The sequence below is a fragment of the Balaenoptera borealis genome (genome assembly GCF_965194805.1).
Source record: "Balaenoptera borealis genome assembly, chromosome: 20".
NCBI lineage: Eukaryota > Metazoa > Chordata > Mammalia > Artiodactyla > Balaenopteridae > Balaenoptera > Balaenoptera borealis.
Window position 1 is genome coordinate 25,258,990 of NC_138879.1, and position 70,287 is coordinate 25,329,276.

Below are 70,287 nucleotides of genomic sequence, written 5' to 3' on the forward strand. Positions count from 1 at the left end.
AGAGGTTACATAATTTTCATATTCATTAACTTAGTAATTCTAGTTCTGGATAAATATCTTAAGAATATAATGCTAAAGAAATACAAGCTCTTCTGTACATGAAAGTGTGCATTTTAGAGCTATTTATATAATAGCAAGGTTGAAAGCAACTTACATTGCCAATAATAGGGCAATGGTTGGTTAAATTCAGACACATTCCTTCAATGGGATATTATTACACAACCATTAAAAATTAAAACTATGTAAACTTTGCCACAACCAAAAGGATGGTTATGTTATGATAGTAAGTGGGCAAAAAGCAGATACAAAATTGTTTATCTATTATGGTTACAATTATATAAGAATAATTATGCTTAGAAATTTAGAATAAAAAAGAATACACAAAAGGGCCAAAGTTGCTATGTTAGCTATGGGTGATTTCCCACACTGCCCTTTTTTGAACTTCCTTTAATGTTACAGTATTTCAATGATAATACATTAGAATAAATTATAATAAAGATATTATTAATATCTTTTTTAAAAGCCGAAGAGTTTGTGAGGAAAGAACAGGGTAAGTAGCAAGAGGAGAGAGGGACTGAAATAGTGAGGTGGTTGGCGGGCTTTGGGGAGGTGAGGAGAGGAGGGGAAAGCACCAGAAATTTGGCTTTATGGTCATAGAAGCCTCAGATGTGAAGAGGATATGAATCAGTTAATTGGGCCTGGGCAGTTCTGGGTACCCAAAGGCAGACTAAGCACATTCCTAAGGATTAGTGAAGCAGGGGCATTAAAAACCATGTCAAAAAATTTGATATTTGAAATTTCAAGCAAACATCACAGAAGTCATCATGGGGGCGGCAGGGGTGGGGGTGGAATGGGACCTTTGCCGGACTTCCTTGTAGGCATTTTACAATTTGGTCTTGCTTTTATTTTGAATTGGATGGTGAGGGAGACACTGTAGCCTCTTCTGTGGTTGAGGTCTCCGAAGGGCTGCATCTGGCCCCGGGCTTGAATCTTGTTCAACCAGCTACGAGTCAGTCCTGCACTCATGAGCGCCAGTTGTGTTCACTCTCAGGCCAGCGGATTGTGGGAGGGAGGTTTGGTGTGGAGCCCAAATAGTTAACAGACCTCCTCAGAGCACCTCATCTGCACCCACGGGGACTAACTCCCTCAGCTAGGGAGACTTAGGGCTTGGTTCTGAGGCTGTCTCCAGACACTCCCTCACTTTAATAATGAGATTGTTTATGGTGTGGTGCCATGCATAGCATCTCAGCTTACTTCTGAAAACCCCAGGAGGGAAAAACCAAGGCCAGTGTTGGCTGAATGAGTCCCCAAGGTCATAGTCATGGCAAAAGGTGGAATCAGCTCCCTGCTGGAGCACCAACTGTGGAGGTGGGGTGGCATTTTATAAACTGCCACCTGTTGTCTGGTCTCTGAGCGCTGGTCCACCGCCCACAAGAGCAAGGGAGGGGGTCCCCCTGCAGGTGGATCCGAGTAACTGCCACTCCATTTGCCCTCTCTCCAGGGGAGGACCAGTGTTTCCCCAGAGCTTCCTCCAGGCAGGGGAGATGCTCCAGTGCCTGCTTTTGGAAGGAGAGGAAGGGACAGACTCAGAAGAGAGAGAGGACAGTTCCATAGAAGATTCAAAAGAAATCGTCACCCTGGCTTTTGTGAGAGAGAACACTGGGACTCAAAATGGGCTTCAGAATGCCCAGCATCAAGGCAAGAAGAAGAGGAAGAAAAAGAGGTTAGGACTGAAAGATGAGGAATGGGGATCCATGTTGGTAAGAGCAGGAGGGACCTGGAGGGGGGCGGGCCTCGGCTGCTAAGGAGTGGGTAAAGGAGAAACTGTGCGGAGTAAAAATCACACCACTTTTGGTTCATATAAAAAGAACCCACTTTTGATAATCTGTTTTATAGAATCAAATAATGGTGTGTAATATAAAACCACTCCTGTCCTAATCTTCATTCTATTTGTGTTTAGAATCCCTTTAAAAAATTGTGTGGGGAGAGACGATTGATTTCCTTGTTTTAAGAAAGTACTTATTGTCCTGGGGATTTAGTACACTTTAAATGTAACAGAATCAAGCTGACTTCTTAGGATCTGACTGCAGCTTCCGCATTCTAGTTCTTATTTAATATTTTGCCATACCTTGCTCCATTCTGGAGGGGAATGAATTACTCCTCAGACTGATTAATGTCTGAAAGTTTGTCTGCTTTCTAACTCACAGCTTCCCTTAATGGGGGGGCAAGAGGAGGGAGACCATGAAGTATTTTGGCCAAAAAGATGTTCACTTCCTGTTCCCGATGGGCCACTGGAGTAAAAGGATTGAGGAAGCGATGATGTTAATATGAAGCTTCAAGCAAAATCAGCTATAATCACCATACAGGATTTCTAGCTCGTGGGCAGAGTAACAGTACTCTGAACCCATGTTTTCTGTCACTCTGCAACCCTCGGGATTTGTGTCCTCAGTAACAGGGATGGTCAAACCGGGCTTAGTGTGGCCACTTAGGTATCAGGCAGCTCCATGTGGGACACGATGTTTCTATGTGCAGTCACTTGTTCTGGCATGTGTGCCTGTCTCTGTCTTGGTGCTTTCCCCTTTCTCTTTTCCAGATGATTGGTGATCAATCTATCCAGCTGCCGATATGAGAGTGGTGAGCATCTGCATTCAAGGCACCCACCATGGGGACCCACTGGATTCCCCCAAAGAGTTGGGAAGGCTCACTCATATATTCTTTTTTTTTTTTTAGAAGTGTGATTTTTTAAAAAAAATTATTTATTTTATTTTTATTATTTAATTTTTGACTGCGTTGGGTCTTTGTTGCTGCCCAGGCTTTCTCTAGTTGCGGCGAGCGGGGGCTACTCTTTGTTGCAGTGCGCGGGCTTCTTACTGCGGTGGCTTCTCTTGTTGTAGAGCACGGCCTCTACGCTCATGGGTTCTAGAGCGCAGGCTCAGTAGTTGTGGTGCACGGGCTTAGTTGCTCCGCAGCATGTGGGATCTTCCCGGACCAGGGCTTGAACCCATGTCCCCTGCATTGGTAGGCTGATTCTTAACCACTGCACCACCAGGGAAGTCCACTATTTTCATTTCGAATTTGGGTGCTTTAGTTTGGTCCTGACTCTCCTGGTCACTGCAGGCACTTCTTCCTTTCCAGGCTCTTGAAGGCATTTGAGTTTGTGTTGGAGTCAGCTCCCAGTTATTAAAATTAATAGGGACCGGGGAAGAAGGACGTGATAGCATATATATGGTTTTGAAATACACTGCATAGTTTTTTCTGTCAATTTACCTTGCTAATTAAGCTTGGCTCTGGCCGACATTAAGGATCAGTTTATATCCCCTGAACATTCAGTGCTAGTGCTTGGAGGAAAGCCAGAGGCCTACTTCCTGGCAAGGGTGGGTGAAACATTCAACCCAGAAAACCTTCTGTGGAGATCACTGGGCACAAGCTGTGTTCTCCAGGAGCTTTCCACTCTCCGTGTTCCTTTCTCGGCAACGGTGTGTCCAGATGGGGCAAGATGGCTTCCAGTCCCAAGGAGCCCAGTTGTCTGGCTTCAGTGTACGGTCTGGGAGCACCTAGAAACATAACCTCCCCACCACGTGCTCCTCCCCCACTTCCTGGCTGACGGGCCTTTCTTTCTCCACCTGCCATGGCAGTGCGTAGGGCTGCCCAACAGTATGGCCTTCGAGAGGGAGGGGAAAACGACGACTGGACTCTCTACTGGACTGACTACTCGGTGTCACTGGAGCGGGTGATGGAAATCAAAAGTTACCAGGTATCTGGGTCAGAGCTGGTCCTCTGTGTAAGCGTGGCATCTACCCCGTGGTGCCCCAGTCTTATGACTGTCCCCAAGGGGAGCTCATGGGTACTCCCATGGGCCCCCTTGTTCACGACTTCCGGCTTCCTTTGCAGAAAATCAATCACTTCCCAGGGATGACTGAAATCTGCCGCAAGGACTTGCTGGCCAGGAATATGAGCCGCATGTTAAAGATATTCCCAAAAGATTTCCACTTTTTCCCTAGGACCTGGTGTCTTCCTGCTGAGTGAGTGCCCACCTGCGCCCCTTTCTCCACTCCCCACCCCCAGTTTACATTTTCCTCTTGCCTCCGATTCCCTGGTTGCTACTTTCCCTTCCCATAGGGTCTCCCATCTCTCTCTCCTCTTCAGGAAGAGAAGGAATAAAGGGTGTGTCCAAGGTTGAGAAAACACAAGGCTCTGCCTATAAAATTAGATGACATTTAGGGGCTGGGTGCCTTGGAGCCTGTGCCTGCAGTTGGGATGAGAATTTGTTCTGACCTTGAAAGCTGTTGATTTTGAACTTGTTCCAGCCTTTTCACTGTGCAGTTTCTGAATTTTTAAGGCCCTCGAGCATTTCTGGAGGGAGTGAGGTAATGGTTAGCACCCAGGTTAGGAGCAGGGAGGGACGCCTGACCTCTGACCCATGGCAGTGCCGTGGATGGCAGTCAGCTTTTTCCCATCTCTGGTCTCACTATATCCATCTGGAAAATGGACATCCATTCCTGGTACATAAAATACTCTGGACCACACCACGAGAAGCAGGAGGAATGTGAGATGACATGAGCATGACCTGGGTACAGTCTGGTGTTTGGGATGAGGTGGGGGAGTAGAGAAGCATTACCATCAGAATTATATTTACTCACAAAGGCCCCCCAGGAATCTCACTCTCCCATCTCCGCCCCCCCCTCCCCGGTGCTTTCCCAAACCAAGAGCCCCAGGGTTCCCAGCCTTTCCTAGCTTGTCTAGAACAATTTGCAGAGCTCAGCAGCAACTTCAAAGAAAATGTGTTTGCCATCGGGTTGACAGGCGCCTCCAGATTTCATGGCCACTAAGGGACATTGCAGTCATGTGACTTCTCCAGTGGTAACAATGCTCCTTTGAGTTAAAATGCAAAACAAGAAGTATAGCAAGACGGAGATTTATGATCCTTTAAGTTGGTTTCTTTCTTCTGAATATACTTTCTTCAAACTACGTTCAAGATAGTATTTGCCCTCTCACACTCTAGCTGGAGTGGAGGTGTTACAGAGGAAAAGTTGAAGCCCAGAGCAGGGGAAGAGACTGATGGATCCAAGGTCACATCATTTGTCAGGGCCTGAGTCAGATTCAGAGCTTCACACCTCTTATCTGCAAACTCAGAAAGCGAACCGCTTGGATCACGGTTACCTTTGTCGGGTGTGCGGCATGGACCAGCCCCTTGCCTGCATCATGTCATGTGTGAGATAGCTGTCATTGTCCTCATTGTGTAGATGACGGAATTGAGGCTTAGAGAGGTCAAGTCCTGGTAAAGGGCTACACCGCTGGTGAGTGCTGTTGCCGGGGTTTAAATCCAGGTCTGAATTCCCTCCAGAGCCCATCCTCCCTCTGCTGTGTGTGCTCGACTGTCTCTCCTGTAACCAGATCTCTGGGCATCTGTCTGTCAACTCCAGGGCTTTTGTCACTTTTTTCTTTTTTTCAAATAAAGAGCTAGCCTTCATTTTCACTGATCCCCCTGCTAAAGGTGTATCTCATTCTCTTCCTGCTCTGGTAGCTGGGGAGATTTGCAGAACTACAGCAGGTCAAGAAAAAATAAGACGTACATCTGTAAGCCGGATTCGGGCTGCCAGGGGAGAGGTATATTCATCACCCGGAGAGTGAAAGAAATCAAACCAGGGGAGGATATGATCTGTCAACTCTATATCTCAAAGGTACTTCCTCATCGTGATTATTTATGTATCATCCATGGCAACCTCAGGCTGTAGCTCCACTGAACCGGTTGTGAAAAGAGGGAAGGGAGGGTGGGGTGGGGGTGGAGCCAAGTCCTGCCTTGGACTTGGTGGGACCAAGCCTTTTGACCAGAGACGTGACATGTGCCTGGGCCAGAGCGCCCTTGCCCTTGCACTCTTGTCGATTGGTCTGGCGCTGCCAGGCTGGCCCCTTGCCTCTAACAGACGGCAGCTGGGAGAGCCCCTTGGGTCTGTGGAGGCCCCACCTCCTTTGGGAGAGGGGAGTAGCCCTGGAGAGATCATGGTAACCAGCTGTCCATGACTGGAGGTATAGCCCTTTACAGGGAGGGAGCTTTCTAGAAGGTACATAGGAGACCTAGCTGGCATTGCAGTCAATACTGCAACTGCAGGGAGAACTCTGGCAGAAGTGCGACAGTAGCAAGCCCTGAGTGGTGACAACATGTCCGTCATCACAGGACTTTTTCATGTTATTTTGTCTTGTTGCCAGGAAAGCTCTTGGAGGTGGTTACTCATGCCATTTGACAGATGAGGAAACTGAGGCCTGGTGTGGTTAGTGACTTCCACAAGGTCACATGGCCTAAATCCCCTTGTCCCCCTCCCCAGCCCTAGCCCAGCCTGGCCTCTGTAACGCAGGTTACACTGGAGCTGAAGCCACGAAAACAAGACAGGGTGCTAATGGGCTTCAAGTCTGGGTTCCTCCTCTGATGCCGTGTGGCTTCTGTTCTCTCCTCCCAGCCCTTTATCATCGACGGGTTCAAGTTTGACCTGCGGATTTACGTGCTCATGACATCCTGTGACCCTCTCAGGATTTTTGTGTACAACGAAGGACTGGCGCGCTTTGCCACCACCTCCTACTCCCACCCCTGCCCAGACAACCTGGTGAGTTCGGGGACACGCTGCCTCCCCCTCCTCTCTTAGCTGGTAAAAAATCCTAGTTACACCTACCTTCTCAAGGCATGGTGGACGTGGCTGTCACTTGCTGAACTGTGGTTTACTATGTGCCAGGCTGTATCTCTTTTTTCGTTTAACCCTCCCAAGAGCCCTCAGAGATAGGGATTATCATCTCCAGTTTACAGATAAGGAAATTAAAATCCAGTTATAAGGGACTTGTCCAAGGTCACAGAACTAGGAAGAGGTGAGGTGGGGACTCGTGGCCTGACTGCAAAGCCACAGTTCCGTGGTGCTCAAGGAAAGAAGGATGTGGGCAAGCCCCCAGCCCTCCCCCAACATCCCCAGGCCCTCAGGGCTCCTGAAGTCCCCCCTCAGCAGAGCGCCACCCAACCTCAGGAGGAGCGGGAGTTTATTATGCTCCAGGCTGTAGGATACCCCTTCTTACTTCCTCTGTTTTGCCAGTGTAAGTAAGCCCTAAGACGCCCCCTTTCTCTTCCATCTCTTTAAGCCCCAGGGGCCATGGAAGGGCACAGAGAAGAAGTGGAAGGCTGCCCTTCCTCCTGACCCCACAGACTTGTGTCTCTTTCCCCAGGACGATATCTGCATGCACCTGACTAATTATTCCATTAATAAGCACAGTTCCAATTTCCTTCGAGATGCTCACTCTGGCAGCAAGAGGTAAGGAAGCGGCTTCCCTTCTCTTTTCTTTCCCTACTGGGCTCCGAGCTGCTCTCTGAGATTCTATCCAAACCCTGTCAGTCGCCATCAGTGTTTCCATCTTGGGTCACATGGTGTCAGAAGAGACTCCTTAGTCTCTGCCCTCTGGCTGTTAATCATTAAAAGAAGGCCACACCATAAACCCTAGGAGGTTGGGAGGAGGAGAGAGAAACACGAACTGTTTCCTCAGCAGGATACACACACACACACCAAAACATACTCTTATTACAGTTGGCCCTTCTGACATTTCTAGACCAACAGATATTTCTCGACTGCTGGTCTGACACCGGAGAAGGACCTGCCAGGCCTGTGGTTCCTAGGGTGTTGCTCCAACAGAGGTTCTCAAGTGATGTGTCACGACGCCCCTGCTCTTTCTCTTGCATCAGACTTAAAGGACTGATAAACAGGCAGTCTGTTTGGCTTCAGAGCATCAGAGAAGCACAGGAAATTTCACGACTCCCTTGGTAGCAGAGTTCCAAAAAGCAAATGGAAAATCACTAGGTTAAGCCTGCTGGAAGGGGACGTGTTGGGCTGGCAGGAGGCGATCTCCCCCTTGTCGGAGGGCGCTGGCCACCCGACTTTGCCCACGGCTCCCCCACTTCCTCTTCGCCCACCTGGTCTGTGGGCACCCTCTGGCCTCCTGCACGGTTGCATGTTGAACATCGGGGCTCGGTGAGGCCCGGCTTCCAGCCCCGCTCTGACCCTCGCCAGCTGAGTCAGCTGGAGCAAGTCCCTTCACCTCTCTGAGCTTCCATTTCTTGGTCTGTAGGATAGGGCAATGAGACGCCCTGCCCTGCCCACCTCGTAGGGTCACTCTGAGACTCAAGTGACCTGTGACAGAGCACGGATATTGCTCGTAGTTACTGTGATTTCGCCTTCGTCTAAAGGCATGTCATCAAAGGGCCCTCAGCAGTCCAAGCTTCCCCCTGTCTCACTTCTAACCCGCAGGACTGGAGAGTTTGGTGTCATCTTAGATGTTTCCTTTTCCAGCACGTCATTGAATTCTGAAGTTTCCTCCTTCAAAGGTCCCTCCGTCCCTTCCTTCCCACCAGACTTAGCTTCAGCCTCATCCTCGACAGCTGCGTGGCCTCCTCACTCTTCTTAGCTCCAGCCACCTCTGCTTAACCTTTCTGTACCTCCGATTTCTCCTCTCTAAAATGACGCAATGAGGAATTCCCAGGCAGTCCAGTGGTTAGGACTCTGCACTTCCACTGCAGGGGGCCCGGGTTTGATCCCTGGTCGGGGGAACTAAGATCCCGCAAGCCGCACGGCGCAGCCCAAAAATAAATAAATAAATAAAATGACGCAATAAACGTGAATCCCGGCTGGCCAGCCTCACAAATACGCCGTAAGGACCTATTGAGATGATGTGTATGAATAGGCCTCAAAAACAATACCCCCTATGCAAGTGGGTGCTGTTATTATTACACATTCCGTATACTCATTACTTCTGCTCTCAGGTAACCAGTGTGGCTCCCAGGTGCCTAGAGCTATCCAATTCAAACTCCTCTGCTTGCTGTGTGCTTTGACCAGACCCCATTTCCCACTATTATTATTACTACATTAATAGTTGCCATTTTATTTGTTGAGCACTTCCTGTCTGCCAGGCACTGCTCTAAGACATTTACATTCCTCAACCCATTTAATCCTCACAACAACACTATAAAGTTGGCGTGATTATTATCACCCCGATTTTGCATATTGGGGAACAGGTGTAAAAAGGTTAAGAAACTTGCCCAAGTTCGCACAGCTGGGAAGTGACAGAGCTGGAATTAACTCTGGAGTCTGTGCCCTTAACCACTAGCAGTACTGCCAGTGCCATCCTCTCCACGGTGTTCTCCCAGGATACTCTTTTGCTCATTTTTGATACACAGGCCTTGCTCATTCCCACCTCTCTGCCTTTGCTCAGCTCCAACTGAAAACATGGGAGAACATCCTTGAAGGCCCTTTGGTCAAACTAAGCTTCCATGACCTGGTTCTAGGTGCTGGTTCAGCCATATAACCACTGCAGTGTGGGTGAAACCCATCTTCTCTGTGGGCCTCTGATTCCTCACCTGTCAGATGAGAGGACTGGCTTCCATCTCTAAGGATAAGCCTATGGAATCCGTGTCTAACCACCCCCAGTAACCTCTCTATCTCTGGACTCCCACCACCCTCACAGTCAGCATCAGCTGTAGCCCGTAACTTCTCTGTGCTTGGGGCACATGTTTTCCTTGTGTCCCCAATGGTACTTAAGTTCCTTGATGGTTAGAATGGTGCCCTGGCCTTCTAGGTGCCTCCCATGTTGCGGGGCAGAGTCCTTTCCTTTTCTCCCTCCTGTTTGCTTTCGCCTTTCCTCATCTTCCTCTTCCCCACCTTTTGAGACAATCTGCTTCTCCTACGAGTCCCTCCCTACCCCAAATTCCCCCCTCCCTAGCCTGAGACCAGCTGTACCGGCAGTAAATCCCTGCCAGGCTGCAAACTCAGTAGGAGCAATGAAGAAGAAGAAAAACTGGAAACCTGGCAGGTCTCTGGGGCAGATACCGGGTCTTCTTTGTCTTTCAGGGTGCCTGGCACATAGCTGGTGTGTTAAATTGAATGGACTAGCCACTGGACGTTATGAAATTGCACAATTATGTGTATTCATTGTGATGTGCCTGAGTCATCAAGAAGAGGGTTATGTTATGATTCATAACATCTGTTATAAGAAGGTAGAGGAGTGTATAATCTACTTTGGGAAAATTTATTTCCCAGTTAGGCAAATTAAACAGTTTTGTTTTTTTTTTTGCACTTGAAAGGGCTGGTTTCAAGCGATCTGGAAAATTCATGTACGTGCAACACTCCATCCTTCACAATGGCAGGTAGAAAATGTGTGCCTCTATATTGAGTGGCCTCTGTTTATCTGTCGTGATATAAATGCATCTTTGGTTGTCTCGTGTGTGCTGACTCCTCAAGTGGTCCTTAGGCTTCCCACAAGAGAGGTGCTGGTTTCTTGGGATCCCCTCATTGCATGAGTTTTGCACACCCAGCAGGCCCTTAGCAAACGTGCATTGGCTCCATTGACGGGAGTCCATCTAGCTCTTTGGATGGCCTGGGTGAGCCGTGTTTCCTGTCTTCTCATTCTTCTCTTTGTTCTTCATTCCCCAGCATCGCCCGTATTTCCTCCTCCAATATTTCCACTTCCCACTTTGGCTCTCTGTGCACACATGCATGCATGTGAGGGGGTGAGTGTCTGTCCCCACCATTGCCTTTTGGATCTGTCAGATTCACCCTGTCTCTGTACTGCCCAGCTCGGAGCTGACTGGAGCATTTCCTCAGATGTTTCCTCACAAACCTCTCCGCATGGGGTAGATATCCTCTGATTTCTGTGATAGGGTGACCAGCCATCTAGGTTTGCCTGTGACTGAGGGGTTTCCTGGGATGTGGGACTTTCAGCTCTAAAATCAGACTGTCTGGTTTGCCCTGGGACAGTTGGTAACCCTATCTGTGGAGATGCCCTGGGGTTTCCTTTTCCCTCTGGTCAGCCCTTTAGGGGGTTAACAATGAACAAAATTAACAAAATTTCTGTCTTTAGTGTCCCCAGAATATCCCCTCAGATAGCTGAGGAACCCAGGTATGGGTGGCCTTTAAAGGCTCCTTAAGTGCTTCTAATGAACACCACAGGCTGAGAAACCATTACCACCAAAGCAAAACCATGATGTAGGGTGTTTTTTTAAAAAATTTTTTATTCATCCATTCCCCCTTTCCACCTGGGATACTGAATCCCTGCCCCAGCCCACAGGTGCTTTCTATGTTACAGTGAAAGTGCCCAGGCCAGGGCTTACATGTCAGTATACCTTTGCCCACTCCAGGACTGTGGAGGCTTGAGGAGTATGGCCCTGTGGCTCCTGCAAGGTCCTCCTGAGCCGACACAGCCCTGGTATCACCCTGGCTCCTGGGTGTCCCTCCCCACTGGCTCTGGGGCCTTATCTTCTCCAGACGTTTCTGGTTTCCAGCGTGCCATGGCCTTAGATGACCAGAGGTGGGCTGCCCTGCCTCATGGCCCGTGGTTCCCTTCCAGGAAGCTCTCCACCTTCAACGTGTACATGGAGAGCCACGGCTACAACGTGGGGCAGATCTGGAGAGATATCGAGGACATCATCATCAAGACGCTCATCTCGGCTCACCCCATCATCAAGCATAACTACCACACCTGCTTCCCCAATCACACACTCAACAGCGCCTGCTTTGAAATCCTGGGCTTCGACATTTTGCTGGATCACAAACTCAAGCCCTGGCTGCTGGAGGTGCGGGCTTGGGGCGAGGGGTGAAACTGGCGCCTGTTACCAGGGTCAGCCAGCCGGACCCATCCTTCCGCCCTCCTGCTCAGCCAGGAGGTTGTAATCCACTTCCCAAGCCACTGTCCCCCGAGGCGCTTGCTGCCTGGGGCTTCTCCCTTTGCTGAAAAGTGGCCACCAGAGGGAGGTAGACGGCCGGGAATTAGAGAATTCCCTGTGCCTCCTTGAGGTCCACCCAGCCTTAGAAGCTCTGATCTCAGGCCCAGAGTGATTCTAAAGACAGCTCTACCTTTCATAACAGAGTCATCTCCCAGAAAGGGGTGGTTCTTCGCCAAAGCTGGGTGGAGGATGTTGAAGATCAGATGGGAGCCGCCAGGCTTGGTTCTCAGGGGCCTGGACCACTCAGTTCCAAGCACCAACGGAGAGCGGCCCGGTGTCTCTGTGGGCACGGGAATGGGTGGGGAGCCACTCAGTGAGTTTCTTGCCTCCCCCAGACCCATGGGGTGGTGGGAAGAGGAGGAAGAGAAGCTCCTGGGTGGCCTCCTCTCTTCCCGATTGGACCTGTGCAAGCAGCCCTCTCCCGTGGCCATTCAGGGCGCACGCCGGGAGTGGGGGTGGGAGTGGGGCTGCGGTACAAGTCAGAGGTGATGGTGACAGCCGCCAGTGACACAGATTCAGCCCTCAGAGCGCAAGACCCAGATTTACAGATCAGATTCCTGGGGCCTTGCCTTTCCTCCATTCCCAGCCCTTATTCCCAAGTGTGGATGGGAAGGAGAATATGGCTGTTTGGAGCTCTCACCCAAAGAGCAGAATAAGCCACCAGGAGCAGGCCTTCAGAAACTGCTGGAAACCTTCAAATGTCACACAGTGCCTCTGAACAACATAGACTCTTCTGTGGGCAGAAATGAGTCCTCTCCGTCCTCCCACCAGTCTCCCCGTCAACCCCGGTCAGGATCCCGAATGCATCACTCCTTTCCCCTCCCCACCTCCCAGCCTGGCCCTTTGGACTGTCCCCTTCCATCTGCTCTCTGGGATGCACAGTGCACGGGCACACGCACACCCGGTGGAGGGGAAACCAAAGGCAGGCCCCCCGCCACCTGCCATGCTTCTCAGGAAGACAGGACTAAAATGAAAGCTAGTTAAACTGGAGGGGGTTCTGCTTTCTCCTTTCTTCACTGTGACTCCAGTCTAGACCCTCTCTCCCTGTCCTTTCCACTCATCTTGGTAGCCAGGGCCCCGACCCAGGTGGGCTCGGGTGGTTCCCTGGAGGGGCCGTTTCGCCTCACGCCCTGCTTGCACCCTGCCCAGCCCCCCCAGCTGCTGTCTTGCCCTCACAGGTCAACCACTCTCCGAGCTTCTCCACTGACTCCTGGTTGGATAAAGAGGTAAAGGACAGTCTGCTGTATGACACTTTGGTCCTGATCAACCTGAGAAGCTGTGACAAAAAGAAAGTCTTGGAGGAGGAGAGACAACGGGCGCGGTTCCTGCAGCAGTGTCGTTCTCGGGAGACCAGGTACAGTAATGGGTCAATTCTAACAAATGATAATCCTATTTGGAAAATTAATATATATTGGCAGGATGTGGCAGTTTGAACAGTTTTACTGTCGCTATTCCTTTGTTCCTAAAAATGGGAGATTAAGTTATAGACATAAATACATGTGATGGATATGAGTTTATTAATATCATATGAACATCCAGGGATTACCAATTCAAAAGTAAAACCATTTATCTATACAAAAAGGAATATTTGTCCATCCTCCCCTTGCCACTGTGTTGGTGGGAGCCTGTGTCGCCCTGCTCCCTGCTGGGTAACATTTGCCTTTTAACAGAGGCCTTCCTCTGTAGAGCGAGAAGGAAGACCCGGAGCCTGGTCAAGGAGACGGCTTTGTTGCTTTTCAGATCCCACGGTGGCCCGCTGTCCTCCTCATGAGCGGAGCCAGCCTGATCCTTCGGGACTGAGCTTCTGGAACCGGGGCATGGCATCTCTGTTTGGATGGCACTGTGTTTCTCGAGCGTGTTCATGTGCACTGTCTTCCCTGGAAGGGGGATGGGTAGGTGGTAGCGTGGGGTGTTGTATGGTCCTGTTTTTGGAGCTAAGAAGACCAAGACTCTGGAAGGGGAACTGCCTTGTACAGGTCACCTCGCTGGTAAGTGGCAGGTCTGGACACAGAGCCTGGTGGGTGGGCTGACTGGCATTCCGGGCTGCCTTCCATTAAACTCCTGGAGAAGGAGGCCGCGTCGGCTAAGGGGCGGCCAGGGCCCTCCTCTGGATCAGTCTCCTCGTCATGACTTGGCCCTGGGTGGCTCAGGGGCTCCTGGTTTCCCTGCTGTAAAAGGGGCTTATCGTTCCTCACTCCCTGACCTCCACCTCCCCGGGGGGCTGTGAGGAAGAATGAGATCATCACAGCTCATAAAAGCTCATCAAGCTCATCCATGAAGCCCTCAAATTTAGCAAAACACAAGCTGCCAGTTCGCCAGAGTAGGGTAGCAGGGGCTGTGATTGGGAAGATGGCGACAGTCTGCCTCGTCAGAACAAAGCCAAGAGGGAAATAGGCTCTACTTGTAATGGGAGAGAATTTGGTGAGCTGTCAGGAAGACCATTCCAACCAGCTCTCAGTGCATTATGACACTTGCTGTCCCGGGAGGGCTAGAATCTCCTTTCAGGGAAACGTTCATGCGTTCATTTATTTAGGAAATGCTGACTGACCACTGTTGGCATGCGAGGCCTCCGTCTGGCCCTAGATGACATCCATGTCCTTGGAAAGGCCATGTCCTCTCCGAGCTTGGTCCCAGGAAACCCCAACTGCAGCCCTGTGTTCTGCTTCCCAACAGGAAGGAGGAAGTCAAGGGCTTTCAGGCCATGCTTCTAGAGAAAACTGAGAAGTATGAAAAGGAAAACTGTGGAGGCTTCCGCCTGATTTATCCCAGTGTGAATTCAGAGAAGTATGAGAAGTTTTTCCAGGACAACAACTCCCTCTTCCAGAATACAGTTGCCTCCAGGGCTCGGGAGGTGTATGCCCGGTAGGAAGGCTCCTGGGCCTAGGGGAGCAGGGTGTTGGGGGAAGAGGGGTTTGCTTGACCTGCGGGGTAACCTTGGAGCAGCCTTGAAGTTGCTTTGGTCTCGCAAGGACCAGGAATCGTAATATTCTTTGGTGTGGGATGTTGTTAAGTGGATATGAGGCTGTTTCTAGAAACTCACCCATGAGACAGGCACCCCCACCCCACTCCAGAATGCCCAGCCCCTCAGGGCTGCCTCCTGGATTCATGCAGGTGTCAAATCTAAGAACCGGAAGGGGCTCAGCCCATCCGGTCCATTCCCCGCCCTCCACCTCATTTCATGGAGCAGAAAAAGGATCGTACAGCAGATAACCACAGAAGAGGCTCTAGAACCCCTGTCTCCTGAGTCATGTGACTGAGTTATTTCCGTCACATCATTGGCCAGAGAGGCCCAGCATATGAAGGGGTCCAAAGTTAGGAGCCCCTAACTTTAGCCTCCTACCCACACCTTCTTCCCAGCACCTGCCAGTTGTGGGATCTGGCCTACTGGGAAGTGAGGAGAGAGGTGGGGTGTGGTGAGTGGGGTGCAGCCCGCCACTCCACCCTATGAGGTGGGCAGGGCAGGGTGTCCCATTGCCCTCAAGGAGAGTGTCCACATTCCCAGCCCATCCCTAACCTACATGACTGTTCCTCACTGGGCAGGCAGCTGATCCAGGAGCTGAGACTGAAACAGGAGAAAATATCCTTCCAAACGAAAGATAAGAGGGTAGAAATGCAGGGGGAATCAGCAGGCGAGCGAGCGAGAGGCAAGAGCATGCAGAGCTGGCGACAGAAACAAAGGCAGAAGTGCAAGACCGCCACCAACCCGGCCTCCAAACAAGTAAACCTGGACGGGAGGGGAGCGCGCATGCCCAGCACCCTTCCCTGGCTGGGGCCAGTCCGGGGGGGATGCTGAGGAGACCACTCCTGAGAGCTCAGGCACACTGAAGGAATGGGGCCGCGTGGAGGGCTGGGCCCCGGCAGGGGAGCCCGGAAGTCACAAGGAGCCCGGAGGCCTTCAGAGGATCCCTCCATCCAGGCAGAGAGGACTCTCGCTGGTCTGCCCTTCTTCCTTCAGTTGGAGTAAAAGCAGCTGGGAGGCTGACCACCATCCCCATGTAGGGAGTAGGCTCTAAGACTACCTGTGGCCATGGTCCCCAACTCTAGTCTGGGTTGGAATGCTCCCCTCCAGCAGGCCAGGGGCACAGCTGAGAGAGGAGGCCCCAGGGCAGAGCTTCTGGGAGGCAGGACCTCAGAACACTACACGGGGTGACTGAACACAGCTGGTGCTTCCAGCCTGCTCTCTGCTCAAAGCGTGGACCAGCCTCTAGGCTGCGGCCAGCTATCCAGTTGTCCTATCATCTGAATCTCTGGATCCCCCCCCTTCTCTGCCTAGCTCTCTCTTCTGGCTCACTGGAAAGATGCAGTTGACTTTTCAGTCTATCTCCTTCTCAAAGACTTACCTGAAGGGACAGGTTTAGAGCAGGTTTTTATTTTTATTTTTTATTTTTTAAAAAAATAACTTTGTTAGGGTCATAGACCCTTCGAGAATCTGATAAAAGCTATGGAATCTCTTGCCATAACATATACAAAGATACAATTTTAAAACTGCAGTTTTAAGTGGCTCAAAGGCCCTGTGAAACCATCCATGAGCCCTTTAAGGGGTCCTTGAACCCCAGGTTAAGAGCCCCCGATTAGAGAGACTTTGATTCTGATTGCTTTCCTCTCCTCCTCATCTCCTTTGCACCTACCCTTGGGTGCAGATGATCCGGAAGTGGACAGAGCTGGGTTCCCATGGACTGTATGTTTGGTTTCCTCCTTCCCAGTACCTCCAGCCATTGACATTAGTGTCCTGCACACCCGACTTGCTGTCGAGCATCAGAGACACAAAGAAAAATGAGACAGACAGCAGCCTCGAGCAGGAGGCCCCCAGGGAGGAGGCTGGCCCTGCTCCCCATAAGCCTACATCTGTGAGGCCTTACAGCTCTATTACTGACTTGAGGAATTCAAGCCTTCTCAGCTGCTCCAGGCCAGAGCTCAGTAAACCCATCTCCAGAATCAGGGAAGCCAAGTCCACCTCTGCAGTGAACACAGTCACCAGCAGTGTGGTAAGTAGAGCAGTCTGCCTTCCCTGAGGGCCGAACTGGTGGGGGGGTGGGTTGGGGGGGTGAGATAGGAGTCTGGCTTTCTGGTCCCTTCTCTGCACCTGACTTACTATGGCCCTTTGAGTAAGCCACTTACCCTCTCTGGGCCTCGATTTCCCCACTTGTGAAGCCCAAGTTGTGGAATGGCATACTGTTAGGAGTCTAGACCTATACCTTTAGGGCTTTTAGAAAGGCCGTCTTATGCATCCCCTCTTTTGGGCAGGTTACCACCTGTTGTGTTAGTTTCTGTAGGGCTGCTGTAACAAATTACCATAAACTTGGTGGCTTGAAACACGAATCTATCCTCTCACAGTTCTGGAGGCTAGAGATCTGAAAACAAGGTGTTGCCATGCTCCATGTGAGGGCTCTCTAGGGAGGATCCTTCCTTGCTTCTTGCTAGATTCTAGTGGTTGCTGGCAATCCTTGGCATTCCTTGGCTTGTGGCAGCATAACTCCAATCTCTGCCCCTGTCATCACATGGACTTCTTCCGGTGCTTCTCCTCTGTGTTTCTTCACATGGCTTTACAAGGACACCAGTCATTGGATTTAGGGCTCACCCTAATCCAATATGAGCTTATTTTAACTTGAGATCTGCAAAGATCCTATTTCCAAATAAGGTCACGTTCTGAGGCTGTGGGTGTACATGAATTTTGGGGAGGATATTGTTTTTTGTTTTTTTTTTTTTAAAGAGCATATTCTTTTTATTTAATTTAATTTAATTTAATTTATTTATTTATTTATGGCTGTGTTGGGTCTTCGTTTCTATGCGACGGCTTTCTCTAGTTGCGGCAAGCTGGGGCCACTCTTCATCGCAATGCGTGGGCATTTCACTATCGCGACCTCTCTTGTTGCGGAGCACAGGCTCCAGACGCGCAGGCTCAGTAGTTGTGGCTCACGGGCCTAGTTGCTCCGCAGCATGTGGGGTCTTCCCAGACCAGGGCTCGAATCCGTGTCCCCTGCATTGGCAGGCAGATTCTCAACCACTGCGCCACCAGGGAAGCCCTGGGGGGGGATATTGTTGAACCCAGTCCACGACCTAAACAGTGTTTTTCAAACTCCATTGTTGTACGGACACCTTTTGAAAGAAAGAAAGCTCTTTTAGATTCCAATTGTAAACTTAAATTATTTGTATAAATATATACAAGCATAAAACCAGATATAAAGTCTTTACACCGGTATAGCTCTTATGCAACTGCAAAACAAAACAAGTAGCACCAATAAAATTTGCATAAAATATTAATTTAATATGACAGTTGATTTTCTATTTTTCTAGAAACTAAGTTGCCACATGAATGTAGTACCAGCAATGCTAACACAGGTTCTTTTGTGTTCATCATACTTAGGCCCACCAAGAGCTATGTGATGACTCTACTATAACTACTGGAAAATCTTCCGCGTTGTTGGGTCTTTGCTTGGTCCGAGTGCAGTGTAGAGTAGTGCAATGTTTTTCAAATTTCTAACCATAGCCCATAGTAGAAATTCATTTTATTTCATAGTCCGTCACATACACACACATACAACTGGAGAAAAGTTTCTAAAACAGTGCTTAGCCACACTGCATATAGTGACTCATTCTATTCTTTTAAAAATACCCGTTACAGTCCACTAAATTAATTTCCTGACCTACTGGTAGGTTTGCAACCGCGGTTTGATAAACACCTTTACGAGAGTATGCTTTGGAGCTTCATCACGTTGGATTTGGCAATGATTTCTTGGATATGACACCAACCCCACAGGCAAGAGAAGCAAAAGTAGATAAGTGGGACTACATCAGACTTAAACAGTCAACAAAATGAAAAAGCAACCTGTGGAATGGGAGAAAACATTTGCCAACCATATAGCTGATAAGGGGTTAATATCCAGAATATATAAAGAACTCTTACAACTCACAATGACAACAACAACAAAACAACCCGATTAAAAAATGGGTAGAGGCTTAAATAGACATTTCTCCAAAGTGAAATCAGCCAGTCACGAAAAGACAAATACTGCATGATTCCACCTATATGAGGTATCTAGAGTAGTCAAACTCTTAGAAACAAAAGGTAGAAGGGTGGTTGCCAGGGGCTGTGGAGAGGCAGAAACAAAAGGATGTTTAATGGGTATAAGTTTCAGTTTTGCAAGTTAAAAAGGTTCTAGAGATGTGTTGCACAACAGTGTGCACATAGTTAACACTACTATACTGTACGCTTAAAAATGGTTATGATGGTAAGTTTTACATTATGTGGGTTTATGTGAGCCACAAGTACTGAAGCCTGCATGCCTAGAGCCTGTGCTCCGCAGCAAGAGAAGCCACTGCAAGGAGAAGCCCACACATCTCAACAAAGAGTAGCCCCCGCTTGCCACAACTAGGGAAAGCCCGCGTGCAGCACCGAAGACCCAACGCAGCCAAAAATAAATAAAATTTTAAAATAATAATAATGAGTAAAGAGTATACTTTGGGGAATCTGGCTGCCAATGTTTAGATCCTGGGGTCTCCTTTTATTATATATTATGACTCCCATCTAGTCACTCTAATCTCCCTAAGCCTCAATTTCCCCATCTAAAAAATGGTGTTTTCATAATAGTACCTACCAGCGGATCATTGTGAGGATTAAATGAAAGGATCCACGAAAGTGGATCCACGAGTGGTGTTTATCACACAGGAGTCAGTACGCATTAGCTATTATTTTAATATAACAACTTCTTAAGACTGCCCTTGTTCTTTTTGCATTAACCTAAGGCTTAAAGCAGTACTACTTAACACTAAAGAGATTAAAAAAATAGGGCAGCTAACAACAATTCATTATTTTTTTTTCTTTTTTGGATTTCATGTTGATTTAATCAAAATCATTGGTTCGGGATGTTGTATCATACTTGGTTCATTCAAAGCCTTTGACTGTTTTGTTTATTTACTTGTCCCTTTATCCCTGTGCTCACCTCTCATTCATCTATCCACCATCTTTTGTTAGTTTGTTTCCTTGTAAAGAAGGGATTTCTAAATTTTTTTGTAATTTTTATTTAAAAAAATTTTTGGTCACGCTGTGTGGCATGCAGGATCTTAGTTCCCCGAGCAGGGATCTAACCCGCGCCCCCTGCAGTGGAAACACGAGAGTCTTAACTACTGGACTGCCAGGGAAGTCCCAAGAAGGGATTTTTTTAAATACATGCATTTAAAATCTGTTTGAATGTGATTGGGTTATTTATCTCATTCTATGTCCTATTTGTTTTCTTATTGAGCCCCACTTTTTCTTTTTTTAAGATTAAAGTTACATGCATTCAAATGCTAAAATCTTAACTGTACAATTCTGACAAATAAATACACCTGTGTAATCCATATCCCTATCACAATATAGAGCTTTCTGATATTTCCCCAAAGTTCCCTCCTGCCCATTCCTAGGCAATTACCCTCCTGCTCCCTGCCTCCCTCCCCAAGGCATCCACTATCCTGACTCTGACTTTTTCCATCTTAGAGTAGTTTTGCCTATTCTAGAATTTTGTGCAAATGGAATATTATAGTATATACTCTTTTGAGTTTGACTTCTTTAGTTCAGTATTGTATCTGTGAGATTCATTCATGTTGTTGGGTATATCAGTTGTTTGTTCTTCTTTATTGCTGAATTGTGTTCCATTGTACAAATACACTGCAAGGTTTTTTTATCATTCTCCTGTTGATGGATATTTGGGTTGTTCCCAGTTTTTATTTTTTATTGCTATTGTGATTAAAGCTCTTATGAACATTCCTGTACAAGTCTTTTTGCAGACATAGTTTTCATTTCTCTTGGATAATTACCTAGAAGGATTACTAGGTCAAAGGGTAGATCTATGTATAACTTTATAAGAAACTCCAAAGTCTTTATTTAAAGTGATTGTATCTTTTGTACATTTCAGCCAACAATGAATGAAAGTACCAATTGCTCCACGTTTGTCAACATTTGGTGCTATCTGTCTTTTAAATTTTAGCCACTCTAATGACTATGTTGTGATTTCTTATTGCGGTTTTAATTTGCATTTCTCTGATGATTAAGCATGTCAAGCACTTTGTCAAATGCTTATTGGTCATTCTTGTATGTTTCTTTATGGAGAGTCTGTTCAAGTTTTTGCCTTCCTCCCTTTTAAGAAATGGGATTATTTATGTTTTTACTATTGTGTTGTAGGAATGCTTTATATAGTCTGGAAACTTGCCTATTCTTTTTCTTGATAGTGTTTTTTGATTAGTGAAAAAACTTAATTTTGATGAAGCTTATCAATTTTTCTTTTATGGTTTTTGCTTTCTGTGTTCTATATAAGAAATTTTCATGCACTCTCAGGTCACAAAGATATTCTCCTAGGTTTTTTCTAAAAGCTTTATAGCTTTAGCTTTGTGTATAGTTCCATGATCTGTTTCAGATTAACTTTTGACTGTGCTAGGTGATGGGCACTAGGTTTTTTTCCCCATATGCACATCTAGTTACTACACTATTTATTGAAAGACTTTCCTTTCTCATTGAATTGCTTGGGTGCCTTATAAATTCTAGTAAGGATTTTTGTTGTTGATTCTGTAGGATTTTCATCAAACAAGTATGTCATCTTCAAATAAAGATGGTTTTTACTTCCTTCTTTCCAATCTTTATGCCTTTTATTTCTTTTTCTTACCTTATGGCCTGGCTAGGATTTCTAGTACAGTGTTGAACAGGAGCGGAGAGAATAGATATCCTTGCCCTGTTTCCAGTCTTAAAGGGGAAACATTCCAGTCTTTTATCATTAAGTATGGTGTTAGCTGTAGGGTTTTTGTAGATATTCTTTACTAGGTTGAAGATGTTCACTTCTATTCCTAGTTTGCTGAGAGTTGTTTTTAATCATGAATGGATGTTGAACTTTGTCAAGTGCTTTTTTGGTATCAGTTGATAGTATCATATAGTTTTTCCACTTTAGACTGTTAATATGGTGGATTACATTGATTATTTTTCTTTTTCTTTTTATTTTTTGGCCACACCTCACGACGTGCAGGATCTTAGTTCCTGGACCGGGGATCAAACCCATGCCCCCTGCAGTGAAAGTGCAGAGGACTGCCAGGGAAGTCCCAACATTGATTAATTTTTTATCTTGAGCCAGTCTTACATTCCTGGAATAAGCCCCACTTAGCCATGATGCATTGTTCTTTTTATGCATTGCTGGATTCAACTTGCTAATGTTTTGTTGAGGATTTTTATGTCTGTGTTCATAAGAGATGTTAGTTTATAGGGGTTTTTTTTCTTCTTTTACTTTTTTTTTTTTTTGGTCTGTTAGCTCCATAAAATAAATTGGGAAGTGTTCCCTCCTCTTCTGTTTTCTGGAAGAGATTGTGTAGAATTGTCATTATTTCTTAATTAAATATTCAGTTAGAGTTCTCCAGTAAAATTATCTTGGCCTGGAGATTTCTTTTCTGGAATATTTTAAACTACAGTTCAATTTCTTCAATGTTATGTATTTTATTTTGAGTGCGTTTTGGTGGTTTGTGGTTTTTGAGGTATCGGTCCATTTTATCTAAGTTGTTGGATTTATATGTGAAGAGTCGTTTATAGTAGCTCCCTATTATCCTTGTAATGTCTGCAGAGTTTGTAGTGATACCCTCTCTTTCATTCCTGATATGGGTAATTTGTTTGTTCTTTCACTCTCTTTTTTTTCTTGGTAAGTGTTGCTAGGAGTTTATCAGTTAATTCTTTTTGAAGAACTGGGTTTTTGTTTCATTTTTTTTCTATTATTTTCCAATTTTTTATTTCACTGATTTCTGCCCTTATTAATACTTATGTTCTGCTTGCTTTGGATTATTTTTCTTTTCTTTTTTCTAATTTCTTACGGTGGAAGCTTAGAATGTTGATTAAGACCTTCTTCCCTAATATAAACATTTAATGCTATAAATTTCTAAGAACAACTTTAGCTAGATACCACAAATTTTGATATGTTTTCATTTTCATTTAGTCCAAAATATTTTATAATTTCACTTGAGATTTTCTTTATGACCCATGGGTTATTTAGAAATGTAGGGTTTTTTTTTTAATTTAAAAAACTTTATTTTTATTTAGGTATAGTTGCTGTACAATGTTATATAAATTACAGGTATACAATATAGTGATTCACAGTTTTTAAAGGTTATACTCCATTTATTGGTATTGTAAAATATTGGCTATATTCCCCATGTTGTGCAATATATCCTTGTAGCTTATTTTGTAACTAATAGTTTGTACTTCTTAATCCCCTACCCCTATATTGCCCCTCACCCCTCCCTCTCCCCACTGGTAACCACTAGTTTATTCTCTATATCTGTGAATCTGCTTCTTTTTTTTTTTTTTTATATCCACTAGTTTGTTGTATTTTTTAGAGTCTACATATAAGTGATATCGTACAGTATTTGTCTTTCCCTGTCTGACTTATTTCACTTAGCCGAGTGTCCTCTAAGTCCATCCATGTTACTGCAAATGGCAAAATTTCATTTTTTTTATAGCTAAGTAATATTCCATTTTAAATATAGACCACATCTTCTTTATCCATTCGTCTGTTGATGGATACTTAGGTTGCTTCCATATCTTGGCAATTGAGTAAAGTGTTGTTTAATTTTCAGTTGTTGGGAGATTTTCCTGGTGTTTTTCTGTTACTGATTTCTACTTTAATTCCATATCGTCAGAGAACATACTTTATATGATTTCAGTTCTTTTAAATTCGTTAAAGTTTATGTTATGACTCAGAATATGGTCTCTTTTGGAGAATGTTTCACGTGCACTTCAAAAGAATGTCTATTTTGCTGCTGTTGGGTAGTGAGTCAATTAGATCTATTTGGTTGCTGATGTTGTTCAGTTCTTCTATATTCTTATTAATTTTCTGTACACTAGTTCTGTTAATCACTGAGTTCTATTAATTACCAAAACCCACCTCAGGATTTCATCATGGACATGGGGGTACAGAGAGCGGAGAAAAGAAAAGAAGAAGAAAAGGTCTTTGAGCCACAGCTATAGGGCTTCTCGTAGAGCTTTCTCTTTCTACTCCCCAGTAGCCATTTTTGAGTTTTGAATTGCCTTGAGTTCAGGTCAGGGGATACTGGAGGAAAAACAGTAGACTCACTGCTCACTTGCTGGTACTTTGAATTCTCATCTTCCTCAATCTGCCTGCTACTGTTTACTTTTCAGAATTGTCGGATAGCTACTCTGTGCATGCATTCTGTGCAGGTTTTATAGGAACAGTCAGTGGGAGAGACAGATGCAGTATGCTTAATCCATCTCAGCTAGAACCAAGACTACTGTCCCTTCTCATTGTTTTAAATTTCCTTATCCCTTTGATGTCTGCATGATCCGTAGTGATATCCCCTCTTTCATGGATGATAAAAGCAATTTCTATTTCCTCTTTTTTTTATCTTGATCTTACTATGGGCTTATCCATTTTATTAACTAAAGAACCAGCTTTAGGCTTTGTTAATTTTCCCTATGGTTTATTTTCTATTTCATTGCTTTCCAGTATTAACTTTATTATTTCCTTTTTTTCTACTAGCTTTTAGTTTAATTCGATCGCCATTTTCCAGCCTTTTAAAGTAGAAAGTTGGATTATTTATTGTAAGCCTTTCTTTCTTTCTAATATGTGTTTAGCACTATAAATTTCCCTGTAAACACTAGTTTATCTGCATACCACAAATTTTGATATGCTGCATTTTTATTATCATTGTTTGAAATATTTCCTAATTTCCTTGTGATTTCATTTTTGTTCCGTGGGTGATCTAGAAGTATATTGTTTAATTTTTTAATATTTAGGGATTTTCTATATATCTTATGGTTATTAATTTCTAATTTAATTCCTTTGCGATTAGTAGAAATGCTTTGTTAAAATTTATCAAGACTTCTTTTACGGCCCAGCAAATGATTTATCTTGATGAATGTTTCATGTGCACTTGGAAAGAATGTGTGTTCTGCAGTTGCTGAGTATAGTGTTCTATGAATCAATTAGATCACTTTGGTTGACAACGTCACTCCGATTTTCCGTATCTAGACTGATTTGGTTTCTACTTTTTATATCAGTTGCTGAGAGATGGATGTTAAAATCTCAACCCCAATTGTGGATTTGTTTATTTCTACCTTTTGTTCTGTCAGTTTTTGTTTCATGTGTTTTGAAGCTCTTTTATTAGGTACACATTTATAATTATTTTGTCTTTTTGATGTAGTGACCCTTTTATCATCATGAAATGATAAAATCTTCTTTATCCCAGGTAATACTCCTTGTCCTAGAATTTATTTTGTTTGATATTAATATAACCACTCCAGCTGGTTATGGTTAGTGTTTGCATGGTATATCTTTTTTAAAAAATTCTTTTAATTTCAACTCACTTTTCTCATTATATTTAAAGGATTTCTCAAAAAAAAAGGATTTCTCTTATACACAGACATAAGTGGGTCTTGCTTTCTTATCCAGTGTGACAACATCTGCCTTATAATTGGAGTGTTTACTCCATTTTCATTTAATGTAGTTATTAATACGATTTAGGGCTGAAATTCTGTTTGTTTTCTATACATCTTTTCTATTTCTGCTTTTTCCCCGTGTTCCTCCTTTTCTGCCTTCTTTTGGATTAATCAAAAAGTGAATATTTGTTAGTTTTAATTTCTCCGTCATCTTTTTACTTATAACTTTTTGCCTTTTTTGGGAAGTGTTACTCTATGGATTGCAATATTCATCTTCAGCTTGTCAGAATCTACTTAGAGGTAACGTTGTACTTAATTTTAAATATGGGAAACTTATTCTCTCTTTTGTACTAACATACATTACTAGTATTTATTGTAGTGCACATCTGTATATTGGTGATGAATTTTCTGTTTTTGTTTATCTGAAAATGTCTTTATTTAAAAGCCTTCATTTTGAAGGAGATTTTTGTTGGACCTAGAATTCTGGGTTAACATTATTCTTGAAGCACTTTAAAAATGCTGTTCCAGTTCTTCTGATATTCTTCTTCTTTTTCTTTTTTAATGAGAAATTAACTGTATTCATATCATTGTCCCATGTATGTAATGTGTCATTTTTCTCTGGCTGCTCTCTTTATCTCTGAATTTCAGCAATTTGAAATGCAATATGATGTAGTTTTATTTGTATTTATCCTATTTAGAATTCTTGAGCTTATTGGTTTTGTAACTTGATGTCTTCCACCAAATTTGGGAAGTTTCTCTCCGTTATTTCTTCAGATATCTTTCCTGCCTTATTTTGTTCCTCTCTGTTGTACTTTCTGTATCAGGACTCTAGGTAGCTCATATAAATAGAATCATACAATATTTGTACTTCTGTGTCTGGTTTATTTCACTTAGCATAATGTGTTCAAAGTTCATTTATGTTGTAGTGTGTATCAGAATTTCCTTCCTTTTTAAGGCTAAATAATATTCCATTGTGTGTATATACCACATTTTTTTTATCCATTCATTTGTTGGTGGACATTTGGGTTGTGTCCACTTTTGGCTATTGTGAATAATGTTGCTGGGAACCTTGATGTACTTGATTAAAAGGAGCAATCTAATAACTTATTTAGCATATATAGCTAGGAGCAGAATTGCTGGGTCACAGGGTATTTGCAGTCTTATCTAACCAAGTATTTCTAGATGGTTCACCAGAATGGCTGGACCAGCCCACATTCTCATCAGCAGTGCATGAGACACCCATCCCACCCGCCTTCCCACCAACACTGATATCCAGCTTTCCAATTTTTGCCAGTCTAATAGCTGTGAAATAACACCTATTTCTCTGATTACCAGTCTCCAGGGTTTAAAATCTATCTCATGTTTAAAGACCTCCAGAGGAAGCTCTGTGGACACTCCCCACCATCTTCTGCCCTAGTGTTTAACCAGTTCATGGTTAAGAAACTGTTCTAACCAAAATCTTTCTTGCTGCTCATGAACTCAGCTCTTCATCTGTTTGTTTTAATTAAAAATGGCCTTTTCTCAAGTTCACGTGGCCGTGGGGTCGGACTGCGGATCTCTCCTTTGTGGCGGCGGCGGCCAGAGGGCGAGAGTACGAAGTGCGGCAACCCGAGTCATGGCAGGACAGGCATTTAGAAAATTTCTTCCCCTTTTGACCGAGTATTAGTTGAAAGAAGTGCAGCCGAAGTTGTAACCAAAGGAGGCATTATGCTTCCAGAAAAATCACAAGGAAAAGTATTGCAAGCAACGGTAGTAGCTGTTGGATCAGGCTCTAAAGGAAAGGGTGGAGAGATTCAACCAGTTAGTGTGAAAGTTGGAGATAAAGTTCTTCTCCCAGAATATGGAGGCACCAAAGTAGTTCTAGATGACAAGGATTATTTCTTATTTAGAGATGGTGACATTCTTGGAAAATATGCCGACTAAAATAAGTCACTATTGAAATGGCATCACGTGAAGCTGCCCGTTCCCCCAATGGCATCACGTGAAGCTGCCACTGAAGTTCTGAAATCTTTCATCCTGTAAATAATTTCCATGTTTCTTTTATAATAAAGTAATGATATCCAAACTAAAAAAAAAAAAAAAAAAATGGCATAGGAGGGAGCCCTTTGCTTTCCACAATCTCATTTTGGACCATTTTCTTTTTCAGCCTCTAACCTCAGTAGAAACCTTCCCAGAATCCACCACCCAGGTCTCAGACACCCCCCAGTCTCTGCTAGGGGTGACCATGGGAACCAGCTCTGAGTGCAGTAGCTCAGAGATGGACAGGATGGCCTCCTTTAAATGCAAGCAGCAGCAGATGCCTCGGCACCTCATCCAGGAAAAATTATCAAACAATTCTCTGCCTACAAAATCCCAGAGCTTCTCAAGGAGTCTGAACCCAAGCTGGACTTTTCTAAAGAATGGCATGAAGAAGCAGCATCCCGTGTCAGAGCTGTTCGCCAAGGTTCCACTGAGGGAGAAGCTGTCCTTGTTTCCAGCTCACTACAACCCAGAGCTGGTGCTGAGTGACAAGTCACGTGAGTGCCAGTGTACAGGGATGTGCGAAGAGCTTAGGGGATGGAGAAACCAACAGAACCTGTCCTAATCTTGGGGAGTGCCCTGTCTGAGGGGGACTGTAGCCCCTGCCTTCAGGGAGACCCCAGTCTGATGGCGGAGACATAGTTTTTGTTCTTAGGGGGTCTCTAGTCTTATTGGGAAAGCAAAAAAATGGTAAAAGTAGAGCTGTGTCTAAGTACCCTCTTCAATCTTTCCTGTTCTCATTCAGATGAGGCCCATTCAGCTGAGCCTGTACAAGTTGGGGGTGGTAAGTTTGAAAAAAAAAAACAGGGAAGAGAAACTGTTTGGAGGAAAGGCACAGTGGCTGATTCTGATTCAGCAACTTCCGCCAGTTTTCAGTGGGAGACCCTAGTGGGGAGTGGCCTTCGCCAGGAATTTGTGCTGAGTCCAGCAGCACAGACTGATGATGCCAATGCCTTTGCCTTTCCAGAAAACCCCTCCCTGCCCCAGGAGTGCTACTTCTGCAGCCGAAGCTCTGGCGAGAAGAGGCAGCTGGATGTGCCCTCCCTCCTCCTCTTGCAGAATTCTCACAGCCATGCTGTTTCCCTGAATGACCTGCTGGTGGTTGCCACTGCAGCCCGACTGGATCCGAGGCCTGGCAGAAGCCATACAGGTGCCGTGCGAGACCGGTGTATACAGGATCAGGAAGCATACAGCCACTGCCTGACCTCTGGCCAAAGAGGATGTGAGAGGAACTAGGTAGGCCCATCCATACTCCCTTCATGTGTCTGATGCATTGGCAGGCACTATACATCTCCTTCTAGAATGTTGGGTAGGTAGGTGGACTGATGGATTCATAAATACATACAGGTAAGTAGACAATTAAGACTTAACCTCAGTCAAAATGTGACCCCCTTGCAATGTATATTTCTGCTATGACTGATCCGGCCCCACTGCTTTAGGTACACTTAGCCTTGTCTTCCACTCATGGCTGAAATTGAGACAGTCGCTAATGCCGGTCCCGTAAGTAGAACCATGCCAACCGTGAGGGGTTGATTTCCACACCTTTCGTGCTCTGCCAGCCTGGCCTAGGTCCAGATCACTTGCCCTGAGAGCTGGCCCTGTGATGGAGTGTACTGAGGGCACGGAACAACAGGATAGTGGCGCCTGAGAAGATCTGGAAACAAAGACCCTTAAGCTTTGATTCCACTGTGTAAAAGGACCAAAGGGATAGCAAGGGAGCCCTTTGTCAGAAAGTTAGTGCTTCTAAAAGAAGGTGATATGTAAAAACTTAGGAGAACTCTACAACGTAGTATTGCCTGTGGTGGAGGGATCTGTGCTGCTTGGCTGCTTATGGAAGGAGATACATTTTAATCATCTCCCTCACTCCTGCCACCTAAAGCAGACTGTGACCAGACAGTCTGACCTGGCCCCCTCGTGACCTGTAGCTCACACTGCAGAAGGGCTGGCGAGTGAACATCAGCCCATAGGGATCACTTTGGGTGCTCCTGGAAATTCTGATTCAGTAGGTCCTACTGGGGGCCCAGGAATCTGCATTTTAAGGAACTCCTCTAGGTGATTCTGTTGGTCCTCTTACCACCATCAGAGAAAAACTGGGCCTGGTGTTTCCCAAACTTCCCAGATGATATGAATCATATGGGGCTCCTTATTAAGCCTGTAGTTTCCAAGGCCACGCCTCTGGAAATCCTGACACAAGAGATTTGGGACAGGCCACTGAGAATTTGCCTTTCAAGGAAGTATCTCAGGTGTGGTAGTGAAGACTGTCCTGTGTTTAGACCCAGGCCTGGGCAGAGGAACCTGTGACGGCCAGGCCTGATCTGTGGGCCTGTTATAGGAACAAAACTCCCCAATCCTGATGGGGCTCAAACGTACCCCCACTATCTTTGGTTCATAATTTTCCAGAATTTTAAGTTATTTATGCTCCTACTTTTAAAAAGAGGGATCATGTAGCAGATTACAATAAAAACTTGTATTTAATATGACTGTTAAAATGAAGTTTTAATGATCAGAAGCCACACAGGGAAAGGGAAGAGATAATTATATTGAAAGGATGTGATAAAGTGCTTCCTGTAATGACCATTGAATTTGGCTCTGGACAGAAAAAGCCAAACATAGCATTCTGTTTTGGACTTTGTTGTCTCCCCAGTCAGAATAGAGACTCCTTAAGGACATGGACTATGCCTCCACCATCACACTGGGGTCTCTCTAAAGGCAGGGGCTCATCCTCCCACCCCCACCCCACACTGAGCTCTTGGACATCCCTGTACACACTGGCACTCACATGACCGGTCACTCAGCACCAGCTTTGGGTTGTAGTGAGCTGGGAACAAGGACAGCTTCCCCCTCAGTGGAACCTTGGCGAACAGCTCTGACACGGGATGCTGCTTCTTCATGCCATTCTTTAGCAAAGTCAGCTTGGGTTCAGATTCCATGCAAAGCTCTGGGATTTTGTAGGCAGAGAAGGTTTCGATATTTTCTCCTAAATGAGTAAAGATAAGTTTACTCATCTAGTAAATAGGTGATTCTTTAGGGGAGACTTCTTTCCCTGCCTCTAATTTCTAAGAGCAGTTTGTCATGTGGTCACTTGCTATCATAGACTTACTACCATCCATGGTGGTTAATGGCTGAAGGTATTGACATGTTTTCTAATGAATATTAATGATGGTAAAATTTACCCTTTTTTTGGTAGCTTACTCTCTAGGCGCCAGCACTCCTCTAAATATATATATTTTTTATCTAATTTAATTCTAATCATAACTGTGCACTTTAGAAAAGAAAAAACTGGGGCTCAAAGAGCATAAGGCTTAACATTCAGGAGGTTCCACAGCTTTAAGTGGTGGAGAAAGGATTTGAGTCAGATGTTGCTGATTCCCAGCCCTCAAGCTCTTAAAGCTACACTATTGTTCTTTCAAATGGCATTTTTTTTTTAATTTTTTTAAATTTATTATTTATTTATCTATTCATGGCTGTGTTGGGTCTTCGTTTTTTTTTTTGTGCGAGAGCTTTCTCCAGTTGTGGCAAGTGGGGGCCACTCTTCATCGCGGTGCGCGGGCCTCACTATCGCGGCCTCGCTTGTTGCGGAGCACAGGCTCCAGACGCGCAGGCTCAGCAATTGTGGCTCACGGGCCCAGCTGCTCCGCGGCGTGTGGGATCTTCCCAGACCAGGGCTCGAACCCGTGTCCCCTGCATTGGCAGGCAGATTCTCAACCACTGCGCCACCAGGGAAGCCCTCAAATGGCATTTTTAATATTAGGCTTCAGTTAGATCTGAGGGAATAATAAATGGCTCTTTAGTGAAGGTATTTCTGTAGGAAGCAGTGATGGCCAAGGCCAAGCAGGGCTTCCTAGAATACCATGTGGAGTCACCAGATCTCAGAGCTGGTCCTCTGCTTTTAGATCAAATAATGGCTTCTAAAAATTCCCAACTAGCCAGACCGCAAAGGACTGACACATACAAGTCTGATTATGTACAGCAGAATGCCTATCAACACATTGATTTACAAATGGAGCAGGATGTGGTGTGAGAATAGGGCTTCTGCATAATAAATAATGGTTGAATGAAAGAGGGAAAGAGCAGAGCAGAAGTCCAAATTATGGATCATGGGCTTTCTTGGTAGGTGTAATAATAAAACCTTCCACACATCAAGTTTATGTACCGTATCTCATATAATCCTCAGGTCAGTGCTGTGAGTTTGGCAAGGCAGACATTATTACTTTATCCTCAAATTGCAGATGAAGAGAATCAAGCTTCGGGGACATTCAATGATTTGCCCAAATTCACACGAGTGGTGGGCTCTGGACAACATAGCCTGATATTTCTTCCTCTTTACCACTCTGCCATGAACTTAGATCCCATCCTGACCCATGTGAGGAATGGAGCCCTGACAATTTCCTCCATTTTTCTGCTTAAATCTCTATAATCTCATCATCCTTCCTTGGGATCCACTTTCATAGTGAGTGGGCCACTTATTTAGGGGATAAATAGGCCATTTTGTAGGATTTTAAGGATGAGTTAAAGCTTGCTAAAGCAGGGTGCCTGGCACCCTACTGAATAACTGGTAGCTGCAATGATGATGAAGATGATGTTGATGGTGATGATGATACTGTGCTGATGGTATTAAGCCCAGCACTCTGGACACTTGCTTTTGGTGCACTAAAAGCTTTGCATACAGTATCTCAATCCTCAAAGCAACACTTTGTGGTAAGTACTGTTGTTATTCTCTTTTTTCAAATGAGGAAACCAAGGTTTAGAGAAGTTAAGTAACGTGCCCAAGGGCACATAGATACCAAGAGCTAAGTTTGTACTCTTAACTGCTACCACTTGTTATCTGTGGCCAGCTTTTAAATGATCCATATCAAATGTTTGGGGCTGTAAGGATGCAGGAAGATGAATGTTGTATAGGAGATCAGCTCGGTGCTTTGTGACCACCTAGAGGGGTGGGATAGGGAGGGTGGGAGGGAGACGCAAGAGGGAGGTGATATGGGGATATATGTATACATATAGCTGATTCACTTTGTTATACATCAGAAACTAACACAACATTGTAAAACAATTATACTCCAATAAAGATGTTAAAAAAAAATAAAGTTTCTGGTTACTGTGGATGTGAATCACCTGAGTGCCTCCTGACCCATTAGATAGGAAAGGTGATGATGAGTTAATTGGCTTGAATATTCTAGAAGCCATTTTAAAGGAAAATCTAAGAAAAATCTTTTTTTTTTTTCTTTCCAGAATCAGACTGGATCTCTGCCATTGTGTCCCTTTCTTCCTCTTACTCCCAGGAAATGATTTGTTTCTTCCTACAGTGTCTACAATGCCCATAGAAGCAACTGAGTTTTATTTCCTCGTCTAGACATCCTGGTCTTATGACTACCTCCCATTAGCACCCTGAGGCTAATAGCCTTGCCTTTTGTGCCCGCCCCCCCCCCTCCCCAGTTAGCTTACAGTGCTGGAGGACCATGACTTCTGGGAGTTACTGGTGCTGCCCAGGACACACCCCAGTTGCCCCACTAGTGACATTCCTATGGGTCCCTCACATAGCACTGTCATCCAGAACACTCCCAAGGATAGAGCAACACGAAGGGAGGCGTGCTGCAGAGAAGGACTCACAATTTCCAGGAGTCCAAAGCCCTCAGGGCACCAACAGGCCAGTGTCAGTTTGTCTTCAACTCCAGAGAGAAAAGACAAAGGGCTAAGCTTGATGGAGAACTCTGACCCCTGAGTAAGGGAGTTGAGGCGGTTGTAGCTTCATCAGGTAAAGACCAGATCTCCTCCCATGCCAGGACCTCAGTGCGCAAACATCTTCTGGCTATCTCCCTTACCAGCCTAACTCAAATTGCTGATGAAGACAGAGGTGAGGTGAGAGTACCCTGTCTGCAGGTGTTTCTTCCATTGACCTGCAGAAATGATGCCTCTTCCCCTCAAGTGTGCGTTAATCAAATAAACTGCCATGCTCCATGCCAGGATGAGGAGCCTGATCCGGAGTGAGAATGGGAAGGGGCGGGTGGGAGAGAGAGTTCTGAGCACCTCTCATTAAGAGAGCTCCAAATGTGTCAGGAGGCTTTGAAGAATTTTTTTGGATGTGTGGTCTTCCATAAGCCTTGTCCACCTTGCTGGGAGCCTGCAGCCTGAGGTGGCCCTTTTGCTTTTGGTGCACTAAAAGCTTTGCATACAGTATCTCAATCCTCAAAGCAACACTTTGTGGTAAGTACTGTTGTTATTCTCTTTTTTCAAATGAGGAAACCATGTCTCTGGCCAGCATAGGGCCTGGCTAGACTCCAGGTGTAACATCTCAGTTTGTCTGCCAGTTCATTCTCTACCCTCTCCAGGAATGTGAGCCAAGATTTTTGCCTCACTTGCTCTTCCTGAGTTAGATCTCTGGGATGAGCTTTAGAGGAGGAGTATGGAGCAGGAGAGGAGGAAGAAGGGTGAGGTCTGAAGTCAAGCATCTGCTTTGCAGTGTTGACTCACTTTGCTTGATGTATTCCCAATGGGATGAATTTCTGGCCTCAAGGATATCAGGGGATTCTGAGATACTTGAAGCCTACAGTACCCTTCAGGCAAAAGACTTTAATTATCCAAGATACTGAATGGAGAAGTTAGGCTCTAGCCATTTGTGCCCAGCTGTGAAACACACACAAAGACACACCACCTTTATCCCGACCTAAACCTGATTATCAAGGACTCCTGGTAGAGGGTTCTTTTTAGTAGTAATTCAAGGCCCACCTGAATACCAGAAGAAGGAAGCCCTGGTTACCACTGGGCAGGCTAGTAAAAGCTTAATTGTCACCTCACCCCCTTTCACCAGCCCTTTCCTGATGCCATTGTCACTATCAGATTGCCATAGGTCGTAGTCTGGCCCAGACAAAAGATGTAAGACTTGCTGAAATGGGGCTTCCTGGAAGCTCTGTATCTTTCCCCTTTTCTCCCTAGTCACCAGCCCCAGCCAGTCAAGGTTCCTGAGCTGATAAAAAGGAAGTCTCTTAATAAGGTGAAGTCAGAATTATTTGCCTTTCTAAGGGACAATTTTGATCCTAGAGACAGGGTCAGCTTCCTGGGCATGCAGTGTGTGCAGTCACACAGGGCTCCACACTAGGAAGGGCCTTGCGTTTGGTTTAATGCTCTGCTGTTACCATCTTGAAATTCTGAATAAGTTTTCAATGAGGAGTCCTGTGTTTTCATTTTGCACTGGGCCCACCAAATTAGGTAGCTGGTCCTGCCTATAGGGACTGTAACGGCTCTGGGTTGTCCAATGAGAAGGCAAAATAGTAGGCTGCCTTTCTAGCCCCACCCGCCTCCTGCCTATTCGCCCGTGGGGCTATGCAGAGCAGCTGTCTGCTGAATGCTCATGGGGGACAAAAAATGCCTGTGGTGGTCCTTCGTGGAGTGTGCAGTGGGGTAAGACAGGTCCACGGACCACTAGCCTGAGTTAAGTGCCACTGAAAAAGAGCATCGGTGGATGAGAAGGAAACGCTCTCACACCCAGCTGCGAGGATCAAGTCTGCTTCAATAGAAGAGGTGATATTTGAGGTGACAGAAAAAGATAAATGGACTTTTTTTATTAAAAAGATTTTTAACGTAAAAAAGTTTCCCATTTCAGTGATGATTTATTTGCCGTTGCAAGAAATTTTGTATAAAAATTCAGGTTCAAAAAAATTTAGGTTCAAATCCCTTTCTTCTACAAAAATTTTTTTTAGGACTTAGGGGGCATGGGTTCAACCCCTGGTTGGGGAAGTTCTGCATGTCGTGCATGTGTGGCAAAAAACAAAGCAAAACATTTTTTAAAAATTGATGTATATAGTTGACATACAATATTATATCAGTTTCAGGTGTACAACATAGTGGTTCAATGTTTACACACATTATGAATTGATCACCACCATAAATGTAGTAACCATCTGTCACCAGACAAAGTTATTACAATATTATTAACTACACACCCTATGCTGTACATTACATCCCTGTGATTTATTTATTTTATAACTGGAAGTTTGTGTCTCTTAATCCCCTTCACCTATTTAGCCCAACTTCCTCCCCTCTGGTGAACACCAGTATGAGTCTGTTTCTGTTTTATTTTGTTTGTTCATTTGTTTTGTTTTTTAGTCTACATATAAGCGAAAAAATTTGGTATTTGTCTTTGTCTGACTTATTTCGCTTAGCATAATACTCTCTAGAACTATCCATGTTGCCACAAATGGCAAGATTTCATTCCTTTTTATGGCTAGGTAATATTCCATTGTGTATGTATACCACATCTTCTTCATCCATTGTCTATCGATGGACACTTAGGTTGCTTCCATAACTGTTCTATTGTAAATAATGCTGCAATGAACATAGGGGTGCATATATCTTTTCTAATTAGTGTTTTCATTTTCTTTGTATAAATACCCAGAAGTGGAATTTCTGGATCATATGGTAGTTCTACTTTTAATTTTTTGAGTGACCTCTGCACTGTTCTCCATAGTTGCTGCACCAATTTATGTTCCCATCAACAGTGCACGAGGATTCCCTTTTCTCCACATCCTCACCAACACTTGTTATTTGTCATCTTTTTTGATAGTAGGGATTCCGACAGGTGTGAGGTGATCTCTCACTGTGGTTTTTATTTGCATTTCCCTGATGATTAGTGATGTTGAGCATCTTTTCATTTGTCGGCCATCTGTATGTCTTTTTTGGAAAAATGGCTATTCAGGTCCTCTGCTCATTTTTTAAATTGGATTGTTTGGCTTTTAAAAAAAATTTCCTATTGAGTTGTGTGCTATTTCTTTATATATTTTGGATATTAACCACTTACTGTATATATCATCTACATATATCTTCTCCCTATAAATAGGATTTTTAAAAGTGTATATGAGGTGTGGGACTGAGGTATAAAGCCCTGGAAGAAAATAAAAACAACCCTGAACATGATTAAGAAGTAAGGTCTAGGGGCTTCCCTGGTGGCGCAGTGGTTGAGAGTCTGCCTGCTAATGCGGGGGACACGGGTTCGCGCCCTGGTCTGGGAAGATCCCACATGCCACGGAGCAACTAGGCCCGTGAGCCACAACTACTGAGCCTGCGCGTCTGGAGCCTGTGCTCCGCAACAAAAAGAGGCCGCAATAGTGAGAGGCCCGCGCACCGCGATGAAGAGTGGCCCCCACTTGCCGCAACGACAGGAAGCCCTAGCACAGAAACGAAGACCCAACATAGTAATCAATCAATCAATCAATAAATCTTTAAAAAAAAAAAAAAGAAGTAAGGTCTAGTCCAATTTGGCTGGATCAGAAAGGAAAATTGGGAAATGATGATAGAAAGATAGTTTAAAAGAAGACATTGGAGACCCAGGTGCTCTTTGTTTATGTTGTCGTTATTGTACCCTTCATGATGGTGAACTTGTTTGTGTGGCTATCTCTCCACTGCACTGTACCATGTCTTTACTTCTTTGTATCCCCTGCTTTCAGCCTGGTGCTTAGGACATAATTGGATTCGGTAAATACTTGCGGAATGAACTGATATCGTGAAGAGTCTAAAATGTTATCCTGGGAGGTGTTGACCTAATTCAGTGGGCAGTGGGAAATCACTGAAGGTTTTTGAATGGAAGAGAGACTTTATTAAGTGTTAGAAAGGTGAATCTCGTAGTAGATGGTAGAATGGATGATTGGCAAGGGAAGAGAACGAAGGTGGGAGAGAGATTAGGAGGCTCATACGATGACCCAGATTTCAAGCCCTTGCAGCCCCTATCAGGATGGCTGACTGTGGGAAAGAAAGGGAGACAGGTGAGAAAAACACTGTGGAGCTTGGACATAGCAGCTGAATGAATGGAGGGGAAAAGGAAAAGAGAACAAGAAAGATGGCTTCAAAAGAACTGAGTCCCTTGAAAGAAAATAGGAATTTTGGGAGAAGGAGCTTTGGGGGATGGAGATCAGGGTAATAGTTTCATAAAGCAGGTGGATGAGTTTCTGTCTCCAGGTGGATTTAAAAGAGCAGCACTGAAGGAAACATTTCCAAATACAAAAGTGATTTCCTAAATTCAAAGTTGTTAAATGTAGCCATGTTGGACTGGGTAGGTTCTCCAGGCTCAGAACTGGGTAGGTTCTCCAGGCTCAGAACTGGGTAGGTTCTCCAGGCAGCTTAAAAGATCTTTGTGCCCCCACCCATCACACGAAATTAGTGAGTCTGGCTGGGGTGAGGGGGGTTGTTGATCTGGATTTAGAAAGCTCCCTCAGAGGGTCCAGAGGCACGGCCAAGTTTGGGAACCACTTACCTGGCTCATCCCACTGGACAGCCCCAGCCCACCTCAGACAGGCTGGGTAGCGCTCCCTAGCCTTAAAAGAACCACTTCAGATTCCAGTTTTCCCCTCCACCCTGGCAGGGAGTGTGAGGCAGGCAGATTGGCAGCTGTTCCAGCGTCCTCCCCCACCCATACTGACTGATTACATGAGCCGAATGTAATCATTCACAACCCTTGTATTTACAGCTGGCATATCACTTAGCTTAATTACAGCACACAGTGGCATTTCAACTCAAGGAATCTAAAAAAGCAATAAAACGGGTTTTGCAAATTGTTAGGAAGGCAATGAAGACCTTGAAACTGCAATTTACTAAGCATTGCTTTCAATTATTTTGCATTCTCCAGCCATGACTCTTGTTATTAACCAGCAGCCTGGGAAAGCCGATCAGGCCATGTGTCCTGTGGAGGGTATTTCACGTCTCCTGAGAACATGCTGTGTGCTGGAGAGGTGGTGAGAAGCTCCAGGAGCTGCCTTGAGGTGGGAGGGGATTGTTCTGAGCATGTGTTTTTCCCGCCAGGCACCTACTAATCATGCTTCCGCCATGACTCTCCCGAACCATGGGCCCTGACTGGTCTGGGGTGGCCTTCATCAAGCCCCCTCTTCTTCTTTACTCCTGAACATCTACTGTCCCCAAAAAGCATGAGGAAAGAAAGCAAAATCTAGGATTTAATTTTAAAAATCTAGATTTGGTGCTTGGTGTCTTCAGCTCTCTGTCTGATTTCTTTTGCTGGCTTATTTCCTGGCTCCTCTTAATTCTTGAGTATGTACTACTTGGGCAGCCATTTTATTTTATTTTTTGAATTTTTGAATTTTATTTTTTTATACAGTAGGTTCTTATTAGTTATCCGTTTTATACATATTAGTGTATACATGTCAATCCTAATCTCCCAGTTCATCCCACCACCACCACCCCCCCTCCACTTTCCCCCCTTGGTGTCCATATGTTTGTTCTCTACATCTGTGTCTATATTTCTGCCCTGCAAACCGGTTCATCTGTACCATTTTTCTAGGTTCCACATATATGCGTTAATATACAATATTTGTTTTTCTCTTTCTGACTTACTTCACTCTGTATGACAGTCTCTAGATCCATCCACGTCTCTACAAATGACCCAATTTCATTCCTTGTTATGGCTGAGTAATATTCCATTGTATATATGTACCACATCTTCTTTATCCATTCATCAGCCATTTTAAAGGGAAAGACTATGGTGTCTCTCTAACACCCTGCTTCCCCAAGCCTAGAAGTCTTAGGAATGATAATAAAAAGGGACCCTGCCCATCTGAGAAAGGGGCGGAAGCAGCAGGAAGTCCAAGCAGGCACTGAGGTTCCCTTGCTGTGAGCGACATTGGTCAGCATGATAATTGGGAGCAGAATGCCCGCTGCCTCCTCAGTCATGCCAGGCGGGAGAGCAAACACCCAAATCCTGCTGGCAAACCAAGCAGGGCCATCACAACGTGGCCAAAGCAAACAGGAGTTGAGGCAGCCCACTGTGATGGACTCTCACTTCCCCTTGGATCTGGTAGAGGGTGAGACTGAGCCAGCCAAACCCAGGTGTCAGGGCATCAAGTAGCCATGGGGACACTCATATCCATCCCCAGGCTGGGGCACAAGGTGGACCCTTGCTCTCCTTGCTATGATCCCCTTTGAATTTGGCACAGGCCAAGGAAAGTCTGATAATGATCAAGCATGTTCACATGTATTACTTTGTTTATTCTTCACAGCAATCTTGTAGATCAGTATTATCCCCATCTTGCAGATGAGAAAACGGAGGCTAGGGGACATCAAAGACAAAGAGCCTGGACTTTGTCTCAGGGCCTCTGACTCAGTGTCTGCTGCACTTCTCATCCCCTCTGCCTTTCCACCCCAAACTCTCCCATGTCAGTTCCCAGTTCCATCACTGGCAGAGCTCCCACACTCTAAACGGAACTTGAGTTCTTTCTTTCCATTTCTGAGAAAATGAGCAGCCGCTCAAAGGAGGGAGAGGGGATTCTTTTTGTTTTTATACCAGGAAACAGCTAGCTGACCTCCCTGATTCTGTCTGCCACACCCACCAACACAAACGGAGGCCCAGTGAGATGAAGTTGTTTACAGATATTTCAGTTATTTGGTTATTTCAATAGTGTTTCTGACCCCCACCCCTTATTTAAACAGGAAAGATCTGAATCAAGATCTCTGGTTTTCATGTTAAAATTTGGTTGTGTTTGGACATCGTCTGAATAGACCCTCTTCTGACTTGCAGCCTCTTGGTGTCTCTAGGGCCCAATGAAAATTCATATCCCTTGCCACCTGGTTGGGAAATTTATATTTCACGGAGAGTTGCACAGTAGCTATATTCATATCTAATGGAGGGACTGGGCTCCTATTGAGAAATGAAAAGCCAGCTGTTGGGTTGGCTGTTCCCTTCTGGGTCCCCATTCCTCAGCAGATTTCCTGGTTATTTGAAATTTCCTGATTATTTTTCCAACATGACTGTTTGAGGGGAAGGAGGGACAGGAGGAAGAAAGAGAAATCGTTCATTGGACTCAGACCCTATAACCAGTCCTTTCCCCCCTAACATTTTCATTTGCTCTTCTTCTGGGGACCCTGCAGGGAAAAGCCATTGTCAGAAGGGGCCCGGGAAAGTGGAGGTGGAGGGCGTGATTGGAGCAAGTCCTCCACCCCCTTCTCTGGAGAGAAGACTTAGAAGGCAGAGTGAGGCTGGCGGTCCCCAGGAGAGAGCGAGGTCTGTGCGGAGCTGGTTTGGAGCTTCTGTTGGAGAAGGTGCGGCCCCGGAAAGGCGCATCAGGGCGAATTTGCCGGTAACTGGAGATTAGGACACGCGGAGTAAAAACCTCGCTCCCCACCACCCAGACCCGAAGCGCGGTTCCAAGCAACCCAAGCAGTACGGCTGACTCGGGGCGCTGAGCCCCGCACTCCCCAGCGGGGAAAAATCGCGGGTGGACCATTACTCCCAGCCTGCTTCCGCGACACCGCGCCTCACGCGCGCTGTCCGGCCGAGCGCATCCCGTCCCCGGCGCCGGACCGGGCGGGCAAAAGCGCTCCCCGCAGAGAAGCCAGGCCTTCGCCCCAGCGGGGTCGGAGGAGGATCTGTCGGGGCTGGAAGTAGGACAGAGGCTGGGGGAGCTGTGCCTGAGCTCCCGCTGAAAAAGCTCATGGCAGGGCCGGAAAGCCGGTTACCAAGCGCTGCCCTCTCGCTCCTCTCCCGGCTTCGCCCCACAATCCGGAGAAGTAAAGTCGACTCCCCAGGGGCGTGAAATTGGCTTCCTCCGGTATGCACTTGAGAATCCGAATCAGTACGCATCGCTGCTGTTTATTTAACAAATATTATGTTCCAGACCGTGGGGCAAAGCACATAACGAGCTTTATTATCCCCCAAACCACCTGACAAGGGGGCTACTATCCTCATTTACAGATGAGAAAACTGAGCCTGAGAAGCGGAGTAAACCAATATGTGTCAGATTCAAGATTGAACAGTCCATGTCTCCAAAGCCAGGGGATACCTTGGACTCCTGGACCACCATTGCTTGAACTTACACTTCATGCTTGGAATTAGTTTCTAGTGTTTAGATCTAGTGTTCCCACGCAGGGAACAGAGCTGGGCATTCCAGCGTGGTCACCTCCGTTCCGTTGCTGCTCCCATAAGGACTCCAATGAAGACAGGGTGGGAATGGGCAACCTCAGCCTTACAGAACTGGGCTTAGTTACATCCAAGTTATAGATACTCTAGAGAAGTTTCAAGGAAGGTCTTCTGATGTCTTAAACCCAAGAAGAGCTTTCAGCCTGGCTGTTCTCCTGACTTATTTTCATCCTCGGAGTAAAACACAGGCTCTTAGGGGTGTCTCTGCCCATGGTAGCTGTGATTTACTAGCATCTGTCTCTTCCCAGAGCCATTGGTTCTCTTGGTGTGGTGGGCTACAGCCTGGACGCCAGAAGAAAGGGAGCTGAGCTCTCTCCCTTTCCCTCCCTCCCTCTTTTCCTTCCTTCCTTGCTTTCTTCCTTCCTCCCTCCCTCCCTCCTCCCTTTTTCTTTCCTTCCTTCCTTCCTCTCTGGGGGCTGTGGGGAAGAGTGGAGTTGGATGTTACTTTTCCTTTAATTCACTTCTCAGTCATTCTAGTCCCTCGGCTGGGACTGGACGGAGGGCAAGTGGCTGAGGGTTTTTCTGGGACTCATGTAATTGGGGCCTTAGCAAGGCCTGAGAGGAAGCTGAGGCTGGTGGGACATTTTTGCCGACACAAAGTCCTGGGCTACACCGAGTTGATATGATTCCAGCATCAACACTGTAGCTGTTAGTATCATCCCTCTTTTACAGCCGAGAAGGCTATGCTCAGGGGGATGAAGACTCTTGCTGAGGCTGGTGGGGAGAGGGATCCGGGTCTACGCCGGATCTGTTTGACCTCACAGCTTCTCCCTACTCCGCCCATGGCCCAAGAATGACTTCGAATTGAGAGTCAAAACAGGCTCCCTCCACATCATCTTCAACATTAAAAATGATAGTCATAGTAACTGTGTTCTTAAAGTTTAGTGACTAAGTCCCTCCCCAAAGAGTGAGGATTTCCTCTTGTTGTGTATGTGCCCTAAACCTTTCACAGATGCCCAGTGTCCCTTCAGAAGGATGTCCTTTGAGGGATGGGAATCCAGCTGGTACCTGCCAGCCCTTTCCTACTCCCCCCATCCCCCAAGGCTGGAACCATTTTCAAAGTCCCGTTTCTGAGGCCCTAGAGAACCAATTCTTTATCTAGCTGGAGAGAAACAATGCCCCATGGGATGCTCCTTCTTCAGCCTCGAGCAGGCAGCAAGGCTACCCTCCAGAAAGGCCGCCACTGGATTCTTGGCAGGAGAAAGAGAGAGAGGATTTCAGAACCTTCCCTCCTCTCAGTCTCTCTCCTTTCCTCCCTCCCTCTCCCAGCCACCCCCTCGCTTTCTTGTCCCACCAGTTTTCAAAGTGGAGAGGATGTTTACCCTCTGGAGTGTGGCCGGGATGGCGCTGAGGTCAGAAGCCTGATTCACCGCAGGGAGGCACACGAGCCCGGCCCCCAGCCAACGGCCCCGAGCACGGCAGAGGGTGAGGAAATCCAGCCTTGGAAACCCCACACAGCCCTGCCAATAACTTGCCTCTGTGACTCCCCAGCCTCCCAGGAATCCCTCTAGCGAGCCGGCCCTTCCTCCCAAGCCCGCCCGCTAGGCCCGGATGCTCGCTCAAGCGTGGGAGGACTCCGAGGGGCGCTCCCCAGCCCCAGTCGCTGTCAGAATTGAGGGCTCTGGAGAGGGGGTTCTCATAATCCGCCCCACCTCACCCCCAGTTTACTTTAAGACTTTCCTGGCTTGTCTGGTGCATCCCTGTCCAATGGCTAGAGATTTTTGCTCACCTCCCCCCACCCACCCACCCCCAACCTAGCTGAGCGACTCTTCTGTACCCTTGGGGAGAAGGAGCCAGGAGGCGGAGTAAACTCACAGACTTGCACAGTCCCAAAGGCCAGGGGTTGGGGATTCAAAGGGTTTGGAAGTGAACCTCAGGATGCGGGGAGGAAGGGGTAGCGGCCCCCAGCTCTTCTAGGCCATGACCTCCGAGGAATGGCTTCCCCCCTTCAGAACCCAGAAGGGGTTGATATTTCACCAGCTACCCCGTTCCTCCCACCTGGAGGCTCCGGGGTGGACTGTCCCCTAGCCCAGCCAGCCGCCACGTCCCGGGTGGGGTCAGCCTCCTCACCTGTGCAGCTCCAACCCGGGCCCTGTCTGCCCGAGCATGTCGCCTCGGCCCCCGCCTGACCCCGACCCACTGATAAGTCCCCAGACGGCGTTAACTTCTTTGCCTTTCTAAACTTCTCTGCCTGTCCTTTCCACGAGCCCAGCCCGGCTGAGGGGTCAGCCGGTGAGTCTGCACTTCCCCCAGGGGCTCGACTCCGGTGCACCATGCTTTTGGCCTTTCCCCCCACATCCCCTCCCCCATCCTCATGCTTCAGGACCTGGAGCCAGCTTTCTGTGAAACACGGTTGGTCTAAAATAGGGTTCCTTCACCCTCTGTCTCGCCACAACTCCCCTTGGCTGTGTAGATTCTGTCTCAGAAGAGCTCCAGGAAACAATAAAAATTAAGACAAAGAAAGGAGAAATTGATGTCAGAGAGTGTCAGTAATGATTTCAGAAACTGAAGCTTAAAACCCCTCTCAGCTCCACCTTGAATTTGGGGGTGGGGAGTGAAAAGGATTGGACTGTCCACTGGGACTACATAACCACCAAATAATGTTCTTGCTTTCTCAGTTTCCTTTGCTTTTTGAAATTTTGCTCACACACACACAAAAAGGGAATTACGCTAATAGGAGACCGTCTGCATCAAAACAACCAGTTGCTGGGAAACATCAGGATGCTGGTGGTCTCCCCCTGGTATCACAGGAGCATGGACAAAGCCTGTGTGGGTCATGGCCCCAGGTTCACAGACCCTCTGTCCAGGGTGGAGGGAGTCACCGTTAGAAAGCTGGTTCTTCTCGCCGCAGCTGCGTGCTTCAAGCACCCCGACTGCCACCAGCGACACCGGTTCTACCCTCAAATCCTTCCCTAGATCTCTTCTCTTCACTCCTCCAGAGGAAGAGACGGCTACTGGAAAAAGACCCCAGGAAGACAGGCTCTGGCCAAAGAGGAAGTGTGGGGTTGTGGGGAAGTGGCTTCCACAGGGAGGGGCAGAAGGGTCCCGTGGGTGGGGATGGGGAGCTCTTCTTCCTGGAGCTGAGCACTTAAACCCAAGTATGTGGCTTACACTAATTCAAGCAAATATATGGATAATTGGAACATTTCCTCACCTGAAATAATGCAATAAGGGGACCAAGAAGTTAAACGTCCTTTGATCAGAAATCAGGTAAGAAAGCCCCTCAGGCCTCTCCTGGGAAAGAGGTCTTTTGACGGAAAAAGAAATAGATAATGTCATTATCTAATTTAAAAAAAAAAACCTTTAAAATTCGATTTACCAAATCCATACCTCAATTCTGACAGGATAAAACTTTATAACAAAATCTTGGGGAAGGCATATCTTGTTTTCAAATCTGAAGCACTGCCCCGAGGCATTTGACTACCTTGAAATTCCCCCAAATTCCAAGTTGTTAGTCTGGGTCACGAAGTGCTCAGTAAGTGTCAGCGCGCGTCCTCTCCTCCTTGGGTAGATCCGACTCCTGACGATGGAACTCTGCAGGGCCCGAATTCTCTCTTGACCTTTTCTCTAAAGATCTGCCTAACGCTTTTTGCCCAGTTTATTTACATTGCCCAGGTAGGATAAAGACGCAAACCATTCTGCCTTCCAAAGAGTTCCTGAAAGTGGTGGGAATGCGCTGCTGAAGGTCCCCGCACCCCGCCCAGCAAAGCGCTGGCAAAGGCTCGTTGGTCCACCAGCGGAATATCCGGTGCGGTTGAAAGAGGCTCTGTTTGCGACCTGGGATCGCGGAGCCCCGCCTGGAGTTTTGGGAGGCAGGATGCGGGGAGGTCGGCTCGTTGCCGGGATCCCGCGGTTGATGGGCGCCTCTGCGGAGAGCGAGACGCGGCCTCTGCAGCCCCTCCGATGCCTCCGACTCCTCTCTTGCCTCCCTCGTTCCCCAACTTCATCCCCGCCGACCCTCCCGACCCCAGGCAGTCCTGGCCGTCCCAGATGTCCTCTGGGGATAACTAAGCGCGTGGTGATCACTAAGTTCCGAGAGGGAGCAGCTTTCTCTCAGTTTCCCGAGAACTAGAGGCCAAGTCGACAATCCCCCCCACCCCGTCCAGAGTGGAAGGGCCAAATCTCCAAAGGCCCATCTGCCAGGTGTCTGGAGGAGCCGTATCTTAGAGCCTACCCCAATTTTCTAGTGCTTTGTGAGTTCTTGGGTGAGAGTCTGTGACCTGTCGAGGGGGTTGACCTGGGCTGAGGCTTCGAGGGAAGGAGACGGAGGGGGAGCCAGGCCTGAGGTCTTAGTTCTGTAGCGCTGAAGCCGTTTCCATCAGAGTCCAACCTGGGACTTTTCTGTGTCTTCTAATCTTAAGGAGAGTCAGAGAAGGTGAGGAAATGATTAAGAAAAAACAAATCTATCCCCACTTTCCAATAAAAATGGAATTCTGCAAGAGAAAATCCAAATGGGCAATAGTCTGAAATCTACACTCTATTCCCCCCAGGAAAAAAAAAAATTGTCAGGAAAACTCTAATACATATAAACTCCAAATCCTCAGTCACGAGTATAATCATAGGGACAAAAACCACAACCTCACATTTTAGTAAAATATCATAAAAAACAAATTAGTAAGAAACTAGATTAACAAAAAACAATAGAAAAATGGGAGGACAAGAAAAGACAGTTCTCTGAAAAAGGACATACAAATTGCTTTAACACTGTGAAGCAAGGTTCAACCTCTATGAATATTAAAAATTCACAAAGCCTCAAAGGTATCAAATACCTCCCATTTCTAAGAATACATCATACCGATACACTTGCATATATACACAGAGTAGTGTATTTTGGCGCAATAGCAGAAAAAAGAGAAAAGGAAGAGAAAATTGGGAACAATCTAAATATTTATCAATAGTAGCCTGGTTAAATAAACAGTGGCACATTCATACAATAAAATGGAACCATTAAAAAGACATTAGTAAAGACAGAAAGCCATCATTAACACTTAAAAAAAAAAGACAAAATGCAAAGCTATGTGTATGGTATGCTGCCTTTTGTGTTGAAGGTATTTGTAAGGATACAGAGGACTCTGAGAACAGTGGTTGCTTCTGGGAGGAACGGAGGTCAGAAGAGACAGAGAACTACTTTTCAATCTATGTCCTTTTGTAACCTTGGAATTCTACTTTTAGCATACATTACCTAATTTTTAAAAAGATAGATTAAAATCTGGTATTTATTATGTTAATAGTATTCATTTTTAATTTTATAGATAATAAAAATTATTATGGAAAAATTGAAAACAGAAAAATTAAAAACGAATTACATTTCTGCTTATGAGGTCTGATCTACACAATCTTTGTAACAACTAAAATGTAGACTTCTCTCAGGATTAGAATAAAAATCAGGCCGTTGACTTATTCGTTTTAAAAAATAAAAACAAAGGGTTTTTTTTGGTTGTTTTTGTCTTTTTTTTTTTTTTCTGAAGCAAGTTTTCAGAGTTTAACTCGACGAGAACGATGCTAAAGCAGGCACTTAGCTGGTAGTCCGAGTAAAAAAATTTATTCGGCGGAGTGGGGGCGGGGGGAGTAGGAGTTAACTTTTAGCTCCCAGACCAGGTCTATACATCTGAGATCTCCGACCGAAGAGTGAAAAGGGGACATTATTTGCACCACTCAGAGCAAAAATTAAGCCAAACTCTAGCCGTTCATTTTCAAGTTGAAACATATGTACTGTTGCGGGACTTCCCGCCTTCTCCCTGTCGGCTCGGCTCTGTAGATCTTCCGACCATTTCGCCCAGGGACCGGCCGAGGCGCTCTTGGAGATGCTGTTTCGGCGGCCACTTGGCGGGGAGTCGGCGGGCGACTTGAGCTGGGGCTGCCCTGGGGCATCTGGGGATGGAGACCGAGCAGAGGTAGAGGCACCCTCCCCTGATGGGAGTAAATGCTCCTGGAGGGAAATGCCTCCCTCTGCGCCCCTCGCGGCCTCCCCAGCCCCTGGCTTCCCAACCCACCTTGACCGCCGGACAGCTTCGGGCAATCTCACCGGGTTGGGCCGGCTACCGCGCGTCGTTCAAAAGAAAGTCGGCCCTTTAGGCCAGGTATCCTAGGATACGGTGAGGAAGCCAGCGGGCCTGAAGTTCTCCCGATCCCTGCATTGAGCTGGGGGCGGGGGGTGAGGTGGGGGACATGGGGCGAGAGCCAGGCGGCTTCTGGGGCGCCTATGGGTCCGCTGCTCCCACCCGCTTCGGTTGGGGTGGCTCTGGGCACTTGCTCTCCGTGTCACTGGAGCGACCAGCGACCGACTCCAATCCGTGCAGGAGAAACATGAGTCTGTGGCCCAAATCCTCCCCTGCCTAGACCAGTGCCTCAGCTCTCTTCCCTGCCTCCCTCACTAAAAACATAGGGAAACTGAGGCACAGAAAGATTCAAGACATTTGCTGGAATTGGGTCAAGAAGGAGATCTTGGGGACGGTTTCTTGGCCAGCAGGATATCTGGCAAACCCAGAGGATGAATTGTGTGAGGCGGAACAGACAAGTAAGAGAGGTCCGAGTTGGGGGTCAGGAGAGGGGTTGCTGGAGGACATTGAGATCCCACACTCCCGGAGCCCCTCACTAAGAGCCCTGGGGAGGGACATTTTGATTTAAAAGACAGCAAGGCAACTCTGCAACCCACCCCCCCCCCACCCCGTGTCTCCTCAAAGAGCAGCTGCTTAGAGGCTGAAATGGTCCAAACATCATGGGAATTATAAACTGACTGGATTTACCCCCAAACCATTAATTTCCTCCATTTCCTCCCTTCCTGGGGATTCTGCTACCCATTTTCAGCCCTCTCCAAAGAAACTTCTAAATGAAGGAAAGATCAGCGTCAGCCCAGCAGGGCCCTTGGAATCTTGTTCCTCTGTCACATCCTCCCCCATCTGACTGGCATGGCTAAAATGGGGGGGGGGGGTGGCTTGGAATCTGAGTATTTGCCTAAATGCTCCAGCCTTCTTTATGTAAATATGGCTGTGGCTCTGTCACACCAGGCGAGAGGAGATGATCAAGAATAAGAATAATAATAAAAATAAAATAAAAACTCATTGGCTTTTTGGGACTTGAAAATTATGGTTGGGCCTCTGGTCCTGCTTCTGGCCTATAACCTGATCAAGGAAATAAAATTGAAGTTGATAAAACTTCAAGATCATTCAAGGTGGTTTTGTTTATATGCAACAAACCAAAGCACTTCCTCTCCAATATTGAATCAGTAAAGGTGAGAGGTTTTCCCGCATGGGAGTTGTGGGGGAGAGTCCAATCCTAGATTGGAGCAGAAGGGGCCTGACCACCTCCCTTCAGGAGTTAACAGCTCAGGGAAAGCTGTTTGGTTGAAGAAAAGACAAACAATGGCTCTGGCTGATTTCTCCTGGAATTGGCTGAGCTGCCTGGGCATTTTGGCATCTTAGAAGGCCAACCTAGCGGGTGCTGAACTAGGATATCTGTATCTGTGTCAACACAGGTTATGGAAGATCCCAGCCGCCGCTGCTTTCCTGTCCAGCTCACTAGGATTTCCCCTCTGTTCTGCATGCACTGAAATTTCCTAATTTTTTTGCTCCAATTTCGATCCCTATTCTTTTTTCTATATATGCTCCCATCCGGCTCTCTATCCGTCTCTCTGCCATAGACTGCATCCATTTTTCTAGGGGGCTTCCACTGAATTCATTCACTCCTGGTGAAAAAATTAACAGGTCACTGGTTAATCGGCTCACATGTTCGGTCAGAGCATCTGTGTGATGGTGCAACTGCTGTCTGTGGTTCTGTCAGTCTGTCTTTTTGCAGGCGGAGCTTGTGGGTACTGTTTTGGATGTATTATGGACTGGACAAGTTGTCTTCGTGGGGAGGGTGACCCACCTACCTATGGTTATTAAATTCCCACACACTTTGAAATGATATCAAAATTTCTTTCCTCCTGAAACTGAAAATATGAGTAAGCCAGAGAGGGAAGGCAATTTTATTTTGTTTCAGTTTGGAGGCTCCTTGTCTTGGCTATGTCTGGAAAAAAAATTCCAGGCTGAGATTCCAGCTGAGACAGACTTTCCTCTCCATTTGGAAAGACCCCACTTCAGGGATCAGCCAGGACAGATTTCTGGGGTCTGGAGGGAGCTGAGGGGTGTTTGAAATCCAGCCTCCCTTTTCCTAAAAAAAATAAATTCTGGCGTCCAAATCAAGGAAGGAAATTAAAGGAGGCAAAAGGGAAAAGAAAACAAGCTGGGGGAGGCCTCTCTTGGCTCCAATCTGGCTCAGTACAGGTCCCCTGGCAGAGCCTCCAAGCTCAACTCAGGGGCCAGACCAAGACTAAGAGAAAACACATCACCCTGCTCTTCTTTTTAAATCTTCCCCTCCTTTCTTCCCCCCCTAAAGACCCCCACTCTTCCCTAGGGCAGGAACCCAGACACAGTGCCAGAATCTCCCACCTCTTCTTGGTTGAACTCTGGGTGGGGGGGCTTTAAATCGACCTTGGACCCCCGTCCCTCTACTCCCCTCCCTGCCTCCCACTAGCACTGCCTTGATCTGGGGAAGGAGCCTAGCAAACACGTATCACTGCTCAGAGTAGCCAGACTGCTCCCCACACCCACTATACCTCCAGACTCTCTTTAAATGAACACGTTCAGCTCCCCAACCCCACTCAAAAAAGTCTAAAAAATGTAGCCTCCCTGATGCTATGGACCAGCCCTGCAGTGCTAATGGCTCTATGGGGATCCCACACTCGTTCTGGGAAGGAGCCTGTTTTGTAGGTGTGGGGCCTGGGGTAAAGGGCTTTTAAGTTAAACAGAAAGGAGTGTAAATCCTAGACAAGAGCAATTCCGTGCTTGCACAGCAGAGATCTCATGATAGGCGGCAAACATGAATCTTGGATGATAAACACTGAATTTCAGAGGCCCCGGCAGTAGGAGGACCAGCAGATGCCAGGTTAGTTGAAGCAAAATTCAGCATACATTTCTATTCTGCAATGAGATGGCTTCCCGTGTCCTTTGCAGACATTGCAAAACAAGTGGCTAATATACATAAATGTGCATGTGTGCACGTGTACACAAAACACCAGATTTTCTAAGAAAGAAACCCTGTCAAATCAGCAGTTGGGAAAACAAGACTCAATCTCTTAGTACCGCTGTCCGGCTGAGGAAGCTCTCTTTAAGCTAAAGTCACACTTTTATTTCACCCCAAGACCTTCGAAGGATAAATATGAGTTTTGTGTAAGTCTCTGGAGAGGATCACAAGCAGCCTGTTACTCTGAATGGATTATGTGAGATTCAGTTTACGAGGGCAAATTGCATTTCACACATGAGTCACCTTGAATAACCCAATAATTAATTAAAACCATGTTCTGCAGGGGATAATTTATTACGTTCACCAGCTTTTTATGAGCTAAGTGTAGTTTGGAAATGAAAAATGTGAGGGCTCTTCAATGATGTTTGCACTGCATTCTGCACTGGCTCATGGAGATTCCCTCTCACCAGGTCCCAGAGAGCAAAGTCAGGGGGTGGGGGACTTCAGCTTGGAAGCCTTGGAAGCGTAGAGCCCATTTATTGCAGCTGAGTTGGGCCCTCTTCAGCTCCTGTAACCAGGGCCCGGTCAGTGTTTCCTGGACTTCCTCTTGGAGATGAGTTGGGGCTTTGGGGTGGTTGAGGCACCAAAGCTGGGAGCTCTGGAAAGAGGGAAGTGGTGTGGGCAGTGGGGAAGGGGTTCAGGGATGAAACAAAATCCTAGCTCCAGGCTCCTTGGCAGTTCCTGGGAAAGAGAAGTCGGCATCATGGTACTCTTCTCCATGCCAGGAGGTCACAGCTTCTCTGGCTGGGCACCACCAAGCCCAGATCTCTTCTTAGTTTGGAGGTGGGGGGGGCATTGCTGTATGTGTATGGAGGTGCTTCTCCATAGACGTGGGACCAGAACAAGCTTGTAGGTTGGTTCCTCTTCCCCTAGTAGAAATCCTCACATTCTCCTCGGACACCACCAAATATGAGAGAAACAACCTGTTGATTATATGCATGTTGTAATCTTTATACAGAATCTCCACTTCCCTCATCTTTATTGTCTCCAAGAAGCCCTGTGTGGAAGGCTGGGCAGAGACAATCACTCCCACTTTACAGATGAGGAGACTGAGGGTTGGAGAGAGATGGCCAGCCCAAGGACACACAGCTGGCAACATGTGCCAGAGCAGGGAGTGAAGTTCAAGCTCCCCATGTCAATAATGCCCTAGGGGCAGGAAAGTCTGGCAAAGCAAGTCTGGCCACTGCACCTTGGAAACAGACCATGCTCTTTGGTTCCCTTGGGAAGCATGGAGGCTTCTGGGGGCACCCCCAAGGAAGGGACTGGACAGTCCTGCCACAGTGACAGTAATCTTGCCTCTAGATCTGAAGCTGTGTATCAGTCTTTGACACTCCTCAAAACCTGGATAATCCAAAGACTCATCAGAGGATCCCATTCTTGGCTGCCTGGGAATGGGAGAGGGAGGGAGGTCCCCCATTCCAAGGACAATAAGGGAACCAAAGGGGTGCAGAATATGGCCTGTGGGGGAGGGGCATTGCCTGGCCCAGCTCCATTTTCTTTGGGAGGGGGTACAGGAAACTGTGCAGCTCTCCTGTCCGCAGCCAGTTGCCCTAGACAGTGGAGCAGAAACCTGTAAGAATAAGTTGTTTGGTCTAACATAGAACAGTAATGTTTTTTGAAGATGACCAGTACCTTTGGGAATATGGTTGACCCGGGTTTTTTTTTTAAATTTATTTATTTTAATTTATTTATTTTTGCCTGCGTTGCGTCTTCGCTGCTGAGCTCTGGCTTTCTCTAGTTGCGGCGAACAAGGGCTACTCTTCATTGCGGTGTGCGGGCTTCTCATTGTGGTGGCTTCTCTTGTTGCAGAGCACGGGCTCTAGGCGCTTGGGCTTCAGTAGTTGTGGTACTCGGGCACAGTAGTTGTGGCGCACGGGCTTAGTTGCTCTGCGGCATGTGGGATCTTCCCGGACCAGGGCTTGAACCCGTGTCCCCTGCATTGGCAGGCGGATTCTTAACCACTGCACCGCCAGGGAAGTCCCTGACCTAGGTTTTTAAATAAACAAATGGTATGAAAAAAAGGAGACCAGGAGACTGCCATAAGAAAGTTGAGACATATCAACCAAATGTAATGTGTGACTTTATTTAGATTATGATTTGAGTAAACTAATTGTAAATAGACAAATTTTGAGACAACTGAGGAAACTGAAACATGGATTGTATTAAGAGATTATTGTTAATTTTGTTATGTGTGATAATCGCATGAAGGTTCTGTTAAAAAAAAAAAGAAAAGAAAAAGAAAGAAAGAAGTCCTTGTCTGTCAAGGATTCAAACCAAAGTATTTTTGGATGAAATGATGTCTGGGACATGCTTTAAAATACTCCAGAAAAAAACTGAAATAAGATTCGTTTTGAGTTGTTAATTGTTGACACTGAATGATGAGTTTAAGCGGTTATTATACTCTTCTGTATGTGTGAAATTTACTTTTTATTTTTACTGTTTACTTTTCTGTATATGTGAAATTTGCCACTAGAAAACAAATCAATAAGGCTGTGGATCCACATCCCAGAAAAACCACACACACACAAACACACACACCAACTTTCACCCTCAATATCAAGGGGTGAGCCTTTGAGAACCCTCATGGAATCAAGTTCAGAATCTTCAGGCTCACCAAACACCCATTTTTCCCCAGGGAGAGAGCAGGATTGGAAAGCGTTTTAGCACCAGACTGGTCCCATCGTTTTTCTTCTCTGCAGTGTTATGGGTGTGGGCAATGGGGCCAACAGACCCTGAGGAGTTTGAGTCTCAGGGGATTTAGCTATAGGTGAATACTCCAGGCATAGCTCCCTCCTTGGTCTTATGGACTGAGCTCCGAAGTGAAACAGGGTGGTAGGAGAGGGGTAGGCATAAGCGGGCTGAGCTTAGTCCCTAACTTTGTAGTTTTAGAAGTCACGGGGAATACATAGAAAAATTACTGCGTGTTCCTGAAATTTGTATAATATTGTACATCAACTATGCCTCAATTTAAAAAAATGCGTGTGTGTTAAAGGATTCCTTTATTTTGGAGTCAGTATTTTATTTTTCCGCAATCCATTTATTTCCTCCTTTTTCCTTTAATAACTTCTCAAATATCTCAAGTCTACTTGTATCAGTTTGTACTTTTAAATGGGATTTATTTCCATTTTAAAAATTGGAAACGACTTGGTGCTTGAATAGGGAAGAGAAAGTGAAATGGTCAAAGCCTGGATTTGGTGCCATAAAGACCCATGTTGGAGTCCAGGCTTCATTATTTATTAGCCTCTTGAAGTTGGACAAATTAATCTCCTAAACCTCAGTTCTCTTATCTACAAAACGAGAGTAACAATTGCCCTCTACCCAGTTCTATTGCTGTGAGGATTAAATGAAAGGTACATACAGAGCGCTTACACTCCCTGGCACACCCGCACATGAGTGACGACGATGATGAAGATTCTGAAGGAGACGCCCCAAGAAGCCCGAGGGGCAACGCGCAGGGAGGTAGGGGCGCGAGGTGCCGGCCAAAGCGGCGTCCAGGGAGGCTGCGTCGCAAACCCGGGTCGGGCAGGCGGCCGCGCTTTTCTCTCCGACGCTCTAAGCGGGTTTTGGTCCAGCGAGAACTTCCATCTTGAGGTAGAACCTCTGCCTGAGGGTGAGGGATCCCTGGAGGGCAAGGTGCACCTAAGTCTCTGGGTGGAAGGGCGGTCTGGCTCCCATGCTCTCCAGCTGTGCCTTTGAGGTTAGAGACCTCAGCCGCCAACGGGGCCGCTTTGCCAGGCGCGGGCGGGCGGACAAACCTCAGCTGGGTCCGCCGTATTACTGAAAAATCTGCCCGACCAAGTGTTTACACACAGGCACGGAAGGGAATTAAGGCTCTTGGGCAAAAGCGGGAAAGTCCTTAGGCTGCCCCTCGTCTTGGTGGAGAGTTGTTGGGTTCCCTTGGGAGCCGCCTAGCCCGCCTAACACGCTCGGGTCTCAGGCCATGAAGGGCCCCCCAGGGACGAGGTCCACGGTCCATCTGCACCTCCCCTGGTCCAAGGCTTGGCCTGCGTCCCTGGGACTGGTGATTCCTGAGCTAGAAAAACCATGCAGATGGGGCGGGCGAGCAGGGGATAAATGCGGCAGAACCCAAAGGTAGGCTAGTGGGGGGGATTCCAATCCAAGGATGGAGAGCACCCCCAATCCCTGTCTGCATCACCTCCATACACACAATACACACAGGCAGCTGCAGATCTGGGTTGGGCCTGTGCTAGATCCTGGGGGATATTGAGGGACTGGAGGGGATAGAAAGATATGGTCTGCTTCCCATGGCTCTTCCTCAGGCCCCCATCTGGGCCTCTGGGGCTGAGCTTTGTTGCTCTGGAAAGTTTCCAGACTGACCTCAGGAATAAGAAACTGGAGCCCTGGCCTTGCCTAGAGGAGATGGAACAGCCAGACCAGCAGTCCCTCAGCCTGGGACAGGCTGCCCTTGTGACCAAGCTTTGGCCCTGTAGGACCTGCTAGACAGGGAGCTGAGACTTGAAAACCACCCTGAACTTGTGAAGCTTCTACATACTCAAAAGTCCCCTGTCTGCCTGGGGGAGGCATGAGAGGGATAGTCAGGGCATAACTGGAAGTTCCAACATCACATCCAGCTGCCATAACCATCTAATTTCAGTGTTCATCCCTCCTCTTGCTCCCACTGTGGCAGCACAGAGCTGCCTGGACCCACAGAACTGGCTATCAGTTTCCTGAGGTCAAGTCATTCTGACTTAGGCAAGACAGCTTCTTTTCCTCAGCATCTGTCACCCTGCTACTTGAGCACATAGCTGGCTAGAACTGAATGATCTCTAAGGATCCTCCAATTCCAAATGCCAACTGAGTAGTTTGGGTAACTAGGGGATTTGAGGCTTCCTATTCTAAACTTCTAGATCCTTAGCTCCTGACTTGCCTTCTACACCTGGAGCTTCTATGATTGGAATCTCCTCTCAAGCCCTACCGTGGCCATATAAGCAATGTGAGGGGAGAGCAAAGATTTTCATGTCTCTGGGGGAAAATTTCTGGCATCTGGGGACAATAGCAGCCACAGTCCCTTCCAATCATGGATAAAGCTATAGACTCTATGGAGGCCAAATATTAAAAAAAAACTTTTAGTGGGTGATTTTCCCATTTAAAGTGAAAGACACTTTGTCTACCCTCTCAGAACTCTTAGAAAACCTTTGAAGGAGGCTAGAGGGGAAGAAGCACTAGTTTAAGCCCAAGTGACCTAGAGCTGAGCAGATTATGAGCCCAGAGCTCTGCACCAATCCCAAATCTCACTTTGATGGAGTTCCCTATGTGTGGCCCAATATCAGCTCTGGACGTTTAGGGTAACGCTGTAGACAATTGGACGGATTCCTCCGGCCTCATAAGGAGTCAGGGTCTGGGATAAATGGCCAGTCCAGAACCTTGGGGGCGTGAATGAGATGGGCTTTCCTCCAGGTCAGAGTCCTCAGGTGGTAACAAGGAACTACCCAATGTTCATCTCAGGCTGAGGCTGGGATTCAGAAGGGCAGATGGCATGTGTGTGTGTGTGTGTGTGTGTGTGTGTGTGTGTGTGTGTGTGTGTACAGCCAGACGCTCTTGGATGCAGAAGGGTTATTTTCAAGGCTTTCTTGAATCCTAAGAAGGTAGTTTTTTGTGGCATCTTTCCCTCCCATCTTGGTTATGGTAACCCATGAGCACCATGGACAGGACATGCCTTAGAAGGCATGGATTATGGGCCATTTTCCTCTGCTCCATTGTGTGTGCGTGTGTGTGAAATGCTTGCCTTTCTCTTCTCCCAACTTTGTTTCTTGGAACAGATAACTCAGTGAGAGGAAAAGGGAAAAGCTTTTGCTATGGTGGTGGTGGAGGGAAGAGGGCCACAGGATGGTCTAGTCCTGGGCCATTGGAAGGGTCTCAGATCTCTCAGCAAGGGGAATGAGGGAATCAGAGCAAGAAATCAAATCTCTCAAACTGTACTTTCCCCTAAGCCTCAAAACTACAGCTCCAGTTCAGGCCAAATAGGCAGGTTTGGGACTGGAGGGGCCAGGGCCTCGTTGCTGACATTCCTCTTGATTTCAGGAGTGAAAACTTAGCAGAGTCTATACATGAGTAGCCAGAATTTATCCTGATAATTATCACCTACATCCACATTCCCTGAGAGAAAAAACAAGGTGGAGATGGGGGATGGGGGCGGGTTGTGACTCAGATTGCTTTCTTGAATTTGCAGGTAGGTTTGTTGATATATTCCCCATTCCTGAGCCCCATGCAGGATCCCAGGGGCTGGAACAAAGGAAGCTGAGTCTCCCAGGACCCTGGAAGCTGCTGCAAACCCCAAAGACGTTGGCCGTGGGCTCTCACTTGAGGATCCCACCTTTATGAGTGGGATTTGAGGATCCGCTCCCAAGTGTGTGTAGGGGGTGAGGAGGCTGGAGGGCTCCGGGGAACTACAGTGTGAGGGTGGAGGAGGTGATCTCCTGCACCAATTTTGTCCCATTTAATGGGCTACTGCGGAGTTTACACCCTAGGGCTGATCGTCCCATAACGGTTGCCTCTCAGAGGCCGGGTCGAGGGGCTGGGTTCGTTCCCTCAAGGACCTAAAAACTGCGCCCCGCCCTCTAGACCTGCGTGGAATACTCAAGCAGCAAGCCTAGAGGCCTCTTCCTGGCTCTCTCCACGGTTTTCCTCCACACTGAGGCCTTCAACCTCCAGGAGCGCTCCCTTCCCTGCTCCCGCCTGCCCTGCGCCACTCTTGTGCCCAAAGTGAACACTGATGCGGACTTAAAGAGCAGCTGGTCCAACGCTTCCCTTCTTACACACGGCAGATAGGAAAACGGAGGCGCAGAGAGGGGAGATGACTTTTGCCCACCACTCCGAGCTAGATCAAAACCTTGCCTGAACCTTGCAGCCCCTCAGTGCGGCCCTCTAGGCCCAACATTCCTAACGGCTGGGGCCGGATGCGCCTGGTCTTCTCTGGACTGGGGCTGCAGGCGCGTGATCGAGGTCGCCCTCCCAGTAAAGTGCACGGTCTGAAGGGGGGCTGGGGTCTCTGGGCCAGCGGACCTTCCAACCCGGCATGCACACACGTGGCAGGCCAGGAGCAGCCGGCTGTTCAGCGCCCACAGATTTACTCCCATCCCTTCGCACTCCCCGCCTCCCTCCCTCGGCTCTGGACCCCGCTCACGTTCCCCGGCTCACCGCTTCTCCGGTTTCTCGGCGCCATCAGGACGGTGGCGGCGGCCATGTGGCTGGCACTAGCTTCTCCCCTTAGCAGACCCTCTTCCATTGCTCCTCAGATCCACTTGCTGGGTGGTGGAGGCCACGATCGGCTCTAATTTATGGACTAATAGCTGGATCCCTCAGCCTCCGCCTCCGAAGCACTTAGGTTCGTCCTGAGAGGGTCCTAAGCCCAAGGATGTCGCAGGGCTGCCCGGGCAAGAGGGACGCGGAGGTGAGAGTGGCCTCCTCCTGACCAGTCAGGCCTCCACTCTCTGGTTCTCGTAGCTCCCAGACTCCGCCAGTCATTTTGTCCAAAAGGTTTTCCTCTGAGGCCCGTCCAGGCCCCACCTGACTTCTTTTCAGGGAGAAGGGCCCGGGTCGCCTGTCATCCCCAGTCGGGCCTGGTCGTTCTCGCCGCTGGCGGGCTCGGGCTGGCGATGCCGCTCTAGGAGCGCCCTGCAAGGCCGCCCCGCCAAGGGCAGGCTCCGGCCGCGGGGAGCTGTGGGCAGGCCCCGTGCAGACTTTGGAGAAGAACAATGGAAAATTGAGAGGGCCGCGAAAGGGGGTAGAGAAAAGTAAGAAGGGAAATAAGAGAGAAAAAACAGGGAAAAAATAAAGAACTAGATAAGAGGGAAAGACAGAAAAGGAGGAGGGAAGGAAAAAGGAGAAAACGAAAGAAAAGTGAGAGGATGAAGAAGCAAACAAAAGGAAAACAGTGTAAGTGACAGAGAGGGAGAAAGGAACCAAGGGGAAAATAAAGGTAAACGGGGGTGGGGGGGTAGGGAGAAAGTAAGCAGTAAAGACGAGAAGAAAGAAAGAAAACAAAACGGCCCCAAAGGCAAGATAATCAAAATTAAAGGAAAGAAAGGCAGAAAGAAAAACACAAATATAAAAAGAAAAGAAAGATTCCAAAAGACAAAAGACAGATGAGAGAACATACAGCCAGAAAGAAAAGGAACGGAAGAAAAGCCCAAAGAAAGGAGCGCACCGCATTAGGCCATTTTCCTGAAACCGAGAGAAGTATGCGACCTCCTCAAGCAGTTCGGCCAGGCCCGCGCACTCTGGCAGGCCAGCGGAGCCCCAACCTTTCCAGAAAAAGAAGCGTTGCCGCTGCAAATAAATTCTCATTTTTCATCACGACCTCCCTGAAGGCCGCGGTCGTCGCGACCACGTACATTCTTCCAGGTGGGAGGACGAAGGCACCGGGCGCTCGCTTTGCTTTACAAAAAATAAACCATAATTTAACAAATGCCCCAAGTGGGGCTGGTGGGCTTCTCTCGCCCCCTCCCCCTCGTCGGCGGTCCCGAGCCCGGGAGGGGCGGGAGCTGACAAGGAGGTGCCAAGTCCCCGTGGCCGGAACCCCCGGGGGCGAGGCGGCCGCGCTCAAAGGCCTGGCTGTAAAGGTCACAGGCGGTCTGTGGGGCCGCGCTGAATGGGCTCCCGGAGGTAAACAGACTCTTAACTTTCAACTTGGCCTTGACCTTCCTGGAGGTGTCTGGCCGGTATGTAAAGGAGCAGCTGAGGCTTTCAACGCGTTTGGCTGGATCAGTAAAGGGGGTTGGGATTCGAGGGAGGCTCAGGGGTCCTGAGGGTCTGCCTGGAGGCTCCCAGCAGGACACAAAGGAGTCTGTGGGGCTGGGGGAAGGGCTGGCTCAGCCCAGGCCGGCGGGGAGGTCAGGACGCCTGGGTTGTCCTAAACTTCAGCACTGAACTCTTGTAGAGCCCAGGGAGGATATGGAGGCACTGAGCCCCAGGTTCTCTATGTGGGAACCGCAGGCTTACTCGAGGCTGAAAGAGGCAAGTGAGAAGTGACCAATACTCTTTAGAGAAACTGCCCTTTTCTTTTCAAATAAAAACAGGTGCCTTGTAGTTCATTAGAAACAGATACACATACAGAAACAGAAATAGAACTCATTTATTCAGTTTAGAAAATGTTTTCATGTGCAAAATCTCATTTAATCGTCACAGCATTCCCGTGAGGTAGAAATTATTGTGCCTTTGAGGAGACAGATAATTTTTACAGATAAGTAGGCAACCTTACCTTAGCTGACTCCAGTTGAGGTCTATGATAGGTCATAGATTGTTGCAAATACATAAACATGTACAGAAAATGGTAGCACATGCTCATATGTTAATAATATGATATCCAGAACTGTTCCCTGGTATCTACTAGATGCTAAATAAATTGGGGAGGAGGGCTCCCCCAGTGGCACAGTGGTTAAGTATCCGCCTGCCAATGCAGGGGTCACGGGTTCAAGCCCTGGTCCGGGAAGATCCCACATGCTGCAGAACAACTAAGCCCGAGCGCCACAACTACTGAGCCTGTGCTCTAGAGCCCGCGCCACAACTACTGAGCCCACGTGCCTAGAGCCGGTGCTCTGCAACAAGAGAAGCCACCTCGATAAGACCGCGCACCGCAACGAAGAGTAGCCCCCAGCTCACTGCAACTAGAGGAAAGCCCGTGCGCAGCAACAAAGACCCAACGCAGCCAAAAATAAATAAATAAATAAATTTATTTTAAAAAGTGCCTTAAAGATATTTTAAAAATAAATAAATTGTAGAGTAAAACATAAACAACACCCCCATAGTATTTGCTTGTATTGAAATATATCTGTTTACATAGGGGTCTCCAGCACAGCTGGTGAGCTTCTCCAGGGCAAAGCTTGAGTTGGTCATCTCTGCATTCCACAATGATGCAGAGTTACATGCATTTAGCTGCTTATTTCCATGGACACAGATAAGAACACTAATATCCAAAAAGAACAGTTGCAGACAGTGTTGCTATGAATCTTTAATTTTTTAAAAAAATTTATTTATTTATTTATTTATTTTTGGCTGTGCTGGGTCTTTGTTGCTGCACGCAGGCTTTCTTCATTGCAGTGCGCAGGCTTCTCACTGCGGTGGCTTCTCTTGTTGTGGAGCACGGGCTCTAGGCACGTGGGCTTCAGTAGTTGTGGCTCGTGGGCTCCAGAGCACAGGCTCAATAGCTGTGGCGCACGGGCTTAGTTGCTCCGCGGCATGTGGGATCTTCCCGGACCAGGGATCGAACCCGTGTCCCCTGCATTGGCAAGCAGATTCTTAACCACTGCGCCACCAGGGAAGCCCTCTTTAAATTTTTGTATTCAATTATTTTTCCTTCTAAAAAATAGATAGGCTGATGTAAAGTGAAGAAATAGCCAGTGTACATCTTGAATTTTTTCACAGTGAACACACCCATGTAAGTGGCATATAGATTGAGATTGAGAACATTTCCAGCCCCCAAGAAGGCTTCCTTACATCACCTCCCTGTCAGGAGCTCCCCTCCGCAGGGTAATCTCTTCTGACCTCTATCACCATAGATTGATTTTGGCTATTCTTGAACTGCATAGAAATAGAATCATACAAAAGTTACTCTTTTGTGTCTGGCTTCTTTCACCCACCTATCTGTGCAATTTATGTTGTGTGTAGCAGTCTTTTTTTTTTAAATTGATGTTTAGTACTCCATTCTTTAATTATAGTACAAGTTATTTGCCCATTCTACTATTGACGGACATTTGGGTTGTTTCTATTTTTGAGCTATAATAAATAAAGCTGTTTTGGACACTTTAGTACATGCCTATTGATGAACATAAACATTCATTTCTGTTGGGTATATTCCCAGAAATGGAATTGATTGGTCTATTTTTTAAATTTAGGGATCTATTCATGCCTGTGCTGTCATCTACCAAGCAAAAACCAGTAAAAAAAATTCTTAGTCTTTAGGTAAAAATCCTGATATTTCTGCCTTTCATAATCAGACAAACAAGAGGCTGTAATAAGAAACCGGAAAGCATCAAAGAGACATCTCCCTTTTCTCTCACGTTGTTTTCAAATACAACAAAATCCATTGAGGATTTCATGCTTGGCGTCTTCATTTATTAGCAGTGTTCATTGAGGGTGATCTATCATCTTCACTACAGCCCTACAACGTGGGGCAACTCCAGTTTGCATGGTCCCTTTCCCAAAAAATGGCTCAAGTTCAGACTCAGGTTGGTGAGGGGGCACGGCTGAGCCCACCTAGAGTGCAGGGTGGTCTGTTCTATATAATTGCCTTGACCCTGGTGTAGAATGCAAAAGTTCCTGTCTTCTCCAGAAAAACTGTGAGTTCTAGAAAAAGTGAACCCAGAAGGATTTGATTTGGGAGGGGTAGTGGTGGAAACAGAAAACCTCTGAAGACAGATCTGTGAAACAAATTGGTTTGGGTCTTCTGCCTTGCACTGCACAATAGGCCCCAACAGAGAGGCCTCAGGCAATTCCTCCAGTGGTTGGGGCTCCCTCTCCCATCTCCTTTTCCTTCTAAGAAAATGTAAAGCCTGGAGGAAGCAGATAGGGGAAATGGAAATCCAGACCCCCGTTTACAGCCAGGTCCAGAAGCTCCATTTCCACTTTAGGTCTGAACGTTTAGCGTCTCCAGTTCTCAAGTCTCCTTCTTTGGAGCACGTGTCCCGCTCCCTCTCCCTCCCACCCCTCTCCGAATCCGGAGCTTTCTGGGCAGAAACTGGAGTCCCTGGGGAAGAGAAGTCCCAGGCACTTCCCCGGGCCCAGGAGCAGCTTATTACTGCGCATCCAGGATGGAAGGGGCACCTGGAGTGAACTGGGATGCTAGTACCTAGGACTCAAAGCAAAGGGCTTCCAGAAATACCCCTTAATCCCCATTTTCCAGCCTCCTCTGACTCAGGCACATTCCCGGGTTCCCCTTTCAGGCCCAGAGCGGCCTCCCGGCCCCACCCCCGACTCCCCTTCCCCCCACGAGATGGACACTTTATAGGGAGAGCTTTTTATTCTCTCGTTAAACCTGCCAAAGCACAGGAGACAGAGAGCCAGGGAGGGAGAGGAGGCGACCGAGGTGGGGCGGGCTCCGCGTCCCCTCTCCCGCCTTCCACTACTCCCGCCCCCCCGGCCCCCGCCCCCGACGTAGCTGGGTTTCTCCAAACTGGAAAGCAGCGAAAGGACACCTCCTCTCTTTTCTCTCGTTTTCAAATGCAATAAAAAACCGAGAGAGGGAGGGAGGGAGGGAGAGAAGGAGAAAGGGGGGGAGGGAGGAAGAGAGAGAGAGAGGAAGAGAGGGAGAGAGGGAGGGAGAGAGAGAGGGAGAGAGGGAGGGAGAGAGAGAGGGAGGGAGAGAGGGAGAGAGAGAGGGAGAGAGAGAGAGAGGGAGAGAGAGAGGGAGAGAGGGAGAAAGAGAGAGAGAGAGAGAGAAAGAGAAAGCGGGGGTAAAGTATTTTCGCAATTTCTGCCATGAAGATTTTATTAGCTTCTCTCCGCCAGGCCGCAGCCAATCAGCGCGCGTGCCCGGGCACCTGCGTCTCCTGCGTCAAGACGGCCGGGCTGAGCGAATGCAGGCGCCGAGCGAGCTGGGAGCGATTTAAAACGCTTTGGATTCCCGGGGCCTGGGTGGGGAGAGCGAGCTGGGTGCCCCCCGTATCCCCCACCCCCAGCACCCCATGAGCCGACCCTCGGCCCCATGGAGCCCGGCAATTATGCCACCTTGGACGGGGCCAAGGAAATCGAAGGCTTGCTGGGAGCCGGAGGGAGTCGGAATCTGGTCGCCCACTCCCCACTGACCAGCCACCCAGCGGCGGCGCCTACGCTTATGCCCGCTGTCAACTACGCCCCCCTGGATCTGCCAGGCTCTGCGGAACCACCAAAGCAGTGCCACCCATGCCCCGGGGTGCCCCAGGGGGCGTCCCCAGCTCCGGTGCCTTACGGCTACTTTGGAGGCGGGTACTACTCCTGCCGAGTGTCCCGGAGCTCGCTGAAACCCTGTGCCCAGGCGGCCACCCTGGCCGCCTACCCTGCGGAGACTCCCGCGGCCGGGGAGGAGTACCCCAGCCGCCCCACCGAGTTTGCCTTCTACCCGGGGTACCCGGGACCCTACCAGCCTATGGCCAGTTACCTGGATGTGTCGGTGGTGCAGACCTTGGGCGCCCCTGGGGAGCCTCGCCATGACTCCCTGCTGCCTGTGGACAGTTACCAGCCCTGGGCCCTCACCGGTGGCTGGAACAGCCAGATGTGTTGCCAGGGAGAACAAAACCCACCGGGTCCCTTCTGGAAGGCGGCATTTGCAGGTAAACTGCCCACTACTCTGGATCCCCTTGGCGCTGAGTGTGGGGTTGTAGGCCCTGCTGGCACTTGCCTGGGAGGAGGTGGAGGGAGACTTGGGGCTGGTGAGGAGGAGCTTGGTTCTCCTTGGTTGGCTATTAGGACTCTGAAGGAGGGTCCAGGCAGTTAGAGAGCCTGGGTAGAGGCCCCAGAGGGTCTGTGTGAGGGCCTGAGCTGCGGGCTATCTGAAGCCTGAGGACCACCAAGCCCCTGACCTCCCCAGGAGGCCTTGGGACCAGCCTTTCAATATGTTGGTGTGTTTGGCTCTCTTTGCTGTTGTTTGGGGCTCAGGGTATCCCTGCCCAGCAGGATCCCAGTTTAATTCTTCAAAAGGGCCAAATAACTCTCAATTCATTGAGTATCGGGGTACAGTGGGGTGAGTGGGAACAGAGAAATTGGATGTTCTGTAAAGAATACAACCCCTCACTTTCTCTCAGATGAGTTTTTCAGTTTCCAAAGGGAAGTTTAGATTTCCTGCAGCCATGGCTTAGGTGTGTGCATTAGTGCGTGTGTGTGTGTTGGGAGTGGGGGTAGAAATGTGTTCCCCCCGTACAGAAGTTGCTTGTAGTATCTATAAGGATGGCCAAGAGTTGGAAAATGCATGTGAGGGTGGACATATGTAGACGGTGGGCAAAGGTCTGGCCGTGTGTGATGGGTGTGTTTGCAGACTTGCAGGTGTGAGGGCAGTGAAGAGTGAGGGTGGCCTGCAGAAACCGCTTTCCAAGGCTGGGCGGTGATCAGAGCTGGAAGCCGAGGTGTCCTCTTGTGCTTTGGGGGAACAGGAGTGCACGAATGCCTGTAGGGTTACCTGAGTGCTCCTGCAGGATGACTTAGCTTGTGGGGCCTGGGTCTGCGCCTGAGCTTGCGCCAGGCGGTGGTGTGAGCATGTCTTTCTCTCCCTCCCTCTCCTGCCGCGCAGACTCGAGCGCGCAGCACCCTCCAGACGGCTGCGCCTTCCGCCGTGGCCGCAAGAAACGCATTCCCTACAGCAAGGGGCAGCTGCGGGAGCTGGAGCGCGAGTATTCGGCAAACAAGTTCATCACAAAAGACAAGAGGCGCAAGATCTCGGCGGCCACCAGCCTCTCAGAGCGCCAGATCACCATCTGGTTTCAGAATCGCCGGGTCAAGGAGAAGAAGGTCCTCGCCAAGGTCAAAACCAGCGCTATTCCTTGAGGGAGCTCCCTGGCTGTGCTTGGGGAGGGGGGGAGGAGGAAGTCGGAGTATCCTGGGGAGACCAGGAGCCTGCCACAGCCAGGCTGGGGCCCAGGACTCTGCTGAGAGGCCCCCAGAGGTGACACTCTTCCCAGACCAATGCTCCTGGGCTGTTCCTCAGGGACAGCTTGGGTACCCCATTGGTCCCAGAGAGCCAGCGAGGCCCAGAGTTACAGCCCAGTCCACCAGGTAACACCACCCAAAGGACCTTGTCCCAGTCATAATCATTCATCCTGGCAGTGGCAATAATCACCATAACCAGTACTAGTTGCCATGATAATTAGTATCATATTTTCTATCTAGAGCTCTGTAGAGCACTTTAGAAACTGCTTTCATGGATTGAGCTGATTACAAATAAACTTGGAAGGAGACCGGTGGCAGGAGAGCTTCCTCTGGAACCCCTTCCATTTCCAAAGCCCATCCCCATCCTAGTGAAGGCAGAGGAGACAAAAAATGGCAGATTCACCCCTGTGACTATGTTGCCCCTTTAGCATTTTTCTAAGATGACAGCTAGGCAGGATGGGCAACACTGGAGGGTGCATCTCCCTCCCTCCATGCCCATCCCCTAGGTTGTACCCACTGGTCTCAGAAGTCCGCATCCCCAACTCTTCAATTTTGTCCGTGTGTGAAAAACAAGCCAGCGAGCTGCCCTCCCGGGTCTGTTCTCCTTCCTTCCGGAGAAATGGGGTTTGAGAAAGTGCCTGGATAATTCCTCTCCAAAACTTTCCAAACCCTCCCTTAATGTTCCTGGTGGTTCTGACCCAAGGAGGTCATGGTTCATTGGGCATTTGGGAGCCGCATGAAATAGATATTTGTGGCCTTGTAGACGGAGCCCCTCCCAGGCACAAACGGTTACGGAATGAGGGAATAGTAGCCTATCCATGGTAGGCACGTCCCAAACACACTGGTATAGCCCAGCAGGAGAAAAACAAAACAACAAAAAACAGAAAATGGCTCCTTCGCTACCCATTCCTCCTCTGCTTGCCTGCCGGTGACACCGAGGAGCTTGCGGGGCTCAGGCCTGGGAGTCGCGGAAGGCTCTTTTTCGAGTGAAAGAACCACGGGCGGCGGAAGCCCAAAGACCCAGTCTCAGAGTGGGGAACGGCAGGCAGCCGGGACAACAATGGGCACAGACTCGTTTCCTTTTCACTTTGCGCTGGTTCAGTCCACATACCCTGAATTCTGGGTGGGTGGAGGGCAGGTTGGCGCCAACTCTGTTTTCCGCAGCCACGTAGACAGTATGAGAACAGTGCGGAGTTCCAAAAACCTGGGGCAGACCGGCTGTTAGCAGAGCCGGGGACCCTGATGTCCTGTACCTGGGCCCTGTGCCCGGTGGGACTCGCTACCTTGGCCGCGCAGCAAATCAGCGGGTTTGAGCTGGATCTTCCGGCAGCCCAGGCTGGAGGATTCCAGCAGACACTCTCCCGGCGATCGAGCGCACAGGCGTGAAGTGGAGAGGACCCAGCGCCGGACCCACGATCCGAGCCACCGAGCAGCGAGTAGGCGGGAGGCGAGCAGCCCGAGGGAGGCCCCCGGCCATGGTCTCGACGGCCGCTCCATCTCGGAGCAAGCTCCTCCTTCTCCAGGAAACCCTGGGTTGGCCGCCGCAGCCGAAGAATTCGAGTCGGGTGGGATCCCGGTCCTGGCTCTTCTTCCGGGAAAGAGTTGGGAAGACTGTTCTAAATCTTTTTACCAAAGAGGATCCCGAGGCTGAGGGGAAAGGCCCCGACGGGCAGTCACCCTCCTTCCCTGGGTCTTCTTAGAATGCGTGTGCTTGGGGAAGGGGAGGGTGTCAATTTCGTGATTTAAACAATTCTTCCAAGACCCGTGGTCCAGTTTAAGCTCCCTGGTATCGCGTCCCGCCCAGGGGAAGTTACTTTCTGCCTTCCACGTTCTCCTTCAAGCTTAGTCTCAAGCGAGGAGCTTTTAATATCGCAGGTTCTCAAGCTTAGTGGGTGCAACCCCCTCCCTCGCCGCTTCAGAAAGAGCGAGACTTCAGCGCAGATAGGCCCATGGGTAGAGAGAGCGCCCTGGTGCCGGCTCCGTACATGGGGAGGAGAAAGGCCACAAGAGGGGTTGCCACTTGGACTTCCTGAGATGGCGTAGGTAGAGGCCTAAGGAGTCAGGGGCCTCGAGACTCTGGACTCCCAGAGCGCTAACTCCTCCACTCCGCTATCAAGCCCTTAAAGTTTCGGAGCTCTTCTATTATTCTCTCTCAATAATTTTAGAACAAACAAAAGATTTGGGATTTTAGAGATTTATTTCGCTACCAGTGTGTTTGGCCTATTAAAAAGACAAGGGCGCCCCCTTCCGGTAGAAGCTCGCCATTTCAGGGAAACCCGCCGGTCTGCTCGGCTTTAACCCCTCAACCGAGCCTCTGGCTTCCAGATGCCTGGGGCGTCGGGCCTTCGGGGTTGGGGAGTTCGGGGCTGCGTGTGAGAGCGCCGGGACCCGGAGTCGCCTGGAATTGGGCCAGGGTATAGGCAAATGTATCGGTCCAGCGGCTGAGAGACTCAGGAGGAAGGCTAGGAGAGCAGCGAGCGATCTCGAATAGTGAAAAAACAGGGCGGCCAGGACTCCCGGGAGCAAGGCTGCGGCGCCATCAGCCCTCGGTCCAGATCTTCGTTCCACGGGAGTATTATATTTATCTTCCTCGCCAGGCCAATTTGCGGCGAACCCCTCTCCTCCCCTTTTATCCCCCCGACTCATTTACTTGTATGGAACCTGTGCAAAAAGAATTTTTTTAAAATTTCGCTTTGTATTAAACCCTTTTATGGAAGCTCTTTCCAAACACCAATTTTACTCCCGAGGCAAATTATACCCCCTCCCACCGAGGCCGACCATTTAAAAATCTTTCAGTAATTTGTGTCAAAATTACAACAAAATATATCTACATGTGTTTGCCTGTAGCTATTTGCTTTTTAAATAGGGCCATTTTAAGCTACAGGAGAGAGGGTTTTGCTAAATTTAGACTGAAATGTGTTGACTATAACGTTCACAAATAGGTAAATTCAAACAACATTCTCATGAACAAATAAACGCAGAGGCGCACAAATAGACTCCGGAAAATACACCGGGCGTCTTTTCACCAGCGAGGTGTAATTTTACTCGGAGCTGCCCTCCGTGCCCTCTCCCTTACTCGGAGCAGAACATCCCCGGTTGAGTCTCAGCAAACGTCGAAACAGGATCCGAGGGTCGCGTCTACGCTGCTCCAGGACCGAAATCACTTACTTCCAACTCCAAACCAGGTGGATTTTATTAGGCCTCCAGAGGCCGACTTAGGGGGTAGTGGTGGAGAAGTGCATAGACGTGACCTCCGGAAGCTCTTTTCGAATCTAGGTTCTCGAAGCAGCCCAGCGGAGAGCGAACCCGAGGCTCTGGCTCCGGGGTCCTTTACTCGTGCTGGCAAACGCTTCCCACCGCCCTGGAAGTCGCGAGGCAGAAGCCGGCGACTCTGCACCGCCATGCCCCCCTCCGCAGCCACCCCTAGCTAGCCGCCCCTACTCTGAGTGGTTCGAGGACCAGAAGATGTCCTGCGGCAGGAAAAAGGCCCAGATCAAGACTCCCCAGTTCTATGAGAGGCGCGGCTCCCCTCCTCCAACACGGGGCCAACTGTCCTCCCCTCCTCCAGTCCCCCTCCTCCCCTTAATTAAAGTTTTATTCAAGGTCCTAAGTGCTGCACTTTAATTAGGTTTCCTTCGGGGGAAACCCTCTGTGCCCATGCCCCCGCCCCCGTCCGGTCTAACAGAAACCCCAGAGCTTCAAACGTGAATTAAATAAATGAACCCGTTACCGTAAACTGGCAATAAAGCGCGGAGGCAACTGCTGCGGAGGGGGCGAAAGGAGAGGTTCCGTTGTTTTGGAAACAAATGTATACCACATTCTCACCCACCTGAATAGTCCCTCTCCGGGAAAGCCGGGAGAAAGCACTGGATCGGCCCTCGGCCTCTCACCCGAGTGGGACACCCCGCCCCTCCCCCCAGGCGCTGGCCTGGGCCCGGGGAGAGATTTTAAAACATCCAATGGGGAACTGATGCCAGCCTTTCTTCCTCTCCAGGCTACCAGTTACTTTTGTGTAGAAAGCGGGTGGGGGTGGTCGGAGCAGACGGAGAAGAAAGAGATCCACCACTGGTCCCCCTCCCCTAAATTGCCTCTAAAATGACAGGGAACAGCAAGAGTTCAATCACCCTCGGAAAGTTAGGGAGGGAAAGGCAGTCTGCCGGCGCCCAGAGGTGAGGGTCGGGTCGGGGACTTTGCCATTGAACTTGAAGTGTCAGGCCTTTGGTCTCCGCTGCCCCTACCACCACTCTCAGCAACTCTTTATGGGAAGAGGGAGGAAGGTGAGGGAAGGGGTCCCATCTCTGGCCTCGGGAAGGAGGGAGGAGGCCAAGCGGCGTTGGAGGGGCCAGAGCGACTGGAAGACAATCCAGAGACGCCGAGGTTGGCGGGGAGACGAGGCGGCCCCGGGCTGCAGTGGGGAGGGGGTACTCCAGACTTCTCTGGGCTCGCAGCCGCGAGGTGGGGACCCTGGGGCTGTGCGCCGTCTCCCTGAGCCTCGCCCCAGACTCAGCTGGGAGGGCGGCACCCAGTGCTGCGCTCCGGTCCTTCCTCCTCTAGCCTAAGGTGCGCGAGCAGAGCCCTGCGCCACTCGGAGGCTGGAACCTTCAGGTCGGCGCCGCCCCAGCTCAGGGCCTTGGGGCCCAGCTGAATTCCAGCCCTGGCCTTTGCAGAGAGAGCAAGAGTGTTATGCCCCTATTTCTCAGATCAAGACCCGCTCATTTTGCTACCTCCAAGAGTGCGTTTCTCTCTAAAAAGGTAAACTAGCTGATTCGTGGGGCCAAGGGCGTTACCGCTCTCTCAGTCTGAGGACCCGCTCAGGGAGCCCTGGGGGGGGGGTCCTCCCAGGAATTTGGGGGACTCCGTGGTCACGGCGGGCAGGAAAGGGCGGGCGTCAGGCTCTTGCAGAGACCACTCGGCGGAGCGCCTCCTCGTTGGTTCCTGGAGAGACCGGCAGCCACCTGGGCAGAAAGGGACAAAGAAAGCGCTTCGCAGCACGCGGGACCTGCGCGCCCTCGGCAGGGGAGAGTCTGGCGGGTGAGAGCAAGGCCCCCCCATACGACCTTATGTTTGTCTCCGACTGGATGGAATCCTGGTACAGACAAAATTAATGTTATTGTTATGTTGTTGTTCTTATTTAAACTGTAATACTTTACAAAACATCTACTTTGAAAGCTGGGTGAAAATTAACCGTAATGATAACGGTAATGATGATTTATTAACACACTCTTAAGGGAAAGGCTCTGGCCCTTTAAAAAATAAATCAGTGCAGCTTAGTCTCAGATGGCTGCCTTCCTTCTGCCATTCCTATGCCCTCTTCGGAAGCTTGGTTAGTGCTGGGATCTGAGGAGCGACTAGAGGTGTTGCCCATGGCTGGCACAGGGACTCAGAACCTGCACAGAAGCAGCAGGGGGCCACACGCCCATGTCCTCAGCCACTGACACTGCTAACTTGTTGTTCTTGGGGTGGGGGCAAGGTAATCTACAGACACACTCTGGACTCACCTAACCCTCCCAGCCCCAGCTGGTTCCTGCCCATGCCTTCTCAGAGCTACTGTCCCCACACTGACAGAACCCACTTTATAAA

At 48.0% G+C, this 70,287-nt stretch overlaps 3 protein-coding genes across 3 annotated transcripts; all 3 read left to right on the forward strand.

Annotated features, from left to right (window-relative positions):
* The first annotated feature begins 1,501 nt into the window (after nucleotides 1-1,501).
* Nucleotides 1,502-33,296, forward strand: TTLL6 (tubulin tyrosine ligase like 6). The gene is made up of 15 exons (XM_082374429.1): nucleotides 1,502-1,723; nucleotides 2,597-2,634; nucleotides 3,636-3,754; nucleotides 3,892-4,022; nucleotides 5,525-5,681; nucleotides 6,456-6,599; nucleotides 7,204-7,289; nucleotides 11,368-11,593; nucleotides 12,922-13,097; nucleotides 14,417-14,605; nucleotides 15,284-15,461; nucleotides 16,447-16,728; nucleotides 27,289-27,658; nucleotides 28,129-28,397; nucleotides 31,336-33,296. The coding sequence occupies exons 1-14, from the start codon at nucleotides 1,545-1,547 to the stop codon at nucleotides 28,395-28,397; spliced, it is 2,544 nt and encodes an 847-aa protein (XP_082230555.1). The 5' UTR covers nucleotides 1,502-1,544; the 3' UTR covers nucleotides 31,336-33,296.
* LOC309619324 (10 kDa heat shock protein, mitochondrial-like) lies at nucleotides 26,743-27,216 on the forward strand. Its single transcript, XM_082374428.1, is given in 2 exon segments — nucleotides 26,743-26,788; nucleotides 26,791-27,216. Coding segments are annotated over 2 exon segments (306 nt in total). The 5' UTR covers nucleotides 26,743-26,757; the 3' UTR covers nucleotides 27,066-27,216.
* A 29,400-nt stretch (nucleotides 33,297-62,696) lies between the features above and the next one.
* On the forward strand, nucleotides 62,697-64,610 carry HOXB13 (homeobox B13). Its single transcript, XM_082371823.1, has 2 exons — nucleotides 62,697-63,398; nucleotides 64,352-64,610. Exons 1-2 carry the CDS (start codon nucleotides 62,795-62,797, stop codon nucleotides 64,603-64,605), a joined length of 858 nt encoding a protein of 285 aa, XP_082227949.1. The 5' UTR covers nucleotides 62,697-62,794; the 3' UTR covers nucleotides 64,606-64,610.
* The last annotated feature ends 5,677 nt before the right edge of the window (nucleotides 64,611-70,287 follow it).

Excerpts from the sequence above, each read along its gene's own strand:
- TTLL6 (XM_082374429.1), top strand. The coding sequence starts at position 1,545 with ATGCTCCAGTGCCTGCTTTTGGAAGGAGAGGAAGGGACAGACTCAGAA. Across the intron at positions 2,635-3,635 it reads CAGCTGCCGATATGAGAGTG|TGCGTAGGGCTGCCCAACAG; the intron begins GTGAGCATCTGC and ends CTGCCATGGCAG. Across the intron at positions 6,600-7,203 it reads ACCCCTGCCCAGACAACCTG|GACGATATCTGCATGCACCT; the intron begins GTGAGTTCGGGG and ends CTCTTTCCCCAG.
- HOXB13 (XM_082371823.1), top strand. The coding sequence starts at position 62,795 with ATGGAGCCCGGCAATTATGCCACCTTGGACGGGGCCAAGGAAATCGAA. Across the intron at positions 63,399-64,351 it reads CTGGAAGGCGGCATTTGCAG|ACTCGAGCGCGCAGCACCCT; the intron begins GTAAACTGCCCA and ends CCTGCCGCGCAG.